Source organism: Amia ocellicauda, chromosome 1 (genome assembly GCF_036373705.1).
Source record: "Amia ocellicauda isolate fAmiCal2 chromosome 1, fAmiCal2.hap1, whole genome shotgun sequence".
Classification (NCBI taxonomy): domain Eukaryota; kingdom Metazoa; phylum Chordata; class Actinopteri; order Amiiformes; family Amiidae; genus Amia; species Amia ocellicauda.
Window position 1 is genome coordinate 22,903,220 of NC_089850.1, and position 72,089 is coordinate 22,975,308.

Genomic DNA, 72,089 nt, shown 5'->3' on the forward strand with positions numbered 1-72,089 from the left:
GACGTATGCCCTAAGCTTATTAATATTCCTACATCATAATTGGGGGGCGTGATTTTAGGTAGAGTTATTTCCTTAATTATTCCTACGTCATATCCGTCAGAAAGTGTACACCCATAAAACCCTGAACAACAAGGCCACCCATAAAGACCCCCACCCCTCTGAAGGCAACGCCCCGAAACTCTCCTCTCTATTTAAAAACCCGCACTGCTTTTAGGCAATACCTCTTTAATTCTCAGCATCTGAAACATCCCGCTTCTTCAACATGTCCAGCGACATCAACATGAAACCCCGCAAGAAACAATCCCGGGCAAGGGTTCCTGTACTCACCAATTTGAAGATTGAACGCTCCTGGGTGTTTTTCTGGGGGGGTCGACGGGGTTACCGCTTTAAAAGGGATCCCAGCTATGTTGGAGTGGAGCTTTTTGCTTTGGGAGAGAAGGAGGGTACGTTGGAACCTTTTGAGACGGTGATTGAATACTCTTATGAGGACTGGTTGAAGGTGATGGCATGGAGAGACCTGGGGCTTGTGGATAAGACTCTAGAAGGCTTGCAAGAGGGTCCAAGAGAAGGCGAAACGGAGTCTCCGACTCAGAGTTTTGAAAGGTGTGAATGGGAAAGCTTGCAGAACTACGGTACAGTGGTGAAGAGTCTATCTCTAACTACTGATCGTAAGGTTTTGTTTAGCAGTACCCTGATTACAAACCCTATTGAAGGGGTTGTGGAGGATCCAGAAAAACAGGTTACTGAAATTATGTTTGACGCCGTGGACTGGCCGTTCTTGAAAGAGGTCATAAACTGTATAAATGATGGTTTTGACATCTTGACCAAATGTTCACAACTGGATTCTGTTAGAAGGAGAATATGCTGGATTATGGATTATATATCCCCCTTGAATGACGATGACGATGATAAAACAGACGACCTGTGGGGGGTTGGAGGGGGGTCTGACGGCTCAGGGTCTACTCTCTTCTAAGAGGGCGGTGTGTCGTGACGTAGTGAAGAGATAGGATAAAAGGCGCAACAATTCATTCATGGTTTAAAATTAAAGAGAATGTCTTACCTGAAAGCTGCGGACGTCGACAGGCTCTACAGGCCTCTTCAAACCCGGGATCACCCCTGGTTCTATTCCCCAGATTTTGTATACACTCCGGAACCCTCTGACTGCGGTTACCCTCCAAGACCTCAGACCCCGGTCCCTCAGGACGAAACAACATGCGGGGCGATGGATGTCCAAATGAGTCTCGGGGATCCCCAGCCTCTGGAGCTCATGGAGGGCCTCGATTTTGCCGAACTGTCTACCGTCTGTGCGTCACAGGAGGGGGTCAGTCCAATGGATGTAGAAACACCCCACAAACCACCAGGCGACCCAATGAGCATCGGACTGTCTCGGGGGCGTGATGAAGACGCAGGATTTATGCCCGGGGTATGTGGCCAAGTAAGCAGAGTGGTTAAAAGCACCCTGGTGTATATTCTGAGTGCTCTCATCGACCGAGCTCTGAAAGAAGTCTGTCGGGGGTGTGAAGTGAATCACCCCAGTCAGTTGAGACACAGTTGTTTGTTTGAACCAGACCGTTACTATTTCCTGTTCTATTTCAACGTGTTTTACAGAAGACTGAACAAACCGTGGCTGAAACCGGCACTAATCAAGGCTCTGTCTTACTCCCACATACATGTCACTGCTGGACAAGTCCAGAAAATCATAGATGAGATTTTGCTGGAGCTGAAAAAGGAGCCGTTTATAATAGAGAAACTTGGGCAGCTGCTCAATGACCTGGATGAGCCAAGTAGAAAAACCGCTGGCAAGCTAAAAGCTTATTTCTTCCGTAAAGAAGTTAAAGCTGGGGGCAGCGACGAAGAATTCGACATCTACGCCACTGATTCAGACTCTGACCTGAACTAAGGGACTTTGAACATGGGGAATGTTCTGGACTGCTGCTGCAACTGGTTCTGTCATCAACACTCTGCAGCTAACCTGAGAGCGCTATTACACCATGTGCTTGACAGAAAAGTAGCCAACGCGAGCCTTTTCTCTACAGATTTAACCATCGATGAGGATCAACTTTCAAACCTGGAAAAGTTAATGGTTGCTGTAACAAAGACCGGGGGGTACGAACACTGGGATGAAGCGCTCAAGGGGGCCAAGAATGATATTAGGCCATTTCATCAACATCTGTATGACCTTTTACTGAGCATGTTTAATACCCCTCTGTTTACTTTTAAAATAGGTCATATTGTTGTTTTATTTACATATGTAACTGAGGTGTGTGCCTACAAGATAAAGAAACAGGTATTTGTTGATATAGATCAAGTAACCAATCATCTGATTTCTTTTTGTCTGGACCGTAGAAAAAATTGTTGTGTATGTTATACTTTTCTCAAATGTCTAAAAAGGGGTATCTGCTCTCCTGAAGTTGAATAAAAAACCTTGTATAAAAACTTTGCGCATAGTGTGGGTCTGTGTGTTTATTTGGCAGAATGACTCGGCAAGCTCCCCAAATGCATGAACTATACTACAACCCAGCCAAGATTGGGGGTTTGGCGGGTAAGAAGGGTTTTCAAAGAGGACTCGCTGAGGCCGGTGTGAAGGTTAATGATGTGGTTGTTTCAGAATGGTTACGGGAACAAGACGCCTATACCTTACATAAACCTCTCAGGATTAACTTTAAAAGAAACCGCGTATATGCAACTGACATAGACTCACAATGGCAAATGGATCTAGTCGATATGTCAAATTTATCAAAACATAACAATGGTCACAAATTTATGTTGATGTGTATCGATGTGTTATCAAAATATGCCTGGGCTCGCATTCTACATAATAAAACAGGTCGGGCGGTGACAAGGGCCTTTGAGGATATATTGTCCCAGGGACGATGTCCTAAAAAACTGCAGACTGATAAAGGAAAAGAGTTTCTCAACAGAGAATTTCAGAATCTACTGAAGAGACACAAAATACATCATTTCACCACCGGTAATGAGCTTAAGGCATCGGTGGTGGAGAGGTTTAACCGCACCATAAAGACCAAAATGTGGAGATATTTTACAGCGGTCAACACGTTCAAGTATTTTGATAAAGTTCAGGATTTTATCGATGCTTACAACCAAGGGTATCACACCAGTATTAAAATGAAGCCTATAGATGTTGATCAAAGTAATTCTTTTAAGGTCTATAAAAAATTATACGGCCCATTTATTAAGAAGGGAAAAACTACTTATAAGTTCAACATCGGCGATGTGGTTCGCGTTTCAAAGCTAAGGAGTACTTTTGCCAAAGGTTATGAACAAACATTTTCTGACGAATATTTTACAGTTACCGAACAGGTGGCTAGAGACCCCCCTGTGTACTGGTTAAAAGACTATGACGGGGAGGATATAGAAGGAACGTTTTACGAAGCCGAGTTACAAAAAATTATTGTGGGTAAAGACATTGTATACAGAGTTGAAAAGATATTAGCTGAGAAAACCCAGAACCGGAAAAAATATGTGTTGGTGAAATGGCTTGGATGGCCTGAAAAGTTCAATAGTTGGGTCCCGGAACAACAGGTTTGTGATTATAGCCTTATAACAACATGCCCGCGGGTGTGTTGGGGGCATTACTTTCGATACTCAAGATGGAATCAGGAGGCTTCTACGTGACTCTACCCAGTAACGCCTCTCTCGATATATACCCTAAAAATGAAATATCCAGTTACACGGTACAATTTGGAAAATCTATAGATCTAAGGGGGTCGTGGGAAGTGGGGTTGGCGGAAATACAGTATCCTTACACTTGGGCTGTTTTACAAGATAAGGATGCCACCTTCGCCATTTTTGATGATGTTAAAAAGAGTCAATGGACATTCACGATACAAGGAGGTTATTATGACAATGTGGATACAATATTAGATGAGATGCATAAACAGTTCTCAGAAGGCACCCCCAACATCAAGCTATATTACAACCCTATTAAAAACAGAGTGTACAAGGTGTCAAAACCTGGTATTAGCATTCAAACCAACGGACAACTGGGGCGTATATTAGGGTTCTATTCTGACACAGAGAGCAGGTTCTCAGAAGTGGTGGCACCCTTCCCGGCTGACATCAGGGGCGGCTTTTACACTCTTTATGTGTATACGGATATCATAACACACCAGAGGGTCGGGGATAGTTATGTCCCCCTTTTGAGAAATGTACTTATTAAAGGTAAAAGCAATGACATGGTCACAATTACTTATGATAAGCCACACTACGTACCAGTCTCAAAGACCCACTTTGACAACATCACGATCGAAGTAAAATCGGATCAGAATATCAACGTACCCTTCCGCTTCGGTAAAGTTATTGTCAAACTACATTTTCGACCCCTGAAACAGTGTGTACATTATTAAAATGGCTACCTCGAGGGGTTATGTAGATCCTAGCGCCTATGTGGATTATTACAAGATGCAAGCCGGGAACGGGCTTTGCCTGGTTTTGTAGGAGCCCCCACAATGTATGGAGCCGGTCTAGGAGGACTCTTTCGTGGTCTCTTTAGAATGGCCGTACCCCTGCTTAAGAGAGGCTTTGCTATAGCCAGACCCCACTTGAAATCAGCGGCTAAAAATATTGTTAGTGACGTGTTCACCAATGTTATGAACCGGGCAGCTAGCCATGATCAGCAGGAGGGTTCGGGTCTCATGGTACTGGCGAGGAGGGGGGGTAAAAGAAGAAACAGTATGTGTCCACCAGGGCGACGAAGATCCGTGGCTAACAAAAAACGAAGAATCTCTCATTCTCCAACATATCGTGGAAACACTCGGAGAAGGAAGCAGCACAAGAAAAAACCTGCAAAAAGAAAGTCTCAAAGAAAGACAAATAGAGCCTCAGGATACATCTTTTAAAAATGTCTTTTGTCCACAGTCTATCGGAAGAATGCGTCAAATCAGAACTGGATCTGTTTACAGTTCCATACACTCAAACGAGTATAGATAAGAGCATATATGTAGAGATACCCCCTCTTTCCGCAATTTCAGATACGGCCCCTCTGGAGTTTTTTATAGCTGGCAATGGCGAGGATTATATTGATTTGAATAACACATTTATTTTAATGAACTGTAAAGTGACTGATGAGGATGGCGATGCAATCGAGAAGACGGCCAACGCTGGGGTCATCAATTACCCGGTGGCCACCATGTTTTCACAGGTGGATGTGACCCTGGGAGATCGGCTCATTAGTCAAAGCAGCAATACTTACCCCTATAGGGCCATGATGGAGTGTATCCTTAATTATAGTGAGGAGACCCTAAGCAAACAGTTCAGCCCCGGCCTTTTCTTCAAAGACACCCCGGAAGCTATGGACGACAAGGATCCAGAGGGACTCAATAAGGGTTTGCAAAAAAGAACGGCCTTTTCAACAGAAGGGAGGACCTTTGAGCTAATGGGACATATCCATGCAGACATATTTTTCCAAGAAAAACTCATGCTCAACGGGGTAGACATTAAAAATAAATGATCCGTAGTAAAAGTGCTTTTTGTCTGATGACCCCTGATACTGAAAAATATAAACTGACCATATTATCGGCCTCGCTGTTTGTGACAAAAGTATCCGTCTCCCCGGCGGTTAAACTAGGACATGCGCAGGCTTTAATGACGGCAAACGCCAAGTACCCGATCGAAAGAGTCTATATGAAAGTCCACAGTATCCCCGCAGGGACACGGGTGATGAACCAGGAAAATCTGTTTCTAGGACAGCTGCCAAAACAGGTTATTATAGGTCTCGTGGATAATGATGCATTTACCGGGGTTTACAACAAGAACCCCTTTAACTTTAAACATTATAACGCGGAATTTATAGCACTGTACGTCGATGGTGTGCAGGTTCCATCCAGACCTTTTCAACCTGACTTTGAAAACGGCAACGCGGTTCTTGAATATTACAGTCTAGTACTGGCTACGGGTCGCCATCTCAAGGATCAACCTCTGCTGATCGATCGCCGGGAATACTGCAGCGGTTACTCCCTGTACGGTTTCAACCTGACCCCTGACGAAGAGTGTGGACAACATTTTTCACTGATGAAGACGGGCAATATGCGTTTGGAGATGCGTTTCAAGCAGCCTCTACCACGCACTGTAAATATGGTCGTGTATGCTGTGTTTGACAACATTATTGAGGTGAATCAGAGGAGAAACGTTCTGTATGATTATTATTAAAATGAACACCAGAGAGCTCAACCACATCATGAATGCCCTGGCCGGCTCACGGAAAGTGTTTCAAGGAGTCTACGCCTGCGACCAGCTGCCTAAATTTAAGATCAAGAATTTACCTGCAATGTACATAATCAACACACACCCTAAAAATATGCCCGGAGAACATTGGCTGGCTATTTATCTAAGGGAGGACCGCCGTGGGGAATTTTTTGATTCCTATGGAAACCCCCCGGATTTCAGACCTTTCCCTCGGAAGATCAATAACTTTCTGCTCAACAACTGTCAAGAAACCATTTACAGCGGTCGTCAAGTACAAAGTCTTCAGACCTTCACTTGTGGTCAACACTGTGTGTTTTTCTTATATCATAGATCTAAAGGAAGGTCATACCCCGATATTATGTCCTTGTACAGTGAGGATTTAGGCCAAAATAATAAAAAAGTGGCAGAGTTTGTCAGGACACTGTGGGCCCCCCCTTATAACACAATTACTTACGACCCTAGCCAGCCATGTATACAGATGGGGTGTTCTTGTGAGGATTTTAAAAGATGTCATGCGTGTTAAAGTGAAAAAATAATGAAAACAGCCTTTGAATCATTAGTTTTGTTTTTATTCAACACAAATCTTATACAAAGCAGGGTTATGTTATAAATAAATGTACAACATTTGAAAATAAAAATAAAAAATAAAAAAAATTGTTTGTCGGTTCCTTATTTACAGGGGAGACAAATAAAAACATGAGATTAATAAGCTTCCCAACGATGGATAGATCCTGAGGATGGTTGCTCAGCACAGTCAGAGTAATGAGATATCGGCGTCAGATCAGTCACCGCCTCTTTACACAGACGGATTTTTTGTCGCGTTTCCTGGTTAGGGACTGTTGATTGGGGCATGTTCAGACAGGCCATCGCCTGTAGGAAAGCATTCCAGCCTACAGGTCGGCGACTATCGGGTACCTTATTAGTGCTAGTGACACTCTTCAACAAATCAAACATGTGTGAACCTTTGATCAGTTGTCCTTTAAAAACAAATTCACCCTGTTCATTCCAAGTCGTTACCCGCGGTTTCTGAACCATTTTGTGCAGAATATATTCTGCATGTCTTTTGCTTCTGGCCGGCATGTTTCTCAAAACATCCGTTAAAACATCTCCCTCTGAACTCTCAACAGGTTCGGGCACCGCAACATCTTTATCAACCGTACCCCCCGCATCAGCCCCAGAACCATTTTCTTGAGAGGCCATGGTTAAAGTTAAAATGTTTTGATCTTTTTCACCCTGTCTAACCAGACGGAGGTAGCGCTGTAACGTGTTGCTTTTTTGAGTTTAGAATGTTGAGAAGGGGTTAGGGGTATATTACCGCGTAAGATGTTAAAAGCTATTTCACACAGGGTCTCGATCAAATCCGAGGGGGCCCCAGCCAGCACAGCTTTCCTATGGCGCGGGCTCCCCTCAAATAACATTTGCAAAAGCAGCAGATTTCTTTTAATCCGAACAGACATTCTTATTTATTTCCTTTTCTTTAGCACATACACTGCCGGCCAATCGGGCGGGCACAAACCTGTTCTGAGGCGAAAGTCTTCTGGGGTTTGTGCTTTTAAGTCCACAATCAAGTACCCGTAGGGTTTTTTGGTGGCATCCTCAAATGCCTCCAAAAAGAACTTGGTCTGGTTAGGGTACATTTGACGAGCCAAGACGGTGACCTGTAGTTTATCTCTGGGTTTTTTAAAAAGAATTATATAATTGGCATTTAAATTAATAGTGCGGCTTTTTTACCTTGAAAAAATAGATTTTGAACTAAATAAATAATACTTAAATTCCTATGATGAGTGTACTTTGTGAAAGCTTTTTCCACTTCACTGTTGTCACCGGCCTGTTCCATCAGGTCATCAAGGATCACTAGATTAGTTTGTCCGGGCGGGAACAGGTCATCGTCACACAACGAGGCGGGGAGACCTTGCACAAATTTCAGATTTTTTTTTTTTGATGCCAAATCATCGTAGAGAGGTTGCCAGCAAGAGTAACACCACACTATGTTGTCAAGAGCTTGGGACACGGTTGCGTCCACATCTTCTATGATGTTCTTTATAAGATAGCTCTTACCCGAATTGGAGGGACCGGCTATAATACAGGAGAAAGGGTGTTGAAGTCTGTTATCAAAACCACTGCTAATATCCATAAGGCAGAGTGGTATAATCAGTCTTCAACACTCTTTTATTGTACACCACCCTGAACCGTTTGTTTAGTGATCTATTTTCCAATGTGTACCCCTTTTTATTGCGATAGATCTGATTTCCGGCTGTAATAATCTCGCGAGGAGGCGCGTCTTTCTCGGTTACAAAACTTTGTACCAGGGTCGTCAGAGACTTGATGTTAATGAGCTTGTTGTTACAATGGTTCAAAGTGAAACCCTTAACTTTCATACAGGTCTTACCTGCAGCCGTTCTGTATGCGTAAGTCTTAGGACCCCCTGAAACAAACTCCACTATGTGGTCCTGAGGATCTAGCTCGCTCGTTAACTCCCCAAGGTAGTCCCCGAGGGGAGGGACCCAATCCCCTGGCCTGGTGACAAAGATTACAGAGTCAGTATCATGATAGAGCGTGCGTTCCTGCAGCTGATCCATTAAGTTGTACAGTTCAAGCCGGGCGTAAGCCGTGGTAAAAACCGCTATGAAAACATTAACGTTTCCCTGTTTGGTGGGGAAATCTTTAGGGGCCCTCCACTGGACCTGTGCCACGTGGTCATTTAAGAATTGAAAGTGTGATACTGCATGTTGTTTGGAAAACATAAATTCTATAAACTGTTCAGGGGTTTTAATCAAGGTTGTGTTTAGACGGTTATTTCTTTCCCCAAACTTACCCCACAGACTGTTTAAAATCAGTTTGGACATTTGTCTCTTGGCGGGGTTTACAGTTATGTTCCCCGGCTCTAGACGGATCCCTTCCTTTTCAAAATATTGCTGAACGTAGCGCTCTTTGGCCGCGGAGTCAACACACCATGAGGGACAGCCCGATGCCTCCTGTTTCCCTTTCAGATGGGTCATAATGTAATCAGCAAAAAGAGTATCAGATTTTTCAGAAAAATGCCAAACCTCATACACCTTACCGACTCTGTAACCTTTCTCCAACGCCTTGTCAAGCTCAATGCTACACCAGACACCCGTCAGCGCTCTCTCGTCATCACTGTGCAGACAAGAGGTATTTTGATTTTCAGTTTCCACACACGTTCTACACAGAGGGAACATCAATTTTCCCGAACACCTGTAAGGCAACACGGGTAAGAACAGCTCGCGAGGAGGGTACATGGTGACTTTGATCAAACCAAAGTACTGTCCGATTTCGAGAAAGTCACGATAAACAATGGTTGGATGCCCCACCGGGTACATTTTGGTCTTGTTGACATAAGGGTACAGACTGGTGAAATCATAGTAATCTACTCTCTCACCCTCCTTTACCTCATAATGTAAACAGAGGGCGTTGGTACGACCCCCAAATAACGCATCCCTGGGCTCTAGACGTTCAGGAAAGTCCAAGGTTTCCATAAACCGTTGTACCCCCACATCCTGTTGCTTCAGGGTCGTCCACGCATGTTCCCAAATCACCAGCACATTCAAACCATAGGTGTTTTTTAAAGTTTCAATTCGTTCCTGGAAATCATAGTACATATCACCGCAGAGTTTTTGTGTTACGGGGTTAAAGGTGTTTGGGTCGAAGCACTGAGGACAGCCATGGTAAATACAACCAGCAAACTCATAAGCGGTACGCCACCCGGACACGTCGCTAAAACCGTCTAAGTAGTAAGGCCCCATTTTGACTTCCCCTTGATTTAAAGCATGTCTGATGAAGATGTTATCCCGGGCACTCAGATATTCCAGCCACTGTATGGAGACAGTCGAAAAGTTCTTTTGTCTAGCACGATAGTTGTCAGAAGTGGTGACCGCTATAGTGTTTTTCTGCAAGAAATTGGATCGATACATTTTCATGCAGAGAGACACTATGGTCACACTTTGCAAAGGGTCGAGACCCGATGTGTTGATAACCTCGGCGCGGAAACACAAACAGGCTTCTTTAAGGATCACCACATCATTTTTACAATAAGCGGCCATCTCTTCTCGGAAATCAAAAACACCTCCCTTAACCGTATTGTACCATTTAAAGAATTCCTCCCTCTCATGAGACATCATAGTATGAACCCCATAATAAGAGGCGGGCGGGTAGGACCCTCGATAATTTTGAGTGTCCTTAGTATTAAAAAAATGGCAGAACCAACCTTTCTTCTGAGCCTCAAAACCCAGAGCTTTAGGCAAAGCGCTCAATTTCATGGGGAGGAAATTTAACGAGTCTATGTAACGTTGGTTGAAAGCTTCGTCGGTGAAACACATGATCTTGCTACCCTGAGCTATTATTTTTGGGGTCACCCCATTTTCCACCAGATACTTCATCAATATGTAAGAATCATAACCCTTAGCATTGTGGGCAATAAATGTGTAATTGAGGTATTTTGGACCGCGATACCGCGTAAAGAAATCCCTGACACAACTCTCACCGCTAGCTGACCACTCACAATCCAACATGTCAATACAGTGTATATAATTAGCAACATGGACCCCGTTTTCTTGCCGGCATTCAAAATCAAAAAAGACATACCGGTTGTGCGGCGGCTCCTTTTTAACCGGCTGAATAAAGCACTGGTGTTCAGACCCCGGGGTTAAATCAGCATTACAGATCCTACATCTCGGCTCCAGACATTTGTGTGGTTTAACCTCATGAAAACGGTACTGGAGGCAACACTGCGGGCAATATTTAGTTTGATCACAATAACTCCGTTTTTTAACCCCCTCAGCAGCGGCCCTCTGTACCTTATGTTCGGAAAAACAGAACGCGGAGAGACAAATCCTTAAGCAATCTTTACATCGGATGGTAGGGGCCAAACCCTTACGACATTGCGGATTGAAACAGACGTTACAGTAACCGTCACAGCGGTGCTTAAGCTTATCATTGAAGGCCTTATAACACCAATGACAAACATACGAACAACCCAAAAAAGCCGTCAAACTCTTTATTCCAAAGTAATGACTATCACTTAGGAAGAGAAACAGTGTCTGTGTATGGGTTTCAGGATGTGTCTGAAATTTCACAAATACTTCCTTTACCTCACAACGGTACCACACAACAATTTTTAAAGACAACAACTCCTCAAACATGGCAATGTCTGAAAAGGCAACCATCTGTTGAGAGTTTAAGCCGGCCCTCTGATGAAGCATTAAAGCCTCTTGCATAGCTTGGGGTTCAGGCATGTCGGGGGTGAGTAGTTTTATTAAACTGTAAGCAAAACAGAGCTTATTGTCCCCATTGGAACTCACCACTAATTGCCTGAGCTTGTTCCTAATTATGTCGTTCTTCAAGCATTTCGACAGTCTTCTAAGCGCCCCGCCCTCGGGGTTACGAACCACATTCATTACCAGAGACAGACTTTCATCGGCTAAGATGGACGCTTTACTTTGCAATAACGCTTCGATTTTAGCCAGAAATTCATCAACATCTAAATTATCTCCACTCAGCATTACAGATAGGTTGCTAAACAAATCATCCCCTCTGAGTTCTAACTGTACAACATCTCGAGGTCTGACCCTTTCAGCAACCTGTTCAAGCATGTTTTGCAAGGCCTCGTGTATGTTGACAAATATTTCTGCATAATTGTCACAATTTAAAAGTTCTGCAAAATTAAAACGCTGAATCATTTCAAAATTGTTATAGGCCGGTCTATCTATAATCACGGGATCACTGGTACTCTTGGCCACATCATCATTTTGAACAAAGCCTTCAACCCCTACATTCTCACAGAGCATGTCCTCCAAAGCCGTCTCAGAACCCTCCACATTCCGAACACCCCCACTGCTGACATCTACAAAACCCCCTTTTTGAGGAGGCTCATTTAAAGCCTGTAAAAGTCCTTCAAAGATATCCACCCGGTTAATGTCAAGACCCTCCTCTATAGTGACGGCTGCTTCTGCTGCCGTACTGTGTTCTAATTGTCTCAAATCATTTATAATAGGGGCAGAATTTGGTCGGGGTAGCGTCTCCAAAGCCTCCACCATTTCAAACAAATCGGGGTGAACTAGGGGTTGAACCTCTATAAGCGCTACCGTTGGGAGGTGGTTATTTAGATCATTGACCATCTGTAACAGGTCGGGGTTCACCGGTAAGTCTGTTAATTCACATTCTATCGGTGGTGATTGGGGGTTATTTAAATCATTTATCATTTGTAATAGTTCCTGGTTCATTGGGACATCAGAGGAGTTCACAACAGGGCCGGGGATGTTCTCTCGGGAAGGTCTTTTTGGGGCCCTAACTTGTTCATAATCCTTTAGTTTGTGAGTTCTTTTACCAAGTCCGGACATTTATTTATTTATTTTTTATTTTTCCAACAACCCACAATAGTAAGGCGTTTTGTATCTATTAAAACATTAAATACGGTACAATTCGTTAGTAAGGGTATTAATAAGGGTGTTTTGGCTCTCTATCACAAGGTTTTGCCCCACTAACACAAGTCTTTGATTTAGTAACAAAGTATGTAGCAACTCATGCCGACCTTCAGGAAGTAGCTCCGGGGGATGGTGGCCTGGCTCAGCTTCAAAGGATGGTCGCTCCGGTAAATCTCGGTCGAAGGAGGCAGGGAGCGAGCGTATACTCACGGACGGAGACCAAGAAGGCCTTTGCGGTGACACCCTGGCCAATCGCGGTGTACTGTTCAGCGTTTCTGTAGCCAAGAAACGGGGCTGGGGGGATGATGTTGAAACCAGTCCGTCGTTGGGTGGTGTGTCAACCCTGACTGACGGCGACCCCTGAGGTTGTTGGTTGCCTGTATTTGTTCCGACCGACAATGAGGCGGGCTGAATCTGGGTTGTTGAATTACCCCCAGAAGGCTGTGGCCTGAGTAGATGTTGGGGGGTCTCCAAGACCACCGTGGGGGATCCTCTCGGTGATCTCTCCGGGGAAGATGTTTGATCCCACTTAGACGGGGTAATTGTCCTCAATAGCTCATCCACAGAATGACTATCCCAAGAGTCTTGGGAAGAATAAAAATATACATTACATTTACATCTTTAAACGGCGACAGAAATCAAACTTAAAACATCATGTCCAGGACCTTCAAAACCTTTAGCTTTTTTAGACCTTTGAAAATAGGCTTAGACATTCACTACAACGCCTTATTATTTACAGACAATATATTTATTAGGACTTGATAATAAATGTAAAACAGAGAAGCCTCTGTAAATAAACTGTTTCTTAAATGTTTCTTTAAAAACTGTAATATTGTTAATAAAACACTTTTTATACACACACACACACCACATTTCATTTTTAAACGAACCTTCCAAGTGTAAACGCTTCCTGATCCCGGGACTTCCTGTTTCACAAACGTTTTCACGATCTGTTTAAATATTAAATACAATGAACACCTTCAAGCCTTTTCCTACAGCCACTTTAAAACAGAAGTATAATTGCGGGAGATAAGCCAAACAACTTACTAAAACCTTTCGGACAGCTTTACTTCCTAACCCGACGGTCGGGTAATCGGTCATTTCTAAACACATGCCCCAGAAACAAGCCTAGACCTGTCCGGACTTCTAAAGATCTTTCCCAGAACCCCCACGTCCATTCAGGCAATGGGCACCCCTCGCTTAAATATTAGCCCTCAACGGGCAAACAAAGCCCTTTTAAAAACATTAAAGTTTGAAAGATCTTACTTACCTCCAAAGAATAATCGTTTCTTATGTTTTTCAGCTGGTTTAGCTTTATGCACTTCTGTGAAGGTAAGAGACATGTTTAACCTTTAACCACCCCGCTTTATAAAAAGCTTTAACCTCTTACAAGCGGCAGATATATACTCACCGCTATCAGATACAGGGGCTGACGGCCTTTCAGATTCTTGAAAGGTTACGGTTCTCGAAGGTAAAACGAAACAAGCCCTCGATGTGGAAGGCCTTTCGTTGTCTCGAACCACGTTTCTTAATACTGTTAGAAAGGATATTTTTTTAAAATTAACAAAACGGGCCTCAAACATCTTACAGAAACGTTATACAAACAAACAGGGGTTTAGTTCTTACCCGGTCGGCAGACAGCCTGTCTAGGGACAACCACTTCTCTTGGTTGATCCTCGGAGACATTAATCACAGGCCTTTCGATAGTTTCTGTGTAATTAAAGAGACCGGCATTAATATATATTAAAACGTTTTCATAACTCTAATGAGCCGCTTCAAAACCACACACACACCCATACATAAGAACCCATGAGCGCAAACACAAAAATCTTACCGTCGTTGTTCCAGATGATCTCCTCAGCGTTGGGAATTAACTCCTGTTGACTGGCTGAAAAATAATTTTACAGAACTTAAAACAGATGTTATAACCTTATTTACAATACATGCCCACAACCCGCTCTGAGTCAATGAAAATAATCTGAAGACTTACCTAAAAACTCGTTTAAATCGAAGTCGTTGATGTTGTTTCCGGACATTGTTGATCTTTAGGCTTAAATCGAAAGGTCAGTACGAGTCTGTCGAGCTGAAGACCAGACCTTCATACTTATACTGATGGCCAGATGCCGGATCTGCTTGTAAGGCATTGTTCTGGGCTGGCCTTTGTGCCGTCCTGTTACCAATTAACATATCAAAACCAACCAATAAAATGACCCTGCATCAATTTCAAATAGAAACCAAGATGGCGACGATCTCTCTCCTCTCTACTCTAAACTTTTATTAGAACCTTTTGGTCTCTCAAAAAACATTTTTAAGCATCAAGACCTATAGTCAATAAACACTAAGAATATTTCAGGCCTTTATACGCACTAAAAAACAACCTGAGCCAAGAAAATAACTATAAAGATCTAAAATAAGTAGCGCTTTTACAGTGATTTTTTTTTTTTTTTTTTTTTTTTTTTAATAGCGATGCTTTGTTTGGTATTAAACAAGTCACAAACTACTCAGAACAGCGTTTATCCCCGCAAAATAGATATTTGGGTTTATTTTACAAAGCTTATAAATTATATAGTTTAAAAGTATTCTGAATGTTTTGAGACCACACGCCATACCTACGTTTGTCTGAGCCCACCCCCGCCCCCCATGGTGTGAGTGATTTAGCCTTGAGTGTTGTGATCTATTTAGCATTGAGTGATCAGTTGTTTTTATTTTTTAAATGATTCCTTATCATCAGGGATTGAGACTGCTAAAATACCTTAAAAACATATCCTTATCTTAAGTCTAACTCTTATGAGCTTTAAGACCCTAGAATGTATTTAAGTAAAACGAATGAACACCTGATGTGTGAGATAAAATATAACCACCGCTTTTTTTTTTTTTTTTTTTTTTTTTTACAAAAACAATTAACCTATACACACAAACACCCCCCACACACACACATCCTCTTTTTTTAATTTTATTTTTAATTAAATTTGAGGGGAGAGACAGAGCCATATACATTGGGGTTAACATAAGTACCCTATGCAAAACAGGCATTGTTAGGACCTGTGACCATTACAGACAACAGAACTTGTTGATCTTATAAAATGATTGGGCGAGAGAGAGAGAGAGAGAGAGAGAGAGAGAGAGAGAGAGACAGAGACAGAGACAGTGTGAATATGATAAACGCACTATTCAAAATGGCTTTGTTAAGACCTGGGACCATTACAGACAACAGAACTTGTTGATCTTATAAAATGCTTGGGCGAGAGAGAGAGAGAGAGAGAGAGAGAGACAGACAGAGACAGAGAAAGTGTGAATATGATAAACGCACTATTCAAAACAGGCCTTGTTAAGACCTGGGACCATTACAGACCACAGAACTTGTTGATCTTATAAAATGCTTGGGGCGAGAGAGACAGAGAGAGAGACAGACAGAGACAGAGACAGTGTGAATATGATAAACACACTATTCAAAACAGGCATTGTTAAGACCTGGGACCATTACATGTATATTTAAAAAAGACCCCCAACCACTACAGGAAGAGCCGACCCATTCACACTCTACAGTTGACCAACAAGAACAACAAGAACAACCGGTTATGGGTGGCCTTGTTGTTCAGGGTTTTATGGGTGTACACTTTCTGACGGATATGACGTAGGAATAATTAAGGAAATAACTCTACCTAAAATCACGCCCCCCAATTATGACGTAGGAATATTAATAAGCTTAGGGCATACGTCATAACAAAATAGGCCGCGCCCAAAAAACCCTACTATCTACTACTGACCATGTTACATTTAGAGTTATTTTGGTAGAATAAAGTAATGGATCACACACCGCAAAATAGTGATCAATAGCTATACAAGCAACGTTCACTTCCCTCAGTCTCTCCGAGTAGGACTTTCCCTTTAGACCTGGAATAAGTCTGGTTGCTCTCCTCTGAACTGCCTCTAAAGCAGCAATATCCTTCTTGAAGTGTGGTGCCCAGAACTGTACACCGTATCCAGATGAGGTCTAACTAGTGCATTGTACATTGTGCATTGTCTTAACATTACTTCCCTTGTTTTAAATTCTACACTTTTGACAATATACCCTAGCATTCTGTTTGCCTTTTTTATTGCTTCCCCACATTGCTTGGATGGAGAAAGTGAGCAGTCCACATAGACTCCTAGGTCTTTCTCATGCATTACTTCATCTAGATCTGTTCCTCCCATAGTGTAATTATAGTGGACATTTTTGTTACCTGCATGTAATACCTTGCACTTGTCCACATTGAATTTCATTTGCCAGGTGTCAGCCCACAACTGAATATTATCTAAGTCCCTCTGAATAGCCTGTGCTGCCGAGATTGTATCTGCTGAGCCACCTATTTTAGTATCATCTGCAAATTTGCAAGTTTGCTAACTATCCCAGAGTCCAGATCATTAATATAGATTAGAAAAAGCAAAGGCCCTAGTACTGATCCCTGTGGAACTCCACTAACAACCTCACTCCAGTTAGAAGTGACTCCTCTAATCGACACCCTCTGTTTCCTATACATCAACCAGTTCATAATCCATCTACGTACATTACCCTGAATGACTACAGCTTCCAATTTGAGGATCAGTCTTTGGTGTGGAACCTTATCAAAAGCTTTTTGGAAATCTAAGTACATCATATCATATGCTTTCACGTGATCTACAGCTGCAGTTGCATGTTAAAAAATTCTAATAAATTAGTAAGACATGATCTGCCTCGTCTAAACCCATGTTGACTATCTCCAAGAATATGGTTTTCATTGAGATGCTCCTCTATTTTCTGTCTAATAATTTTTTCCAACATTTTACAGGTGATGCAGGTGAGACTGATTGGTCTGTAATTTCCTGGCTCAGTTTTGTCCCCTTTCTTGTGGATTGGTATGACATTTGCTGTCTTCCAGTCAGTTGGCACATCCCCTGTTCTAAGTGTCATTTGGAATAATCGAGTTAGCGGCCTATAAATATTTTCACTAATTTCTTTAAGTACTGTTGGAAATATCCCATCTGGCCCAGGTGATTTGTTTGTTTTTAATACTGCTAGTCCCTTTAGTACCTCCTCCTCATTTATCCTGATCTCTCTTAGGGTTTGACTGGACTGATTGTCAACCTGTGGCATGTCATCTGTTTTTTCTTTTGTAAAAACCTCTGTGAAATACTCATTTTGAACATTTGCCACATCTTGTTCGTTTTCCAAGATACCTCCATTTTTGCCCTTTATCCGTTTCACCTCCTCCTTTATTGACCGCTTGCTGTTGTAATATTGAAAAAAGCTCTTTGCATTGGTTTTAGCTCCAAGAGCTATGTTTCTTTCTATTTCCCTCTTTGCTTTCCTGATCCCTTTCTTAAGATCTCTTTGCAGCTCAACATATTCTATGTATTTTGTTTCGTCACCATCCCTTTGGTTCTCTAACTACTGTCCCCCTAACTCTATCTTGGTCATTTGAAAAGATCAAGTCAATACATATGCTCTCTCTGGTTGGTTCCCTGACAAATTGAGTTTGAAAGCAGTCATTTACCATCTCAACCATTTCAATTTCTGCTTCTGTAGTCCCCACTGGGCTTTCCCAGTCTAAGTTTGGGAAATTGAAATCCCCCATTATAACAGCCACATCCTTGCTACATGCAGTCCTTATTACACTGTACAATGCAGCATCTTTATGAATATCTGAGTTTGGTGGCCTGTAACACACTCCTACCGCTAATCCTCCAGATCTCTTGTTCAAAGGTTTCACCCACAAAGATTCTGTTCCGTTACTGGGATCTAATACAAGTTCTTCTGCCTCAATGTCATTTTTCACATATAATGCTACCCCACCCCCTCTTCAATTTTGCCTGTCTCTCCTAAACTGTGTGTATCCTTTCAACTTGTATTCATCCCCATCATTTTCTGTAAGCCATATTTCTGTCACTCTTACAACATCGTAGTCACATGTTAGACTTGGAAGCCACAATGCTAGCATCTTGTTCCTTATACTCCTGGCATTGAGGTACAAACATTTCAGGACTTTCCTACTAGCAGTTTCCCTTGGTTTTCTTTCCTTAGAGGAACATCTCCCATTGTCAGAGCTCCCTGCCCCCCTGGTTCCTAGTTTAAATGATTCTCAATTTCACTGCACATACGCTCTCCCAATGCATTAGCCCCCCTTCTGTTTAGATGTAGACCGTCTGGTTTGTACAGGTCCCATCTATCCCAGAAGAAAGGCCAATGCTCCATAAACCTAAACCCCTCTTCCCTACACCAAGCTTTCAACCACGTGTTAAACTTTCTAATCTCTGCCTGTCTCCCTGGCCTGGCACGTGGTACCAAAAGTATTTCAGAGAAAACTACCATGGAGGTTCTGCTCTTTAGTTTTGTTCCTAACTCTTTAAATTTGTCTTGCAGAACCTCTGTCCTACCTTTTCCTATGTCATTGGTTCCAATGTGGACCATGACCAGTGGATTCCCCCCGGCTTTTGCCAGTAGCCCGTCTACTAGTTTAGGGAGATCTGCAACCTGAGCACCAGGCAGGCAAGATACCTTGTGGGTCTCCTTGTCACTAGAACACACTGTGTGATCTACACCTCTAAGAATTGAGTCTCCTACTATAACTACCTCCCTCTTCTGGGGGGGAGTGGGCACCATGGTGCTCTGGTGCTCAACTGCCACCCCATCACCCTCTGAGCTGTCACTGTCCAACTTGGTGTCCAGCAGTTGGAACCTGTTGGGCAATTCAAGCTCTTGGGGTGTCTCTAGGGGTTGTGCATGCCCTTTTCTGCAGTTACGACCTACTGTAACCCAGGAGTTCTCTACGCTGTCCTGCTCTAAGGTCTCAATTCTCCTAGGTTTTGGCGTGCACACCATCTCTCTCATGGGCTGATTGACCAATTCTTCTATATCCCTAATACAGCGCAGATCGACAAGCTGAGCCTCAAGATCACAAACCTTGATCTCTAGGATTTCAACCTGCCGACAACGTTCACAAATGAAGCCTTCTTGGATGAGTTCATCCAGGAAGGCAATCATTCTGCAAACCTGACACTGTAGTGGCCACATGCTTCTAAATGTTACTTTTTTTTCCAGTTTGTTTCTTTATACTTCTCTTGGTTCCTGCTGCTAGTCAACTGCCTAAATTTTGTCAGCAAGAAACAGCACAGCTCTTTCTCAACAGCTGCTTTAAGTAGCTTTTGTCTACCTACCCCCAATTCACACCTAACTGGCCCCACCTGGCTCCTCCTGCAACAGAATTCCAGCTAGTCCTAGACAAACTCCCTTCTACAACCTGTTTACTTTCACCAACTCAGCAGCTGAACTGAATTGACTTCAATTTAGGCAAACTACAGACAATGATAACGTCAATTTAAGGCAAACTTAAAACAAAATGAGCAATTCTAAGACTATTCTGAAACTAGTCAAACAACAAGATGGCTACCTCTCACCTGTACTCTCCTGTCTCTCTCTGTGACAACTTGTAAATACTTCTTGTAATGATGTCAACATATAATAATAATATAATAATATAATAATAATAATGAATATAATATATCATCTCTTATAGGACATTACTATGAATCATAACTATAGATCTATCAAGTCAACATTAACTTTTAATTTTAATAAAACATGTCTCATTTCACAACAGTATTACATAAGCATTGACTTATTTCAAAAGTGTATTACAATTGTATTTTCTTCTTCAACTGGAACGATAACTAAACTTAAATTGGCTGGATAGCCTACCAGTCACGCTCATAGCTGCAGTGGATTATTCTGCCACTTGTTGCAAACTATGTGCGAAAACTACACATACTCTCCATATCTGTCTGGTGGTCTGACAACTCTGCCACGAGACGTCATGTGCTCTGGAATATGTGGAACTGTGACAGGTGGATCAGCATCGGGAACAGGTATGGGCAACTTTGTGTCACACTTGGGCTGTTCCTCTTCCCCCTCATGAGAAGACTGGAGCACGGGGAATGGCTCTCAGGGGTCGCCGGTTCCTTCGTAGCACTCCCCTGTCGGTCTGGACCGCGTATGACCTTGGTGTGTCACACCGATGAAGAACCAAGCCTGCTTGGTCCATCCATGTTGATCATCCAGCTTAATGGCAACACAGACACCTGGCTGGAGCTCTGGAAGGCCTCTAACCTTGTTTATGTTGTTGTATACACATCTGTAGCTCTGCTTCACTCTCTCGTCGGCTTGTCTCACCTGCTGGAGGTCTGGCCATGCTGACTGCAAGTTAGTCTCCAGTGTGGGAACTGTTGTACGGATCTGTCGACCTAGCATCAGTTGTGCTGGGCTCACTCCTGTGGCTTGCAGTGGTGTTGCTCTGTAAGTCATGAGGGATAGAAACAGGTCAGTTTGTTTGAGGATCTTTTTAGCTGTCTGAACGGCTCACTCTGCCTCACCATTTGCCTGGGCATAATAAGGGCTAGTAGTAATGTGCCAGAAGTCGTAGTCTGTAGCAAACTTTTTGAATTCTTTGCCTGTAAACTGTGGACTGTTATCTGTTATAAGCACATTTGGGCACCCCCACCTGGCAAAGGTATTCTTCAGTTTAGCTCTGACCATTTCCCCTGACATGTCAGTGAGATAGGCAATTTCTATATATCTAGAAAAATAGTCCACAACTACTAAGTAGTTTTGCTTGTTTACTTCACAAATGTCAGCTGCAACCCTTTCCCACGGTTGACTGTGTAGTTGAGTAGTAATCAGAGGTTCTCTCCTCTGTGTAGGTTTAGATTCCTGGCAGTCTTTGCATGTACTCACAACTACCTGGATCGGTTTTTGATCACTATGTAGAGTGAATGAGTCTAGGCCAGGGATGGCGAACCTGTGGCACATACGCCCAGAGTGGCATGCAGAGCCATATGAGTTTGCATGCCAAGTGAGCGACTATCTGCCTATCATTTGCCTAAACTGATTGGCACTTTAGAAAACTTCTAAACTTAGAAATTGTAATTGAGCAGCACTGGGGTGTGGCTCTGAATATTCATGTCTTAGGTCGGGTTCTTGTGTGCAGATTTTCACAGTTATGCACAGAACTGCAGATCCTCCACTCCCATTCGTGGAGCTGCGCAGATCCACGCAGAACTGCGAAAATCTGTTGAGATGTTAATGCTATGATGACTGTTTGTGCTGTGGTGCGGCACTCTGGGAGCAGAAGAGGATGACCAAAATTGTAAGTCTGTGCTGTTGTGATTCAAATGTGGTCAGCAATGGATGTGTCTGTTGAACACGCGGGTGGAAAGCATTTTGTGTATCGTTATCTCCTGTATCAGATGGAGAAAAGGCCACAATCATTCATATTAAACTCTCCAAAAATTTAAAAACTTAATAAAGTTGGCAAAAGAAAGCTAAATTCTCAAAAAGAAATATAGAGTACATTTGTGCACACTCATACTCACGGTAGATTGATACCACTGCATTATTTTTGTCTTATACATTGTGTGGCACTTATGTTTTACTAATTACCAGTTTTAGTTATTTTACAAAATGTAAAAGCAGTAGATATTAAATAAATATATGTTGGAAAAAATGACGTTGCACTGGTAATGATTGAGTGCAAGTACAAACAAAATGCAACGCAATATGGAAGGGTTACTAATGCAGCCAAATGAACAAACTTCTACTTCTTGTATGTAACAGCAGGGCAATGGGAGAATCTGTGGGACTTTATTTTGGGGGTAGATTGTGATTTGAATGGGGTTTTTAAATGTACTTTAGCATTATGTAAGCCTCAAACTTAATGTGTGATGAAATGTGATTCATGCATTTTACTGCACTGTTTCAGTACTGCAACATTTAAATTATGTATTAATTTTATGATGCACTTATTCTTTATTCTTTAATGTTGTGACATGCTTGGTTTGGTGTTCCACTATATACAATTAAGAGTGATTGATTTAATTTGAATGAGGATTAAAGATTCTCATTGTCCAAAATAAAAATGATCAAGCTAGTGAAGAGCTATTACTATTGCTTTTTATATATTTAAATTGACAAACTGTGACCAAAAATGGAACTTGCATATTTATAGTATTTTTGGGGAAGAATATGTGCCTCGCTTAATTCAGCATCATATTCCGCAGCAGACTCCCAGACTCTGCACCTGTTAAAGAGCTATCAGTCACTTTGGCGCTTGTAGGTAGTTTGAAATGTCAGAGCTTCTAGTGTTATGCTTCTCTTTCACCTTGGGAAGCATAGGCACTGACACACATCTAGCTGTGTGGACACTGTATGGCAAGGTATCTTCTTTTGATTGGTTTTATTTTTAACACGTGCAGTTCAGTATTGCATGTGCTGTTCAAGCCTCATTACCAACCCCATTGCAACAGCTACATTGTGGCCTAGTAGGTTACTCACAGCAGATCCTGATATTACATATGCTTTAAATCTAAACCACTTCCTTTTTACTGTAGTGGGTTGCAGTAAATTGTCCAGTGCAGTTCAGTTTCCCCCCTGGGCTCTCTAGATTAGCTGCAGATTTTGTTAATTGTGGTGGATTAGCTAAATTAGCTAAAGTCGGAAGCACTGCCCAAGTGGGAGGGGTTTCTGTGCACTGCCGTAGGTACCTGATCGAAACGTCACTCTATCAAAGCTGCCATTGGCCCCTGCGCTCATCACTCAGAACAGGTCCCTTCCCACATCCTGTTCCATAAAACATGACGTCAGTGCAGGTTCTTCCACTTTTGCCACTTCGCCTGGACAGAGAACGTGAGCTCTCTGTGTCTTGTCTGTGCATTAGACATTATTATTATAATTGTTTTTACAATAATTATTATTATCTGGTTGGTTGACTTCACGGCTGTGCTGTCACCACCGTTTACTTCTGTATCCATTTGTATTGTTTAGTTATTATTATTGATAGCTAACCTGACTCTGTTCTGTCCGCGCTTCGGTTTCAGTTTCGGCCACAAATAGCACACTTTAAAATAATAGTCGTGTTTATATAGTGCATTATATATTTTCCGACTGCTTGCTGTGTTGGTTTTTTGTCCACAGGGCTTTTTCCTCCACAGCAGGAGCGCTAGCAGTGGCAGTAAAATCCGAGGCCCGGCTGCCCGGCCTGAGCCTCGGTGTGCCGTAAGAGATCTCACCCGCGTGAGGTGCTCCTCCGCCGGCTTGTGCCCGCACTACAGACTGCGATTGTGGCTGTAGGAGATCTCGCTCTCTCAATTCGCTGAGAACGAGCACTGCTAGCCCTCCTTGTCCGTGCATGTAGGCCCGCCGCTGCCAAATATACGGATTTTCTAAAGTCTAGTTTTCTAAAGTGCCAATCAGTTTAGACAAATGAGAGGCAGATAGTCGCTCACTTGGCATGCCAACTCATATGGCTCTGCATGACACTCTGGGCATATGTGCCACAGGTTCGCCATCCCTGGCCTAGACTCATTCACTCTACATAGTGATCAAAAACCGCTCATTCCACTTATTAACTGATAAGACCTTGACACAGTCCCACTATGGTGCCAAAGACTTTTAATGAGAATGATGTGTTATAACCCTACAGCCCGGGCACACACGGTGTGGTTAAGCCTACGGGCCTACACAACGCTTGTATCCAGCACCTGGTGTTTGGTATACACAGTGTTCAGTCTGGCAACAGAAAAGTTGCATGTGGTTGGTGTTGCAGCACCCCCATGTATATAAACGTTGCCGGGTGGAGACACTAGGTGCTCCACTTATTGCAGAGGCATTCCAGTTGTTGTGTTCCCCGGTGCAAACACTGATCAGCACCACTGCACGTTTCCCTGTGCAATCGCGTGTGTGCTCGGCTCAACGATGATCTCCTGTCGCCCCCGCCACTGTGCCGCTTGCGGCCAGCGCACCTTGCCCGCCTGGAGTGGGGAAGTCTTATACCCCGTCTGTCTGGGCACCGACAGCGGGCGCAATTTGGCCGCGACTTTCAGGTCTGCTACGGCATGCCCGCTGTCCCCCGCGGCAGCCGTGCCCCTCCTGCCTGCAGTGCTGCTACAGCTGCGCGCACCCTCCCCGGGAGTGCACGTGACCGACAAGGAAGAGCGGTGGAACAACTCCCCGGGGCTCCCTCCCCCTCTTCGGTGTCATCCCTCGCCTCCTCCCCGTCACGCCATCAGCGACGGAGGTCTGGCTCTGCAGACAGGAAGTGCGATCAGGCAATCCTGGCTTTGAATAGCAGGATGGACCAGATCTGCACTCTCCTGGCCAGGCAGGCAGCGCAACTGGTGCCGCCCCCCCCCCACACCATGACGCTCCACCGTCGGTTCACACTGCGCCAGTGGAGACTGAGGGGAGTCTATCTGCCCCATCCCAGGACAAGGGCAGTGGACAGGCCACCTGAGAGGAGTACCGCCTGTCTCACGAGGACTCAGAGCTGGAGCCGGAGCTCATGGAGGAGTTGGTCGCTTCTACCCCTCCTCCTCCGTTGAGCATGGATATCCCTCCTGCTCCCATGGGACAGGACAGGGAGTTCTGGGTGGTCATTCAGAGGGCCGTGGAGTCTCTCCAGCTCCCCTGGCCCTCTGACCCTGCACTGCCACGCTCCAGGTTTGAGGGGTCAGCGCGCACAGTGGCCCACAGAGGCCCTGACTGACCTCCTTGAGGAGCTGAGAGCTACCTGAGACCCAGGCAACAGCCCCCACCCTGGCCAGGAGAGGGTATGCTTATGCCAGGACCCAGGGCATGGCAGAAGCTGGTTTGGTGGAGTTCCTGCGTGTGAATTCCACCATAGCCGCGCTGGTCTCCCTACCTCTGCTGTCTGCAGAGCCACGCGACCTGACCTGCCCCAACAGGCAGTGTTGCATCATGGAGATGCTACTCCGGAGGGCGTATGAGGCTGGAGCTCAAGCAGCTCACCTCTGAAACACCGAGAGCCTTCTAGCCCTGTACTTGGCACAGCTGGAGGAGCCCTCGGAGAAACATGGCACAGGAGGAACAGGGCTCCTGCTCTCCCCTTCTCTCCTCTGTCCCCCCCTCTCTCTCCTCTATCATGACCCACAGTTTTGAATTCCATGCAGTGGAAATCACCTCTCCCTCTCACCTCTTCCATCTAGTTCTCTACCGTCCACCTGGTCCACTCACCTCCTTCCTGGATGAAATTGACGTTCTTCTCTCCTCCCTCCCCTCGCTGTCCTCACCTACCATCCTCCTGGGAGACTTCAACATCCACTTCTCCAACCCTTCCCACTGTGCCGGACTTCTTCCTCTCCTTCACTCCTTTAACTTCGCTCTCTCCCCATCTCCCCCCACTCACAGGGCAGGCCCCCAGCTAGACCTCATCTTCTCTAGAGGCTGCACCCCTTCAACACTCTCCGTGACACCCATGGACATCTCAGACCACCACTTCATCTCCTTCTCCCTCTCCCTCCCCTCCCTCCACACTCCACCCACTCCCTCTGTCACCTTCCGCCGTAATCTCCACTCTGTCTCCCCCTCCACCCTTGCCTCCACTGCCCTCACTCTCTTACCTTCCATTGACTTTTTCCCATCTACACTCACCTAAAGGATTATTAGGAACACCATACTAATACTGTGTTTGACCCCCTTTCGCCTTCAGAACTGCCTTAATTCTACGTGGCATTGATTCAACAAGGTGCTGAAAGCATTCTTTAGAAATGTTGGCCCATATTGATAGGATAGCATCTTGCAGTTGATGGAGATTTGTGGGATGCACATCCAGGGCACGAAGCTCCCGTTCCACCACATCCCAAAGATGCTCTATTGGGTTGAGATCTGGTGACTGTGGGGGCCAGTTTAGTACAGTGAACTCATTGTCATGTTCAAGAAACCAATTTGAAATGATTCGACCTTTGTGACATGGTGCATTATCCTGCTGGAAGTAGCCATCAGAGGATGGGTACATGGTGGTCATAAAGGGATGGACATGGTCAGAAACAATGCTCAGGTAGGCCGTGGCATTTAAACGATGCCCAATTGGCACTAAGGGGCCTAAAGTGTGCCAAGAAAACATCCCCCACACCATTACACCACCACCACCAGCCTGCACAGTGGTAACAAGGCATGATGGATCCATCATCAGACTCATCAGACCAGGCAACATTTTTCCAGTCTTCAACTGTCCAATTTTGGTGAGCTTGTGCAAATTGTAGCCTCTTTTTCCTATTTGTAGTGGAGATGAGTGGTACCCGGTGGGGTCTTCTGCTGTTGTAGCCCATCCGCCTCATCTCTCAATTCTCGCCAGTACACTGAGAGGTAAGCAGCTCGTACTGTTCCTCTTTTTAAAAAATGTAAAATTTCTGTATTTTGAATTAATTTGGATGTGTAACTGGGTTTGGAAAAGGTTTGTTTCGTGGGGTCATGTTACTCGGTGTTGTGACTGTTTATTTTATTATTTTTCTAGAAATGATTTGTGCATTTGCTGTGTGATGTGGGGGAGGGAGAGGAAAATGTTAATTTATTTTGGTAATCTAAAAACATTTTTATTTTAATTAGATTGTATTTTCAAATCCAAGATAAAGCAAATGTTGTGTCAAAAGAAAAATGTAACCTGGTATTTCTTTTGTATTATTTTTAATGTATTAATATTGTAAACCCACCATAGTTCTTCCTGAGGAACGTTTGGTATGCTTGATTTAAAAGTTGATGTATTGGATTTATTTAGTTTGTTTAAAATCTGTTAACCCAGTCTGAGATGTTTGAATTAGTATTTTAGTGTATTGACTTGTTATGTGCTCCTTGCAGCCTGTGACATGGAGAGGTTGGAGCGCTGTCTTGAATTCCTCATTTGAATGTCTCTATAGGTATGTTATAATAATATTCTAAGAAAACAATTATATGTGTATATACATGTAAATGGTGCACGTTTTGAGCTTGCACAGTTCGCGCCACTACACTGAGAGCCTGTGACATGGAGAGGTTGGAGCGGTATCTTGAATTGCTCATTTGAATGTACAGAATACATATTACAACAAATAAAACCAGAAGAACCAGACTCAAAGTGTGCGTGTCCCATTCTTGTGGGGTGCCGTCTTGTAGTCAGAATGAAGGTGGCTATACCCTGTTACACAGTGAAGTAACCCCTCAGTAAAAGTAGTACAGTGTTGAGCCTCCCGTGGTGATAGACCCTGTCTTTTGGTGTAGAGGGCTTAACACTGTACTGCACTGGAGCTGCTGTGGAGGGGCGCCAGTGGTGCATGGTTCGAATCCTGGGCAGGGAGCTCCAACCTCAAACGGCTACATTTGTGTCTACCTTAGATGGAACTAAACAGAATCATATCCCTTCTGACCACACTATGCCTTCCAGTCAAGCACCCATGTGAGCTGCTCCTGAATTTGGTGACTGCCCTGTTGAATCCATTCCAGGTATGTTGCATGTTATTGCATTGTGTCACGGGTGTGCATGCATGTGGCCTGTACCATGCTGTGTATATACTTTGTGCAGAAGGCTGGTCTTTGGACATGTCCTAGCTGGGTTAGTGGAACAGAGGGCTGTTGCCGCTGTCCCCAATGCATGGCACTGAAGCTGATTCTCGCTACCTTGCTGTGTGGATAGTTTTTGGACACCAGGTCTGTGACCCCGCTCTAGCTGTGAGCTAGTAGAGCAGTGGACCACTGATGCTGTCCCTAGCGGAGGGCATTCAAGCAGGCTCTTGTGTATCACTGTCTACGTGGTTAATTTGTTACAACATGTGTTCAGCTGTGGCTAATCCATTGCTCTATCTAGCCCGCTCTGTATATTTGTGAGTCATACAGTGGGTCTGTGGACCTGATCCTGCAGGAGCAGTGGTCCACTGCCACAATGTAGCGTGGAGGGCACAAGAGTTGCTTGGCTTGCCTCACGCCTAGCTGCACTAGTAGAGCAATCAGCTTTTGCTACTGTGTAAGCTGAGGGGTAAGCTGAGGGTGTAAGTGTTAACCTCTGTAGCCCCTCTTTGTACATGCTGGTTGTAGACAGTTCCCAGTAAGAGTGTGGCTGCGGTCCTCACTCCTGGGTAGCCCAGGTGTGGCCCCAAGGGGGCCCTGTGGCTCCTGTTTAGAGTTGTGTTGACGAGGCCCCCCTAGCAGGTACACCTCGGGGCACACTCCCTTATCAGCTCACTGCCTCCTACTTTGCGATGGTTTTGTTATAAAGTAACCCCTCCCCCTTGAGCATTGCTTCCAACTTGAAATATAACAATAGGTTGCGAATGCAACCCCAGTTACATGAAAAAGGAAGCACTGCCCAAGGGTTGCAAGGTCGTGTGTGGGAGTTCAATTCTCCTGGCAAAAGTGTGCACATCACTTGTCTGATTAAGGAACTAGTGTGATGGAAGAAAGTTTTGGAGTCAGCAAATTTATTTACTTATTATTCAGAATGTATTAATTTATTAATGAGGAACAGTGCAACACAGAACTCAAAAGAGTTAGCATGACACTGTTCCCCAAAATTTTCAAGATAGAACAAATCTTATACCACTTCTGGGTTCCATCTTCAGAACAGCTTATCCTGGTGAGGGTCACAAGGAAGCTGGAGCCAATCCCAGCAGGCATAGGGTGCAAGGCAGGAATACACCCAGGATGGGATGCCACTCCATTGCTGGGCAACACACATGGCAGTCAACCTAACCTGAAAGTTGTTGGACATTGGGAGGAAACCAGAATACCTGGAAAAAAACCCATGTGCTGAAAGGAGAACATGCAGACTCCACACACAGGCCCCCCCCAAGCCATGCCTCAAACCCAGGACCCTGGATCTATGAGGCAGCAGTGCTAACCACCACACCACTGTGCCACCCCCCTGATTGTTCATTTCTAATAACTATAGCAGTGAAAATATGAGGAAGAGTATTCTCTCTCTCCTTCATAAGAAGGGAGATCCGAGAGATGTGAGGAACTGGCGGCCGGTCAGCCTCCTGTGCACCGACTACAAGATAATGGCCAAAGCACTGACACTCCGGCTGCAGCGGCCACTCCCTCAAGTCGTGGGTCCCGACCAGATCTGTGCTGCCTGGGGGAGATCGGCGGCCGACAACGCCATGCTGCTCAGGGATGTCGTGGCCTACTCGAACGATAGAAGGCTTCCCCTGGTCCTAATCAGCCAGGGAGAAAGCCTTCGATAGAGTGGGCCATGAATACCTGCAGCTGTTTATGGAGAGGATGGGTCTTGCTTTTGGCTTGAGGAGGTGGTTTAAGATAATTTACAGTGGCCTAAGCAGCAGGGTCCTCGTGAACCGCCACCTGACCGAACCATTTCCGGTCAGGTCAGGGGTTCGACAAGGTTGTCCCCTGTCAGGCCTGCTGTACGTCCTCTGTTTGGAGCCGTTCATGCAGGCGATCTGCCGGGACGTCTGGGTGACAGGTTTCCATCTCCCGGGTTACGGCAGAGAGCAACTGAAATGCCTGGCTTATATAGACGCGCCGTCCGTGGCCAGGGTTGAGGAACTGCTGGATGGCTTCTGCAGGGCGACGGGGGCCGCTGTCAATAAGGCCAAGAGCGAGGTCTACCTCTCTAAGGCATGGCCTGTTGGCTGGGGCCCGCCGACCGTGTTCCCTGTGAAGCCGTCCATCAAGGTTCTGGGGATCACAATCGACGGGACCAAGGCGGGCACCCGGAGCTGGGAGGAAGCCTTATCCAAGGTTCAAAGGAAGATCCACGGCTGGAGCACAAGGACCTTGACGATGGCTGGTAAGGTTCTGGTCGTAAAGGCCATCCTCTTCCCGATACTTCTCTACATTGGTATGATTTTCCCCCCAGACAAGGTCGTCACAAAACTAGTGACCAGAATTATATTTCAGTTTGTCTGGGGGAGCAAAATGGAAAGGCTGAAAAGAGTGCAGATGGTGAAGGGTACCCTGGATGGAGGCAGTGGCGTCCTGGACGATGTGCAGCTTATAAAAGCGCAGGGGATGGCATATGTTGTCAAGAATATCCAGGCTGCTGGCAAGAAAGTGAGTTTTATGAACAGACCATTAAAGTTACTAACGTGAACACGAGTCATGGCACACAAAATACAAAGAAAGATTAGAATATATTTTTCCCCCACATTAGAAAGGGACCTGTTTGAGTGATCGACACAGGGGCCAATGGCAGCTTTGATACAGAGATGTTTCGATCAGGTTCCAACCTTTATCATTTTGCTGCATTGTGCATTCTAGTTTTAGGTCACCTTCATCAGTAACGACACTGTGGGTGTTGAAAAAAAATGTGTGTTGTTTTTCATGTTGTACAGAATTGGTATCTTATTATTGTGGTTGTAAAATAAGCTGACCAATTAATTAATTCAGGACTGTTTAGGCAACGTCTGGTGGGAGTTGAAGGATCGATCAAATCTACCTTTTGAAAGTGGCAACTGCAGATCATAGTAAGAGGAGTTATGTTTAACGCCTCACGACGAATATAATGTATCCACTTTTTGCTAGTATCTTCCACGTTAGGGAAAGTATGAAAGCTCAACATGGAGTTGAACTTAGAGGAAGCCTCACACAATGGGACACAGCCATGTTCAGCCGTAATATTGCCCACACATCGTAGATAATTTAATTTTCTGGAACTCATGATGACTCACTATACGGGTGATGTGAAAGATTAATAATGTCTCAATCCTAACAGTGTTAGTAAACAATTTCAATAGCTACAATAGCTATCGCAGATGTGGAGAGCCCGGAACCGGAAGTAAACACAGAAGTATTTGCAAGTTCCCAAAGACCTGACACAGGACAGGTGAGAGGCAGTTATCTTGTTGTGTTCGTAGTTTCTGCCAGTCTAAGCATTCCTCATTTTGTTTTAAATTTGCCTTAAATGAAGTTAAGCTTGTCTGTAGTTTGCCTTAATGTAAGCAAATTCAGTACAGCTGCTGAGTTGGTGAAAGTAAATTGATTGAAGGAAAGGTAATTTAATCAAGGAATAGTGGGAATTCTGTTAAGTATCTTGTGCCGTGTGGAGCCAGGTAGGTGTGAATTGGTGGCTAGACAAACAGTACTTAAAGCTCTTACGCTGTTTCTCAATAACTAAAAGTCAAGCAGTTGACTAGGGGACAGAACTAGAGACCAAAAAAACCCCCAAAAAAACTTAGAACTAAATATAGAAGCATGTGGCCACTACAGTGTCAGGTTTGCAGAATGATTGCCTTCCTGTATGAACTCATCCTGGAGTATTTAACCTGAGAATGTTGTTGGCATGTTGAGGTCCTAGAGATCAAAGTCTGTGATCTTGAGACTTAGCTTGGCCGCCGATCTGGAAGAATTGGTCAATCAGCCCTTTAAAGAGATAGAGTGCACACAAAAACCTAGGAAGGTTGAGCCCTTAGAGCAGGCAAGTGTAGAGAACTTCTGGGTTACAGTAGGCCGTAACCACAGAAAAGGGTGAGCACACATCTTAGAAGAGATGACCTAAGAGCTTGAAATGCCCAACAGGTTCCAACTGCTGGACACTGAGTTGGACAGTGACAGCTCAGTGGGTAATGGGAGGGCAATTGAGCACAAGAGCACTATGGTGCCCACTCCCCTTCCCCCAAGAACAGAGAGGTAGTTATTATAGGAGACTAGATTCTTAGAGGCTGTGAGCCAGGTGGGTGGCCTGGCAGTGAAAGAGGGACAAGATGGTGTACAGTGAAAAGTAAGCATAATTTGCCTTGTTTTATTTAAAGAAAAAAGTTAGGCTCTCTTTCTTCAGGTCCTCTTGGGGGCATGAAGAGAGTGTCTTCTCTCCTGTAGAGTTCCCTTCTGGGTTGTAGGTTCTTCAAGGGCTGGTGGTTCCCTCCAGGTCCAGAGATCCTCCCAGGGGAAGTCATCCAAGGCTGTCAAGGGTGTGGAAGGAAAGTTAGAAATTCCTATCTCACACCTGTTTTACTTAATTATATGCTTAAGAAAGATAAGGTCAAGCTAGAAGGTCAGGCCAGAAGGTAGTTTGATTTCTGTTTGTTATTTACGGTGAGAACCTTGGAGACAATGTAAAATGGTATGACTTAAGTGCCTGTTCCCTAAAACCATGTGTTGACCTATGAACTCTGTTCTATAATGATATATGTTCTGCTTAGTTAGCCTTTAAGATAACATAGTAATGACTTTCTAATGAGAACCAGATCTTTGTCTTCTGTGTGTATAAAAAGCTGACTGTTAAAATGAAGGCAGAACAACTTTGCATTCTTCTTGATTCACTGCTGTTCTCCACGTCATGTGTAATAAAGTTCCAACCTGATTGAAGACCGATTGTTCTTCAACATTACTTGCCGACAAGGATGGGCCACTAACCCTGATGGAGAGGACCGGAGTGGGTCAGACCAGTGACCAGCAAAGCTGCGCCGGCAAAAAAATAAGGTAAGGGAGCCTTTTAAATTCCCTACTGCGGTGCTTTGCTTTCACTTGTCTGCTTGCCTGGCCCTCTGACGATCAGGTAACGTGATCTATATTTTAAATAAACATTGTTGCTTGCCGTATATCAAATACTTAGGAATTGTTTTCCTGCTTTATTTTTCCAAGCTTCACTGAGTTTTCTTGCTTGTAAAGATATAAGGTATTTTTTTTAAGTTTTTTTATATCTCCTTAAAATGAAAAATACTATGATAAGGGTATTTTTTTTTTTTTTAAGTTTTATTATATCTCCTTTAAATGTAAAAAAACTTAGGACTGTGTTTTTCCTATTTGGGGTTCCCACAAACAAAAGTGTGTTTGTAAACTGCAGCATAGGTTTGACCTACTATTAGAAAAAGAAAAAAATAAATAAAATAAAAAAAAGGGAGTGTATTAATAAGTGCTAAATATTGTTTGACATCTGATTCGCCGGTGATAATATAAAAGCACGTGTTTATAGAACCATAAATAGTATGGTAAATGGAGAAAAGTCATTAAGTTATATACATGTTCTATAAATGCAAACATATTGAAAAACATGTTTTTTATAATTCCTATATAGGATTTATTATTATTTGTGTTTTGGTTTATTTTTTGTTTGTTTTGTTTTCTCCCCTGTCGTTTAATTGTTATTTTGCGGGCTTGCACGCCTTGGTTGTTGTGTACAAAACGATACATAGAAAATGGGAAAATGTGCTACTGTGTGGGAACAGCTCTAGTAAGACGGGCGACCTGCCACTTAAAGGTACAAATGTAAGGTATATGTATGATAACTATGGAGTGAAGCTGTCATGGTTTCCAAACCTATACCCTCTATCACCGCTAGAGGCCATTGTTTCCCTTGCCTTTTCTCTTCACTTCTCCGTTTGAGTGGACAATAGGTGACAGAAAGTTAAGGTTTCCAGAAGATGGGACTTTTGATTCAGATAGACTTGAGCACCTAAAAACGGTTTTGCAAAATAGGAATACAAAACCAGGAGAAGTAAATTAGAAAGTGTTTATGATGTGGAATGATGAATGTACATTAAGAAATGAGAAACCAAAGCTAGCTATCTTAAAACATTTGTTAGAGAAAAAGAAAGAAAAGACAAAAGGCATAATTCAATCTATCCTAAGCTGAATGCCCCAAAGACAAATACATAAATACATAAAGTTTTCAGTATTAGTGAAAGTCCTCAAGATACTGAAGGAAAATGACTAGATAAGTAATAAATAAGGGTAGTTTGAGACACTGCAGGTCAATATAACATGCCAACCAAAACCATCCAATTTACTTTGGATATAAATTAATAGGTGTCTCATTGTATGTTTGTAAGTTTAGAGTTTGCGCAAGGTAAATGTCTGTATTTTGATTGTAATTTAATTTACTGTACTGTATAGTCCAGAATAAAAGAGTTATAAGTAACAAATAGTTACAGAATGATAGCTATAAACACTAATGAACTATGTTGTAATAATAGACCTATAAGAAAGTAAGCATTTAACTGTACACAGAATGCAATTCAAAATAATAATACATAAAGCTATTTAAATAGGTCTTACGAATACAGACGTTAAAGTCACGTTAGAAATTGAACTAGAGCAGAATTTAGAAATCGGAATTCAACAAAACCGCAAATCCTTGGGTGAATGTTTCTTAGATATTGATAAACAGATTTCCAGATACTCCAGGAAATTAAAGATTTGTTCATTTGGTAGCTATGAGTTCCACAATGAAGAGCTTTTGAAATCCCCAGGAATAAGATCCCTAAATACATTGACTAGGTAAGAAATTAACTATTGATCAGTTCATTCTGGCTTCGGGAACAGTTCTTCTGAACCTGTACCGGTGTAGATTGGACTTCAATAGGAGGAAGCTGACACAATAATGACATATATGAGCCGCGCAGGCGGACAGTCTTCGTGCCCATGCAGGCTTTTCATTGGGGAAATAATTGACTGGACACATTTAAAAAAAAAAAAAAAAAAGATTTCCTGACGTACCTGGACATCATTATTGAGATCAATGAAAGGGCTTATTTTCCAAAGATTAAATAAATTCATTAACTACAATAATGTAGTGAAATGTGTCTAAATTGTAAGAATACCTATTGATAAATATACCTTGAATATATTTCTCAAAAGAAGGGAACCTGTTCTGTTTGCATTTGTGTTGTATGAGGGTGGAGGGTGGGTAGTGATTTATAAATATATGTATTTCCTGTAGTATAAATATTGTTACATTGTTGGTTACATCTATATATTTTTGTTTTTATTATTATTAATCTTATTTTCTGATAATGCTTTGGCAATTCAAATGTATAACTGTCATGCAAATAAAGCAATTTTAATTTTAATTTGAGAGTTTTACAAAGCACTTTATTGCAACAAAAACCAAGGAAACCTAGAACAATCAGTAAAAAAACAATTATACCATTAGACAACATAAACATAACTTAGAGTGGAAACATAAAGTTCCCCCTCCCTGAGGGTGCATAGTGCGTCATCTATGCACCACAATCTACTAAAAGTGTATAAAACTTATAGTCAATTAAAATCCTGGCCTTAATAAAACATTTAAACAGCACAAGATTCTGCTCACCTTCTCCTCCTGTGCTCCCCCCCTGTACTTCCCAAAATCCCCTTTTTCAATCCCTTCGGAAGACAAGGAGAAATAGAGAAATAGAGAAATGGAGAAAACTCCGGCTCTGAGCAGCAGGGCAGTCGCCCCCGGAGAACAGGTCAGCTCAATGTCCAGAGTGGGATTTCGGATGATGGCCATCTGGAGCAGCCAGTGCAGGGTGAGGGAGCTGTACACGGGTCAGGCTGCGAGCAGCTGCCAGGCCCTCAGCACACTGTGGTAGAATCCTGGAAGGTTGCCTGCTGCCAGCCCGCTAATATCCATCAGGAACATTGCCCTGTCCACCTGCAGCGTCCCCACCTGACGGAGCAGGGCACACGCCAGCGGCCTCCAGGACAGGAGGCTCGGCCCGTAGAGCAACTTCTGCAGGAACTGCAGGCGGAAAGCAGCCATCCTGCTCTCCACGTCCACCAGCCCTTGCCCCTCATCATCACGGGGCAGGCATAATACGCCCTGTCGTAGCCAGTGCAGTCCAGTCCAGAAAAAGCCCAACAGCTCCCTCTGCAGGATGGACAGCAGCCCCGCTGGCGGCTCCAGGCTGTTGATACTGCCAGGTTGTTGATGATGAAAGCCAGACCCCTGTAAGACAGTTGAGAGAGCAGCAAGCCCCCCCACCACTCTGCGCAGCTGCTGCAGCAACCTTCTGGTTGAGTCCAGAGTTGCCTAGTACAGGAGCTATGTAAAGCCCTGCAAGTTAAGCAACATTTTCTCTGCCCCAACACTCTCAGTCAGCTGAAGCAGTGGAGAAACAAAATGGGATATTAAAGAATAAGCTGCCTAAATTATGCAAACAAACAAGGCTCAAATGTCCACTCCTCCCACTGCAAACTTGCCAATCGAAGCGATCAGCATAACCCTGGTGGAGACCAGAGGGATGCTCCACCTTCACCTGGATCCTCTTCCCCATTGCCTGTGGGACCATCACCTGTGCCATAGCAACCTGGAAAAAGGGCGCCTCCATAACACTGAGGGAGGCATTCCCATGATCCCGGTTCCCTTGACTGCAGAAGATAACTGTACCATATGGAAACATTATAGAATAGATATGAGTATTTGCAATACTGTTAATGCATCTGCCTCAAAGTTTTCTGAACAGATTCATGAACTTACAGATCACATTCGTAAAGAAGTTACTAAAATCACCTCCGAGTGGTCTCTGGGGAGCAGGATAAGTGGCTCCCTAGGAAGAATTGGTGCTAGTAGTCTAGATGGCGGCATCACTTACCTTTTTTGTCAGCCGGAAGTCCCACCCTCCCTCTGTCCCATAGACCGGAAATCCCGCCTTAGGCAGTCGGCCATCTTAGATGATATTGGCCATTTTGGATGTCAGCCATTTGTAAGGTCACAGGTCATCTGGTAAGATGGTAGCCATTTTGTTAGGATGACATCCATCATGGTGAGGGTCCAAGGGTACCTCACCCTGCTGGTGTGGAGGTGTAATGTTAATTATTATTTTATTAAAAATACAGTTAAGTACAAGGCATCAATCATTACAAATTCAATTTAACTAAAACATAGCAATTCAAAATAATACATTTTACAAATTCCAATTTACAATTTACACAAGTACAGTAAGTGAGGTCCTACATCCTGGACGGTGAAAGCTAAGTGCTGTCAAGATGTAGGGTCACAGTCAAGGGCTACGGGAAAGGGAGCAAGGAGGAAAACAATCAAGAACGCAAGAAGCATAATAAAACTGTGAAGTGCTATCTAGCAGGGATAAAAGGACTAATTACAAGTACTGTCGACAAAGATGCGTCTTGAGTAAGCGCCAGAATTAGGTCAAGGACTCTGCCGTTTTGACTTCGGTGGGCAGGTCGTTCCACCATTTAGGGGCCAGGGATGAGAAGGAGCGGGCTCTGGAGGAAGGAGAGTGAAGAGGAGGTAGAGTTAGTCGTCTGGCACTGGAGGAGCGCAGTGGTCTGGAGGGAATGTATGTAGAGACGAGTGTCTGAAGGTAGCTTGGTGCAGTGTGGTCAAGACAGCAGTAGGTGTCAAAGTCTTGAACTGAATGCGTGCCGGTATCGGGAGCCAGTGGAGGGAGCAGAGCAATTGAGTAGCGTGTGCAAAGCAGGGCAGAGAGCATATCAGACGAGCCGCAGAGTCCTGGATGAGCTGGAGCGGGCGGCTAGGAGGGAGTTGCAGTAGTCCAGGCGGGAGAGGACCAGTGACTGGACGAGCAGCTGAGTCAAGAAGTCGGTGAGGAAGGGACGGATCCGGCGTATGTTGCTCAGGAAGAATCTGCAGATGCGTGCTAGCGTGGTGATGTGCTGGGTGTAGGAGAGCGCAGGATCGAGGGTGACTCCTAGATTTTTAGCGGAAGAAGAACCTCCGTGATGAGGTGCTTCTGGGATGGGTTGTGCCTCATCAGACTTCCATGGTGGAGGACGAGGTGCCTCGTTGGACCCTCAGAAGAGTCTGTTGCTGGAAGACAAAAGAGGGCAGTCGTGCTCAGATACTGGTCATGCAGTGCAGGACATTTCCAAAGACAGTTGTGCAATTGCATGTCCATGGCACACTGGCGGCACTATGGGCTAGAAAAACGGAGACTAAACAGATGAGTCTTCAGACGTGATTTAAAGGCTAAGACAGAGGGGGCATCTCTTACATTGGCTGGAAGATCGTTCCACAGCTTCGGGGCCCTATAACTGAATGCTCTACCACCTGCAGTTTTCTTGTGTATTTTAGGGAGCACTAAGTAACCGCCCAGTCCCTTTAGTGCTTTAAATGTTAATAAGAGAACTTTAAAGTCTATCCTGTAGTGCACGGGCAGCCAATACTGGAGTGATGTATTCATGTTTTTTTGTTTTAGTTAGGATTCTTGCAGCAGCATTTTGGACTAACTGAAGTGCAGAAATAGCTCTTTTTGTGCTGCCTGACAGAATGGCATTGCAGTAATCCAATCTAGATGTAACAAATGCGTCTATCAATTTCTCAGTGTCCAGTAACGAGAGGAATTGTCTTAGTCTAGCAATGTTTCTAAGCTGTAGGAAGGAAGATCGACACATTCTGAATGCGTGATTGAAAAGATAGATTATGATCACAGATGACACCCAGGTTTCGTGCCATCTCCTTAGGGGAGAAATTAAAGTTAACATTACTCAGTGTTGTTAGTGCATGAAGAACAGTTCGATTTTTGTCTCCTAAAATTATGACTTCTGTTTTGTCAGAATTAAGCATAAGACATTTTTTTAATCTCAGACAGACAGCACATTCGTTTTTCTAGGTCTATGGTGTTGTTAGGATTTACTGACAGATATAATTGTGCGTCATCTGCGTAACTGTGAAAGTTAATATTATGTCATCGAATGATATCACCTAAAGGGAGCATGAAAAATGTATAGGTCCGAGGACTGAGCCCTGTGGGATTCTGTACTTAACCTCAGTTAAATTTGAGTGGTTCTCGTTAATCTGTACATATTGGGAGTCTGTTTGACAGATATGATTTAAACCACGAAAGCACACTGAGAGATAGGCCAATACGGTTTTCTAAGCGGTGTAACAAGATTTTGTGGTCGATTGTGTCAAAAGCCGCACTTAAGTATAATAAAATAATAGCACTGGCGTGCCCTACATCGGAGGACTGAAACACATCATTCAATACTTTTAACAGGGCCGTTTCTGCACTATGGCCGGAACGGAAGCCTGATTGAAGTTCTTCATAAAGATGATTATTGGTTAAAAAAGCTTGCAGTTGGTTTGCAACTACTTTCTCTAGAACCTTAGAAAGGAAGGGAAGGTTTGAGATAGGTCGATAGTGTTTAAGTTGGTTAGGGTCGGCACTGGGTTTCTTAAGAAGTGGTTTAATTACAGCTATTTTAAATGAATCGGGAACAGATCCTGAGGATAAAGAGACATTCATAATATTGTGTATTCTGTGAATAATTAATGGCAGAGATTGTTTTTGCAGTTTAGTGGGTATAGGGTCTAGTGCGCAGGTTGTAGTTTTCATTTTAGTAATTAAGGAGACCAATTCCTGGTGATTTACTACGTTAAACGAGTCCATGGTAGGCAGGGGCTGTGAAGGACTGCATGCGTCGGCTATAGTATCCGTGTATGTTTCCTGTTCTATCTGTTTTAAGTGAGCAAGTGTGCTCGTCAAACCATGGTGAGTGTTTTGTTGGTTTAATTTGTCGTGTCCTTAATGGGGCTACTGTATCTAAAGCAGTGCTTAGTGTATTGTTGAAATTATTTAATAGTATATATATGCAGATCCTGTTTTGATAAAGCTAGCATTTGGCAACAGGGTAGTGAATTTATGAATAGCAGTGGGACTTAGGCAGCGAGTTTCTATATTCCTCTCCTGTGTGTATTGTAAGATATTATTTGTTAGAATATATTTTTCTATGGGAAATTCTATACCATCTGGTTTGGTAGAGGAAACAGACCTCCTCCCTTTTATCTAAGTTCCCTGGTAGCCCTGGTAACCCTATCTTTATGACCAGAGACCAAAAAGGGACCTGTCCTCTGATTGGCTCCTAGCCAAATTCAAAATGACCCCCACTTCTAAATTACTTTAGCATAAGGCACCCAAGTCATGGTGGTGGCAAAATGCTATTGGTTGGAAGGAAACTTTATAAAAGGGAAAACAAAGAGAATTTGAGTTCTCTTAACTTCTTCATCCTGCAACGAGACACAAGACAAAGCTGGAGAGGAGAGACAGAGAGAGACACACCGCTTCCTGCCTGACCAGACTGGCCTATAAGCTGTACTGTGAGGAGAAAGAAGAAAATGGGTATTATCTGTTTCTTACTGTAATCCATCAGAAGCTTAATATTACTTATTTTCAGTAATATAATTTAATGATATTAGTTTCCTATTTTTGTCAAAATAAATGATTATTGCAAATCTGTGACTTGACCACATCTTCCCTCTAAAAAGAATCTTAAAAGAGAAACCAATTGACCAATGAGTTTTCAGTTCAACTATTTATTTAGATTGACTGAAAAACCAAGCATTCCAGATTCTCTTACAGTATAATTCTACTCCAGGCAGCTCAAATGTAATAAGGCAGTGGTCGGAAATCTGGTTTTGGGGTGAATTAGGTTGTGAATCTGTACCCCACGGGTAATAACTAGATGTAGTGTGATTGTGACGATGTGTGGGTCCAGACACATGCTGAGTGAAGCCTAGACTCCAATAGGGACAAGAAACTAACAGTGGGGGGGTCATCTTTAATGTCAATATGTATGTTAAAGTCCCCCAAAATAATGAGTTTATCATAATGTTTGGCTAAGTCAGATAAGAGATTGCTAAATTCGGTCATAAAAAAGGAATAGGGGCCTGGTGGCCTATAAATAGCTATAAGCTGAAGAGGTGGATTAAGCCTAAATTCTACCTGGTGAATTTCAGAAGATGTGAAGCTGTCTAATGGCTTAGTAGACAGCGCCCCCCCGCGGCCTGTTGTATGGGCCTTCTGGCAGTAAGAGTAGTCATTAGGGGAGGCTTCTACTAATGGAATAGTGTCGTCTGGTCTTAACCAGGTCTCAGTCAAGGTGAGCACATCTATGTGTGTGTCAGTTATGGTGTCATTTATTAAAGCTGCTTTGCTAGGTAGTGAGCGGATGTTTAAGACAGCAAGCTTATACATGGGAGAAGTAATGTGAGCAGGTAATTTCTGTCTTGTAGTTTTAATTTTTATTAGATTGTTGAAACGAGGGCCCTGAGAGGAAGGAATACATCCAAGCCTATGACAAATTACTGTTTTAATAGGATAACTATTGATTTTGTTTGTATAAGATTTAATCTCAGGACTATGTACTTTATTGGATGCCCCCAGGCAGGGATCTAGGATCGGGGTCAGGCTATGCTGGGAGTTACAGGCAGACTGCAGTGTAGGACTGCGAGCCTGCAGCTTGACCGGTGCTCTGAGGAGTCACGATTTTAAACAACTAGCTATATTATCAGATAACATTTGGGCTCCTCTCCAACTGGGATGGAGCCCATCTCTTCTGTATAAGCCAGGTCTTTCCCAAAAACAATTCCAATTGTTCACAAGAACGAAATTATTTGATGCACACCAGCTTGTCAACCAGCTATTTAGAGAGGACAGCCTCATCCCCTCTGTGTAATGCTGGTTGCAGCCAAAGAATTATATTCTGACATCGTTTTTTCGCTGTTTAGCATAGCGATGTAAAATTTATTTTTAAGATCTCTGATTGTCTATGTCTAATATCGTTAGTGCAGCGTGAATAACCAGAGTAGAAACTTCACCGCCTGGCAATTCGTCCAATTTAGCTTCGATGTCAGAGACTCTGGCTCCCGGGAAGCATTTTACTTCTACTGCTGGTGACACAATCTTAATATTTCTAACTATGGAGTCTCCAATAATGAGCCCCTTCTCAGCAGACGCGCCGCCGAGGGGTTCGAATCTGTTCACGGTCCGAATGGGAGACCGGCGCGCCGGAGCTCTAGCTCTTCATATCGCGCTTCTAGAGCCTCGATTTACCGAGACCCAGCGATCCTGCTGTGACTGCGCAGCCGCCGGTGTGGCCTATCGTTAGCTACAGAGGACGAATCCGGGTTTCTACAAACTAGTCTAGCCAATTTTCGGCCTCTTTTATTTTTCTAAAAGTATCTACGTGCTCCTCCAACACGCGTACTCGTTCTGTCAGCTCCTTATTAACTACGTATTTTGTGCAAGTAAAATTATCATTATGGTCGGCGGATCTAATCATGGTAAACATGCTGCACGACAAACAGTAAATGGCGTTAGAAAAAGACATATTAGCAGTACACTCCCCTTGTGTGTGCCGCTGTTGTTTTTGCTTCTCTTCTCGGAGGCAGATCCGCGGTGCAGGCGCTCCTGTGTGGGTCGCTGTTGTTGTTAACAACTGGTGGGGCTGCCTTGCTGTAATCAGACGCAGTAACTGTCTGAAATAGAATCGGATGAACCTGAAATGCATGCGAGCGGATACATTTAATCAACTAGCTATATTCAAGCTGATTCAAGTTCGTCAGCACTTTCGGTGTCTTATATCAAAACATGGAATAACTACATTTTAATACGACAGGTTAGTCTGGGTGCTGCAGCTTTCTTTCTCTTTCAAACGGAGGCTACTACATCTCCCAGCATTCCCTTACTACAGACCCTTAAACCACTACAGATCCCAGCATGCCTCGGGGCCGACCTGCGTGCGCAGATGTCTCCCAGCACCGGTGCTTAACTCGGTACGCTCTGAAATGCGCTAAACAAACACATATACAGTCATGCACACTGGTGTACAATATAACCACGCCCCCATCTCTCCGAGTAATGAAAGAAAGGTCTCACTCGCCCTCAGAACGCATTCATTTCCGTAAATACTTGACACAGGTTGTTCTGGAAAAAACATTATTAAAAATAGAAAACAAAAAATAAACAGCCTCCGTATAGACCAGTAATTTAACACTACACATCTTGGCGAGATTTTACATGTATGAGATGAAAAGTATAACCTACACGGCTCAGCGTTTGAAGTGCTGGGTCGTTCGTCATCTAATGTCGGGAACAATTCTGAAAGTAAATATGATTATGAAAATAAATGAATAAATAAATATACACCCGTTCATAACACGTGTAATTAACATGTTCGGTACATTAATTATTAAATGAGTCTTACCTGTATTAACAGATTCGTTCGGGTAAAAGTCGAGCACATTGGCCGGGGCGCTCTGTAACCCTGCAGATACACGGGGCTTGTTAGAAACATCGCAGGGTTCCTAAAATAATTGTATAAAATATGAAATATAGGATATAAATAAATAATACCTAGTGTAAAAGGCTCTCGAGACGTTTGAAATTCATCGAATCCTATAAGCAGAATTTAAACGTTTAAATTATCAAAGCAAAAGATAAATAAGAAAACATTTCAAATATTATTTTTCTTTAATATTTAAATATGTAACACAGTATATAGCATTTCCGAACGAGTGTGCGAGTACCTAAACACTTTGCAATTATATTTCTTGATTACTTTAAATGTACTTACCATCAAAGTTTGTGAAGGTTTGGCCAGGCATCTTCACAAGTGCTTGTCTTATCTGGATCCGATCGAAACTGTATGTATAACCAAATGGCCTGATTTCCACCCCGGACTCCATATTTAAATAACGCGGGTTGTAAACCAGTCTTCGTGGCAGACGCATTTCGCGAACCCTTCAATACAAATAAGTATTTGATCCCCTATCAATCATCAAGATTTTTGGCTCCCAGGTGTCTTTTATACAGGTAACGAGCTGAGATTAAGAGCAGGATCTCAGGGAGTGCTCCTAATCTCAGCTCGTTACCTGTATAAAAGACACCTGTCCACAGAAGCAATCAATCAATCAGATTCCAAACTCTCCACCATGGCCAAGACCAAAGAGCTGTCCAAGGATGTCAGGGACAAGATTATAGACCTACACAAGGCTGGAATGGGCTACAAGACCATCGCCAAGCAGCTTGGTGAGAAGGTGACAACAGTTGGTGCGATTATTCGCAAATGGAAGAAACACAAAATAACTGTCAGTCTCCCTCGGTCTGGGGCTCCATGCAAGATCTCACCTCGTGGAGTTTCAATGATCATGAGAACGGTGAGGAATCAGCCCAGAACTACACGGGAGGATCTTGTTAATGATCTCAAGGCAGCTGGGACCATAGTCACCAAGAAAACAATTGGTAACACACTACGCCGTGAAGGACTGAAATCCTGCAGCGCCCGCAAGGTCCAAGAACACCATCCCCACCGTCAAACATGGAGGTGGAAACATTATGCTTTGGGGGTGGTTTTCTGCTAAGGGGACAGGACAACTGCACCGCATCAAAGGGACGATGGACGGGCCATGTACCGTCAAATATTTGGTGAGAACCTCCTTCCCTCAGCCAGGGCATTGAAAATGGGTCGTGGATGGGTATTCCAGCATGACAATGACCCAAAACACACAGCCAAGGCAACAAAGGAGTGGCTCAAGAAGAAGCACATTAAGGTCCTGGAGTGGCCTAGCCAGTCTCCAGACCTTAATCCCATAGAAAATCTGTGGAGGGAGCTGAAGGTTCGAGTTGCCAAACGTCAGCCTTGAAACCTTAATGACATGGAGAGGATCTGCAAAGAGGAGTGGGACAAAATCCCTCCTGAGATGTGTGCAAACCTGGTGGCCAACTACAAGAAACATCTGACCTCTGTGACATCTTGTGCCAACAAAGTCGAAGGGGTCAAATACTTATTTCACTCATTAACATGCAAATCAATTTATAACTTTTTTGAAATGCTTTTTCTGGATTTATTTGTTGTTATTCTGTCTCTCACTATTAAAATACACCTACCATTAAAATTATAGACTGATCATTTCTTTGTCAGTGGGCAAACATACAAAATCAGCAGGGGATCAAATACTTTTTTCCCTCAATGTGTTTATATATATATATATATATATGGCACGGACACTTAAGCCAGTGGAAATGAGGCATATGTTGTCACGGGAGTGCATGTGTATCACTCTACTACCCCATTGTATACAATTCACTGAGCCATGTATTAAGCAGAGGGCATGGAGCTGGTGTCCACTTGCCCTGCTTTGTGTATACTTCTTGGCTACAACACAGTAGAGCTTGCTGTTGCCCACTCCTTGCTGTGCTGGTCGGGCCAGAGGGGGCAGCTCCTGTGGTAAGCGAGGGTGGATGAGCTGATCTCCTGTTGCCCCGCTTCTTTATTTAGTCTTGTTGACACAGTAGAGCTTGCTGTACTTGCAGCTCCTGTGTTAAGTGAGGACACAGGAGCTTGGCTCTTCATGCCCCGTTTTGTATGTTACAGCACAATAGAGCTTGCTGTTGCCCGCTCCTAGCTGTGCTAGTGAGCAGGAGTTTGGGCTTTGGCTATGTGTTATGTTCTTGTCTTTCGAGTCTGGTCCATATACCTTTTGAATATTCGTATTTCGTATCAAGGTTGGCAATGAGCACCACGGACAGAGTACAATCACTCCGCATAGTCATTCCTGCCAGGCCCAATTCTGTTAAGTCGCACCCCTCCCTTTATTTTCAGCACCCCTTGTTCAGAATAAGTTCCCGCAAAAACAACATAGAATTAAGAATAAGACTTGTAATCCAGACATTCTGTTATTATTAAGTAGCTTTGCATTTCTCTAAATATTCCATATAAATGTGGTATTCATATACATACATACACATACATATTTAAAACATTTAGGGCATCTATTAAACCAGTTTTGTAAATGAAATGTTAAGGGCAGAGATGATAATCAAGCAATTAAAGATCTTTTAATAAATGCTGACATAAAAATCATATATAAGAAACAATTAATTGGTGTACATGAAAATAAAACATCTGTATTATTTTTTTGTATATTTCACTTACTATTCAGTCTTATATGTATCCAGAATACTGTTTTGTTGATGTTATTGGTTCATGAAAATGATTCATGATCTACAGCTGCAGTTGCATGTTCAAAAAATTTGAATACATTAGTAGTATTCTAATACATAAGACATGATCTGCCTTGTCTAAACCCATGTTGACTATCTCCAAGAATATGGTTTTCATTAAGATGCTCCTCTATTTTCTGTCTAATAATTGTTTCCAACATTTTACAAGTGATGCAGGTGAGACTGTGATCACTGTGATCCTTCATTTCTTTAAGTACTTTTGGAAATATCCCATCTGGCCCAGGTGATTTGTTGGTTTTTAATTCTGCTAGTCCCTTTAGTACCTCCTCCTCATTTATCCTGATCTCTCTTAGGGTTTGACTGGACTGATTGTCATCTGTTTTTTCTTTTGTAAAAACCTCTGTGAAATACTCATTTCGAATATTTGCCACATCTTGTTCGTTTTCCAAGATACCTCCATTTTTGCCCTTTATCTGTTTCACTTCCTCCTTTATTGACCTCTTGCTGTTGTAGTATTGAAAAAAGATATTTGTATTAGCTTTAGCCCCAAGAGCTATGTTTCTTTCTATTTCCCTCTTTGCTTTCCTGATCCCTTTCTTAAGACCTCTTTGCAGCTCAACAAATTATTTGTATTATGTTTAATCTCTATCCCTTTTGTATGCGCTATACAACATACAAGTTCTGCCTCATACCTTCAAGGTTTGCTTTCCTAAAATTGTAGACCATTGTTTTAGACTTGGTCCTTGTTTTTTTTAAAGAAAGCTTTTCTCAAAGCTAACTATATTGTGATCACAGTTTGCCATTCTGTGTCTCTACCTAGATACCCACTGACTATATCTTGGTCATTTGAAAAGATCAAGTCAATGCTTGCGGTTCCCTGACAAATTGAGTTAGAAAGCAGTCATTTACCATCGTAACCATGTCTATTTCTGCTTCTGTAGTCTCGACTGGGCTTTCCCAGTCTATGTTTGATAAATTGAAATCCCCTATTATAACAGCCACATCCTTGCTACATGCAGTCCTGATTATGTCATTTTTGACATTGAGGCATTTTGACATTTGCTACCCCACCACCTCTTCGATTTTGCCTGTACTTCCAAAACTGTGTGTATCCTTTCAACTTGTATTCATCCCCATCATTTTCTGAAAGCCATGTTTCTGTCCCTCCTACAACATCATAGTCACATGCCAGGACTGTGACTTCTAGGTCTAACATCTTGTTCCTTATACTCCTGGCATTGCGGTACAGACACTTCAGGATGTTCCTACTAGCAGTTTCCCTTGGTTTTCTTTCCTTAGAGGAACATATCCCATTGTCAGAGCTCCCTGCCCCCCTGGTTCCTAGTTTAAAAGATTCTCAATTTCACTTCACATACGTTCTCCCAATGCATTAGCCCCCCTTGTGTTTAGATGTAGACCATCTGGAATGTACAGGTCCAATCTATCCCAGAAGAACGACCAATGCTCCATAAACCGAAAACCCTCTTCCCTACACCAAGATTTCAACCACGTGTTAAACTTTCTGATCTTAGCCTGTCTCCCTGGCCATGCACTTGGTACCAGAAGTATTTAAGAGAAAACTAACATGGAGGTTCTGCTCTTTAGTTTTATTCCCAACTCTTTAAATTTGTCTTGCAGAACCTCTGTCCTACCTTTTCCTTTGTGATTGGTTCCAATGTGGACCATGACCAGTGGATTCCCACCCTGGTTTTCGCCAGCAGCCCATCTAATAGTTTAGGGAGATCTGCAACCTGAGCACCAGGCAGGCAAGATACCATGCGGGTCTCATCACTAGAATACACTGTGTGATCTGCACCTCTAAGAATTGAATCTCCTACTATAACTACCTCCCTGTACTTTTTATTTATTGCAAGAATGAGTTCAACATATACAATCATTTCATATCGTTTGTTGCATATTGCTCTCGCTTACTTTTTTTGTTTTATAATAACAACCGTGAAAAAAATTATGTACATTGTGCCAGCATTAGAGAGAGAAGATTATTACATACTATGTAAAGAAGAGATTGGGTGGGGAAAGAAAGGGGGGGGAGGGGGTGTATTTTTTAAGCAAATTCAGTTATCCCAATACCTTTTAAATGTGTCTAATTGTAGTCTGAGACAGAAGGTTAATTTTTCCATCAAATAGATTTCATTTACAATGTCAATCCACTGCTCATACGTTGGAGGGTCCTGTGAGAGCCATTTTCTTGTGATAGCTTTTTTGCTAGCTACCAAGAAAATACCTAGTATGTATCGTGTTTCATTCTCAATTATTTCACATGGGAAGCCTCCCAAATACATTGAAAGAAACTCAAAAGGTACAACAGATGGTATTAAACGGTTATAAGTTGTATTCAGGGACTGCCAAAAGCACTGCAACTTTGGGCAAGACCAAAAAATGTGTGCGCTTTTTGTTTAGGACTAATAAAGAAGCGTGTTATATTCTTCCAGACAAATTCCTTCCAAATTTGTGAATTAGTGGATCTCCGTTGAAATTCACATATTCCTTCCCATTCTTCGTCTGATATTATAATTTTGTTTTCCATTTCCCATTTGTTTTTAATATACACTCACCTAAAGGATTATTAGGAACACCATACTAATACTGTGTTTGACCCCCTTTCGCCTTCAGAACTGCCTTAATTCTACGTGGCATTGATTCAACAAGGTGCTGAAAGCATTCTTTAGAAATGTTGGCCCATATTGATAGGACAGCATCTTGCAGTTGATGGAGATTTGTGGGATGCACATCCAGGGCACGAAGCTCCCGTTCCAACACATCCCAAAGATGCTCTATTGGGTTGAGATCTGGTGACTGTGGGGGCCAGTTTACTACAGTGAACTCATTGTCATGTTGAAGAAACCAATTTGAAATGATTCGACCTTTGTGACATGGTGCATTATCCTGCTGGAAGTAGCCATCAGAGGATGGGTACATGGTGGTCATAAAGGGATGGACATGGTCAGAAACAATGCTCAGGTAGGCCGTGGCATTTAAACGATGCCCAATTGGCACTAAGGGGCCTAAAGTGTGCCAAGAAAACATCCCCCACACCATTACACCACCACCACCAGCCTGCACAGTGGTAACAAGGCATGATGGATCCATGTTCTCATTCTGTTTACGCCAAATTCTGACTCTACCATCTGAATGTCTCAACAGAAATCGAGACTCATCAGACCAGGCAACATTTTTCCAGTCTTCAACTGTCCAATTTTGGTGAGCTTGTGCAAATTGTAGCCTCTTTTTCCTATTTGTAGTGGAGATGAGTGGTACCCGGTGGGGTCTTCTGCTGTTGTAGCCCATCCGCCTCAAGGTTGTACGTGTTGTGGCTTCACAAATGCTTTGCTGCATACCTCGGTTGTAACGAGTGGTTATTTCAGTCAAAGTTGCTCTTCTATCAGCTTGAATCAGTCGGCCCATTCTCCTCTGACCTCTAGCATCAACAAGGCATTTTCGCCCACAGGACTGCCGCATACTGGATGTTTTTCCCTTTTCACACCATTCTTTGTAAACCCTAGAAATGGTTGTGCATGAAAATCCCAGTAACTGAGCAGATTGTGAAATACTCAGACCGGCCCGTCTGGCACCAACAACCATGCCACGCTCAAAATTGCTTAAATCACCTTTCTTTCCCATTCAGACATTCAGTTTGGAGTTCAGGAGATTGTCTAGACCAGGACCACACCCCTAAATGCATTGAAGCAACTGTCATGTGATTGGTTGGTTAGATAATTGCATTAATGAGAAATTGAACAGGTGTTCCTAATAATCCTTTAGGTGAGTGTATGTTGTTGTTTCTTGTTTCATGGTCTGGATGCTGTTATATAATTTTGATACAATTTTTGTCTGATTATTCTGTTGATAGGCAGCAATGAATATATCAAGAATGTCATTGTTCTCTAATCTAGTTCTCCTTGTTTTTATACGTTTACTTAAGTAACCTTGCACTTGAAGATATCTAAAAATATCCTGTTTTTTTAGATTAAACTTGCACATTAGCTCTTCAAAACTCTCCATTTGACCCTGCTGTATCAATGTGCATATGGCAGTAAGTCCCCCTACAGCCCATAATTTAAATCTATGGTCATGTTGAGCAGGGAGGAAATCTGAATCAATAATCCACTTTAATAATGCTGCATCTGACTCTAGGTGGTATATTTTTAAGAGTTTAAACCATAATTTAAAGGGTAGAATGACCCATGGGACTTCAGATTTATTTAGGTATTTATTTGTATTGGAATTCCGTGTATTATTGTGATCTCTATATCTTTCCATCTTGCCACATAACCCGAGTTACACCAACACACTAGAGGCCTCAGTTGGGCAGCACAGTAATAGGTCTGGAGACAGGGAAGGGCCAATCTACCCCTTTATTTAGAAAGCTGAAGTGTTTTAAATCTAATTCTTGGCTTTTTGCCATTCCAAATACATCTTGAGATGAGTCTATCCCACTCATTAAACTGCCCCAATGGCACCTCTATAGGCAACGTTTGAAATAGATATAGCAGTCTTGGCAATACATTCATTTTAACAGCCTCCACTCTAGAACTCAAAGACAATGGGAGTAAATTCCACCTTGCAATATCCTCTTTAATTCTTGAGGTCAGTGGGTTGTAATTTAAATTAAATAATTTTGAGAGGTCTTTTGGTAAGTGGACACCTACGTTTTTGATTGATATTGATTGCCACTTCAGTTTACATTTTTCTTTTAACTGGGCTGAAGGGTTGAAATTGTATGATAATATTTCAGTTTTTTCCATGTTTAGTCTATACCCCGAGACCCTACCGAATTCCTCCAGAAGAATCAATACCTTCTCAAGAGATGCGGCTGGTTGCTCCATATATAACATGACATTGTCAGCATGAAGTGCAATTTTATGGCACTGTCCATTTAATTGTATACCTTTAATTTCTGGTGTCTGTCTTATCAATTGTGTAAGTGGTTCAATGTATAAGGAAAATAAAAGTGGGGACAAAGGGCAGCCCTGTCTTGTACCTCTCTGCAGTTTGAATCTATCTGAAATGTAGCCATTGATTTTAATTTGTGAATGTGGATCTGAATATATTGTTTGAATTCCTTTAACAAATGTATGACTAAAACCAAATCTTTCTAGTGTTTGATATAGGAAATCCCAACTAACCCGGTCAAAGGCTTTTTCTGCATCAAGACTAACCAATATCACACTTGTCTTTTTAATTGTATATGTCTCATTATATGTAATGTTCATCTAATGTTGTCCTGTGTTTGTCTGTTTAAAATAAAGCCAGTTTGATCTAAATTTATTAGATGGGGTAGAACTGTATCTAGTCTCTTGGCTATAATTGAAGTGTATATCTTGTAATCTACACAGAGAATGGAAATTGGGTGAAAAGATCCACATTTAGTCTGATCCTTACCTTCCTTAGGGATTACAGAAATAATGGCATCCCTCCAGGAAGGTGGAAATTCTCCCCCCTCCCATACACGCCTGCATGCGGAGAGTAACATAGAGGACACCTGATCTCTGAACACCTTGTAAAATTCAGTGGGAAAACCATCAGCCCCTGGGGATTTATTTGATTTAAGATTTGATATAGCTTTATTAAATTCCTGAATAGAGATTGCTTTTGTCATTTCTATGTTTTGTTCCACATTTATATTAGGTAGTTTTAGGGAATTTAACAAGGAATCAGTATATTGTTTGTTCAATTTCTCAGGTTGTGCATATAAAGTTTTATAATATTCTACAAAGGTTGTTTTGATTTCTTCTAATTTGGAGCACAGTTGCTTAGTTTTGGGGTCTTGTATTTTATGAATAGTCACTCTAGCCTGCTGTTTACGTAATCTTCTTGCTAATATTTTTATGGATTTGGTTCCAGATTCATAATATTTTTGCTTTACAATTTTTTTTTCTCTCCATACATCTAGAATGCCCAACTCTTCCATAGATCTCTTTACATATTTGATCAAGGATTTGGGGAATTTTTAATTATTTTTTGTGGTGTCCAGATTGGGGTTCATACAGTATATATATTTAAATCACCCCCGCATATTAATACTCCCACTGTTTCTAAGGCTATTAAATCGAAAAATGTTTTATAGAAATTTCTGTCACTTCCCGGTGGGGCATAGATATTTAATAAAGTAACCAAAGACCCTGATAGTTTCCCTTTAACTAGAATAAATCTACCTTCTTTATCATTAATTTCTGAATGATATTCAAAGTCGGTATAATTCGGTATCAGGATGGCAACGCCACGTCTGTGTCCCGATGCATGGGAAGAGTAAAATGTTCTCTGGTACCCCATATGCATCAGTTTGTCATGTTCACAATCTGAAAGATGAGTCTCCTGGAGGAACACTGCGTGCCATCTCTATCTCCTAACCTTTGCCAAGATCTTTCCCCTTTTTATAGGATTGTTTAACCCATTCACATTGTAGGATATTATTTTATTTTTCAAAATCTCTTTACACACTGAACCACTGCCTTCCTCTCTCTGAGAACTCAAAAATGCCGGCATGACAAGAAAAAAAAAAAAAAGAACAAAACTAACAAGTATTAATAAAAAGGAACTAATAATAAGGACTTCAAAGAGGGGGTCAAAAAGTATATCAACCCCTTTTACCCCAGAAGTAATTCGGGGTAGCTAGGGAAATCCTCTTCTATTTAAGAGAAGAGGACCCTAGTAGATGGCATGCTTAGTCACCGCTCCCGGTCTATGCATTACTACATTTGTTTAAAGTTGCGGAGAAAAAAAACATTAGTATTATTTTTTGTGTACAAGCTGTACTTAATACAATAATATTCAATAAGAACAACTTCATATTTATATCGATGCAGAGAATGTTATATATTTCTAGAAAATCAGACCTGCTTTACCTGTAGTGTGTTCATAGATAATGTAAACAAACATTCTGAGTATAGCATTTGGATGAGTCTTCATTATATATTTTACCTAACAAAATTAAGGAGATATAGGAACAGTCTCACCAGAGTATTGTTATCTGCTTCAATTGTACTGTCCAAAACACTGTCCATCACAGTCCGAACATGAAACTCTGTCTTCAGTAGGTGGGCAGTGTCGAAAGGCCTGGAGTGCTGTTTTGTATTGTTCATTCGATTTTTGTCGAATGCCAGGCATTGCGTCTGATTATATCTTCCGTTGTGCCAGCTTTCTTGGTTCGGACATTAACAGCAAAACCTCTGTCTGATAAGTCCCTTGCTGCAGCATCTGCCGATGTGTAAAGTTGTGCTCCAGAATCGAAGAAGATCCTGAGTTTCACTGGGAATGTAGTCTGGAATTTGATTCCGTTTTCTTTTAGGATTGACTTCACTTCTTTGTATTCCCTGCGTATCTGCAGGACCTCGGGTGCATAGTCGTGATCAAAGTATATCCTTTTCTTTTCGATGAAGACTTCCCTTTTTCCCCATGCTTTTGTCAAGATTTCTTCCTTGGTTCTGTATCTCAGGAATTTGATCATTATTGATCTTGGTCTTGTAGAGGGGTCTGCGGGTTTAGGACCTAAGGATTGGTGAGCTCTTTCAATTTCAAGATTCATGTCTTTGGGAAGGTCCAGTTTCTTTTTAAGAAGTTTGTCAACAAAAGATACCATTGAGTCTCCCTCAAGTGCCTCTGGTACACCGTATATCCTTAGGTTTTGTCTCCTCGATCTCCCTTCTAAGTCCGTCACCTTCGCCTCTAGCTGTGTCTGTTTTTGAAGGAGCTGTATCAGCGTGTTGTCGGTCCGCTCTGCACAGGCCTCAGTTTGTACAATGCGCTGCTCTGCTTCGTCAGTTCTTTTGTTGGTATGTTTAATACCTTCGGTAATGTCGGATAACTTTTTGTTGATATCTCTTCTGAAATCAACTAGTTCAGCGTATATATTTTTTCAAGACTCACTCCAGGGGGCTCGGTTTTGTCGCTGGAGCCACAACCCGTCCCCTGGTGGGCTACAGGTGAGCTGCTGCGGCTGCTTTCCTCATCGTTGTATTCGTCTCTGTCTTGTTGTTTTGTGGATTTAAGTCCTCCGCATCTTGTCTCCATTGTCTCCCAACGTTAGGAACTTCGTTTATGTCGTAGTTTTTGAATATTTAGATGGTTTTGTTGGGTGTTTTCTAATTAAGACCAGAGAGCTACAGGTTTAGGCAGCCATTAGCTCGATGACATCACCAGAAGTCCCTGTTGGGCATTTCTAGTGTGAAGAACCCAGTCTTGATACACAGAGGATAACATGGATTTATTTAACATACCAGGCCTGGAAGGGCCCGACATGGAAGCTCTCCAGCAGAGTCTCTCTGAACAGCAGAAGTTAACAGCTTTTTATACAATTCATGACATGTGGGTCTGTGGGCAGGGTCAGTCACAGGTTTCCCAGAGTGATGTCTTGAGGTTAGATTTCTGACCCTTGTAATGTTCATGGTTGTCTTCCTTGGGGGAGGTGTGGAATCCGGGGAGAGGTGGCTTTCTTTGATATACACCGGGGAGGTTCGATCCCATGGGTCTTCATTTAACAACTGTCAATCAATCATTAACAAAGACAGTTCCTACCAATCTGGGGAAGCAATTTAGGTCCACAAACAGACTTTTAACAAACAACTGTGGGCCCTCTCTGTCTGCTGTTTGATCCTTTTATTATCGACAAGAATGTCTAGAGGGTATGCCCTGAACAACTGCCTTAGTGGCTGTTGCTCGCTTAATCAATCTACTTTGCTCAGTCTGCATACTATTATTAAGATAAAACATAATACAGTCTCTTCAGTCCCACCTGTTGGCAATAGAGCAAAGCATAAAGAAGCCAAAACAATCATGTTTGTCAGTTACAATAATTTCTTCCATCTGAGGAGCAGGTGGGATGGTGCTGTGTTTTCAGCTCCCATCCAGCCCAGTCTGCCACCTATGAGGTGTGTATGTATGTATGGCAAGTGAAGAGTCGTAGAAATACAGAGAGAGATATATATTTCCAGTCAAAGGTTTTAATTACAAGCAGCTGCAAGGAAGAAGTTCAAGAGGCAATCTTAAGAACAGTCTTGGAGAAGTTACAAACTACAGGCACTTTTATGCAGACCAGACAGAAGAGAAAGATAACAGGACCCACATGTCTGTCCCATTATGAGTGCAAGTTCAATTTCTTCCTGACAACTTGTTAGGAAAACCCATATATGGTGTGGCGGGGTAGCCAGTAATGGAGGCTTGGAGACGGACCGCAGGTACAAAGTAAGTCTTTATTAAATAAACAAAATAAACTGGCACGATGGCCAAACAAAAAGATACACAAAACTCAAAGAATAATACACAGAGTGGACCTGGTCTTTAATGTGTAAACACGTAACATACACACTCAAATAACACAACACAACACAAATCTGGGCAGGTTTGTTCCCACACCCAAATAACTCTCCAACACCCTCTACCCCCAAAGGGAGGCTGAGGCAGTTGGCTGGAGTTGATTGACCTTAATTGATCAATCACTCCAGCCACCTGCAGTCCATGAGCAGGCAGGGAAGGACAATTAACCCCCTCCCTGCCACATATGGTTAAACTGGGGAGAATTAAAGCATACATAATGTTTAATATAAGGGGGGTTTGTACGATGTATCAAGCCCAAATTGCTGGAGAAAACTGGTTCTTATCAGACTCTGTTCCTCTGGGTATCAGGGTTGCACTATTGGTGGTGATTAAAGGCCATCATATAATAATGGAAAATGTGTGTTTAAGGGTTATAATAGGGTGTAGTTATATCTGTATTTCTGACAACCTGGTATAACTGTCCGGATTCTTGGTGCAGAGAAAATAAGACATTGGAAATAACAACTTTGACAGAAAGCAGAAACTCTACAAGAGACAAAGAACATGGAAACAGTGCTCGAACTAATAGGAGGTCTTTGACCTGTGCAGATCCCAGCTGCACCTCATATTGTCCATGCTATATTTCCACCCAGGTTTTGAGCAAGGAATCAGAAAGAGTCTGTAATGTAAGTCTATGTGCCAGGCAACAGGTGCAATGTTCGTCGCTAATGGCCCATGCCACCGAACTGCGGTCACCAGACCATGCAGGATGCACCCGGGTCTCCAGTGAGCAGGGTGTCATTCACCGGAAGACACACTGTTTGTGTTTTGTAGGGCACATCAGTTGGCCGGGAAAGGGAGCAAAGAGGAAAACAAATCGAAAACACAAGAAGCATAATAAAACTGTGAAGTGCTATCTAGCGGAGATAAAAGGACTAATATTACAAGTACTGTCGGAAAAGATGTGTCTTGAGTAAGTGCCGGAAAGAGGTCAAGGACTCTGCTGTTTTGACTTCGGTGGGCAGGTCGTTCCACCATTTAGGTGCCAGGGATGAGAAGGAGCGGGCTCTGGAGGAAGGAGAGTGAAGAGGAGGTAGAGTTAGTCTTCTGGCGCTGGAGGAGCACAGTGGTCTGGAGGGGATGTATGGAGAGACGAGTGTCTGAATGTAACTTGCTGCAGTGTGGTCGAGACAGCTGTAGGTGAGGGTCAATGTCTTGAACTGAATGCGTGCCGGTATCGGGAGCAAGTGGAGGGAGCAGAGCAGTGGAGTAGCGTGTGCGAATTGTGGCAGAGAGAATACCAAACGAGCCGCAGAGTTCTGGATGAGCTGGAGCGGCGGGTAGTAGATGCAGGGAGGCTGGCCAGGAGGGAGTTGCAGTAGTCCAGGTTGGAGAGGACCAGTGACTGGACAAGCAGCTGAGTCGAGTAGTCGGTGAGGAAGGGACGGATCCGGCGTATGTTGCTCAGGAAGAATCTGCAGGTGCGTGTCAGCGTGGTGATGTGCTGGGTGTAGGAGAACACAGGATCGAGGGTGACTCATAGATTTTTAGCGGAAGAAGAAGGAGAGAGTGTGGTGGATTCCAAGGGGATCGAGATGGGGAGGTCAGCAGAAGGTGAGGAAGAGTGGGGGAAAAACAGGAGATCCGATTTGGAGAGGTTGAGCTTGAGGTGGTGTGAGTGCATCCAGGCAGAAATAGCAAACAAGCAGGAAGAGATGCGAGAGGGTATGAGAGGGTTGGAAGAGGGAAAAGACAGGAAGATCTGGGCATCATCAGCGTAGAAGTGGTAGGAGAAACCATGGGATGCAATGAGGGGGCCCAGGGAGTGAGTGTAGAGAGAGAACAGGAGCGGGCCCAGGACGGAGCCTTGGGGAATGAAGTCCAGCAGCACCATATGTGTAGTAGACACCTGTTTAGCCTCCTTGGCATCCTGTGGATAAAGCGCAGTGATGACGGAAAAGGGTGTGTCGCCCTCGGAGAATGGAACACGAACAAGCCATAAAAGACAGTTTAGTGCAACAGTCAGTTGTTGTAGTCATAAAGGCTGTCTGGAAATGACAACATGTAGCTAGGAGTTCTAAAGCAATACACAGCCATTGTGAACTGCTCCTGTGGGTTTAAACCTAAAGCATTATGAAAGTTTAGGGAGAAATCATAAATGATCATCAGTGGAATGGAAACACAATGTAGCATCAGCAGAGATAAAGATGGGAGGAGTTCTCATACAAATATTCAACATGTCATATTAGCCATAATCAAGAGGCCTCACACACCCAGGGGACTGTTATTTGGGAATCCCTCCAACAGACTCTCCCAACAGAGGCCATAGGGCAGTCCTTCCAAACATGTAATTGATTACAGCATTCAATAACATGATAGTTGCAGAATAAGAAAACTTGAAAGTGGAGTTCTAAGTGTCTATGGTAATTCAACAGTCAAATCCGAAGTTAGGTTTCCGAAATCCTAATAAGAAATCAAGTGGGTTTTCGTTCGGTCAAGCAAAGCTAGTTATCTCAAGAAATGAAAACATTAGTAAAGAAATTAAAAACATGGCAGACTGGAAAGTCCTGAAGGACACAAAGCCTCATCAGCAGAGTACCCTGTGTACAAAAACAAACTAAGACAGGGAGATAGAAGAAGGAAGGGAGGGAAGAAAGGCAGATAATATTACTGCCTGAGCAGTATGAAAAAGACAACATACACAGAGCATACTCAATCACCTAGTAACATTTTAAACAATAATTCTAGGCACTTCTTAGTAATGGAAGAGCCACAAACAAATCTAAACCCCTACTAAAATATGGATCTCTCTTACAGGAGGAGCAAGACGCATTTGCTAATCCTTGGAGATAAAAATACATCTCTTTCACCTCTTCAGCAGGGAACCAGGAGCAGACAGAATGTAAGTACATGTGTGCATGTAAACCATGAAATGTAGTCTTCAAATGCTTGTCCTAAACAGAAACACATGCCTATATTGATTATCAGTATAAATGTGAAAGCAACTGCTACACCCCAGACAAACTAGTCCCTCCTTTAGTGCTGTGATATCCTCTTTGTCCACACTACTACCCATGCACTCGCAGTGATTGTAACAGCGTTCAACATTATTCTGGCCCTCTGACAATTAATGTCAATGTTCATGTCCTTCGCCCTTCTTTCGTTCAGAGTATTCTGTACTACCTATGCCATACCCTCCTAACACTCGTGTTGGTCTCGGAGATGGAGTTATGATAGCAGTCTGTGTGGGGGAATATGTAGATTCCCTTGATGAATTCATCCATGAATTCATTGGCAATGTAGACCTCCTTAGAGGTACTGTGTGACAGGGGACACAACACACCACTAGGCACTAGGTCACAACTACTACTGCCCTACCCTCTCATCATGAGGGAGACTCATGGCAGCAAATCGGCAGTGGGCATGAGTGTGACCCCCGTCTAATCAGGTGTGCAACCTGGAGTTCTCGACTATACCCACAGTGTTGGACTGAGCTGCTTCCAGTAGGCCACGGCACTAAACTGGGCCTCAGTGAGTGAAATGCGATTGTCTCAGGGGAAGAGGTGAAACGATGTTGAGTCTTAGCGTATCATTCTAGAATGATGAATAATATAATGCTGGATAATAGGATTGACCCTTGTGTAGTGTGGAGAGGCACAATCTCTCAGGCACAGAACTAACAAGTAGATCTCAAGCCAAGTCTCGACAGGCTTGTGGTCAGCATGTCTCATGTAGTGATATATGGTGTGAGCTATTGTGTATATTGTAGTGTGAGTGCATCTAATGTTTTGTTTCTGCTTCTGCCAACTCACAGAATCCCAGATCTGAAGTGTGTGCTATCCATTCTGCATACTCCCTTCTGTACCCACCTGTTGTGCTTGTGACTCGTGACAGTCTGCATTGAGCTGTATTTGATGGAATCGGTTCAGAACGCTCGCCAACCATTTGCATAGCGTCTCATGCATAAGACATGAAACATTCAAAGATTATATAGAAACATTACACAGTTATTACATTCATTATAAAGCACTTCTATGATGAGCGGTAGTTCCTGAAGTTTAGTTAGGCCTGATCATGTCCACTGCGCCTGAGGCAGAAGGTTGAAAAGCTGTCCTTCCATAGGCATTGAGATGTGTTCACTATAGTACTGGCTGGGAGCCACACATGGACACATATAACTGCAGGCAAAAAGGTGAATGGGATCAGGGTCTGTATTTTGCTAGGAATTCATTGGGAAGAGAGGTTGCTAGCACTTCATTCCCTTCGAGACCTCTCAGTGGTCTCTTTCCCTATAACAATTCAAAATGATTGATGATCTTCATGCTGGTGGTCACCAACCTGAAAATAAAAGTGTTAATGGGGTGACACCATGGTGTATCAAATCAAGGAGTGGGCACAATCTGAGCCAAGGCATCACTGCCTGCTAGATGGACATTACTGTTCAGAGTAGATAGCCGGGCATTAAAGTTATTTACCTTTGTCTCCCTCTGGCTCCTTCTGGGGCTCATTAAGCATTATCCTATCTCATTATTATTATTATTATTATTATTATTATTATTATTATTTCTTGGCAGACGCCCTTATCCAGGGCGTATTACAACATAAGTGCAAAACAAAGTACAAAAATACAGTTAAGTAAAAGGCATCAATCATTACAAATTCAATTTAACTAAAACATAGAAATTCAAAATATAATACATTTTACAAATTCAAATTTACAATTTACACAGGCATGTACAATAAGTGAGGTCCTACATGCTGGACGGTAAAAGCTAGGTGCTGTGAAGATGTAGGGTCACAGTCAAGGGCTACGGGAATGGGAGCAAGGAGGAAAACAAATCAAAAACACAAGAAGCATAATAAAACTGTGAAGTGCTATCTAGCAGGGATAGAGGACTAATATTACAAGTACTGTTGGAAAAGATGCGTCTTGAGTAAGCGCCGCAATGAGGTCAAGGACTCTGCTGTTTTGACTTCGGTGGGCAGGTCGTTCCACCATTTAGGGGCCAGGGATGAGAAGGAGCGGGCTCTGGAGGAAGGAGAGTGGAGAGGAGGTAGAGTTAGTCTTCTGGCGCTGGAGGAGCGCAGTGGTCTGGAGGGAATGTATGGAGAGACGAGTGTCCGAATGTAACTTGGTGCAGTGTGGTCGAGACAGCTGTAGGTGAGGGTCAATGTCTTGAACTGAATGCGTGCCGGTATCCGGAGCATGTGGAGGGAGCAGAGCAGTGGAGTAGCGTGTGCGAATTGTGGCAGAGAGAATACCAAACGAGCCGCAGAGTTCTGGATGAGCTGGAGCGGCGGGTAGTAGATGCAGGCAGGCCGGCCAGGAGGGAGTTGCAGTAGTCCAGGCGGGAGAGGACCAGTGACTGGACAAGCAGCTGAGTCGAGTAGTCAGTGAGGAAGGGGTGGATCCGGCGTATGTTGCTCAGGAAGAATCTGCAGGTGCGTGCCAGCGTGGTGATGTGCTGGGTGTAGGATAGCGCGGGATCGAGGGTGACTCCTAGATTTTTAGCGGAAGAAGAAGGAGAGATGTGGTGGATTCCAAGGGGATCGAGATGGGGAGGTCAGCAGAAGGTGAGGAAGAGTGGGGGAAAAACAGGAGATCCAATTTGGAGAGGTTGAGCTTGAGGTGGTGTGAGTGCATCCAGGTGGAAATAGCAGACAAGCAGGAAGAGATGCGAGAGGGGATGAGAGGGTCGGAAGAGGGAAAAGACAGGAAGATCTGGGCATCATCAGCGTAGAAGTGGTAGGAGAAACCATGGGATGCGATGAGGGGGCCCAGGGAGTGAGTGTAGAGAGAGAACAGGAGGGGGCCCAGGACGGAGCCTTGGGGAACGCCTGTGAGGAGAGGTTGGGGGGTGGATGAGGAGCCTCACCATGTCACTTGGTAGGACCAGTCACTGAGGTAGGAGGAGAACCAGGTGGGAGCAGTCCCGTGGACCCCCCGCTCAAGAGTCTTTGAGAGGAAGGGGAGTAGGGAGACAGGGCGATAGTTCTGAGGAGAGGTAGCGTCAAGGGTTGGTTTCTTGAGCAGTGGGATGACAGCAGCTTGTTTAAATGTAGAGGGGAAACAGCCAGAGAGGAGTGAGGAGTTGAGGAGGGAAGAGATGAAAGGGAGAAGATCAGGAGCGGTCGCTTGGAAGAGGCGAGAAGGGAGAGGGTCCAGGGCACACGTTGTAGGTTTGTGACGTAGGAGGAGAGCAGAAACTTCAGCATCTTAGAGAGGTGAGAATGAAGAAAAGGAAGCTTGATTGGTGGGAGGTTTGGGTGTAATGGGAGAGGAGGGTGGAGTATTGTTGAGCCTGTGGATGTCTGCAATCTTGGAGGAGAAGAAGGAGGCGAAATCATCAGCAGTGAGAGATGAGGGAGGTGGAGGGGGGGGCAAGCAGGGAGGAGAAAGTGAAGAAGAGTTTGTGGGGGTTGTTGACAGTGGATTTGAAGAGAGATTGGAAGTAAGACTTCTTGGCTGAGGTGAGTGAGGAGGAGAATGTGGACAGTAGAGAGTGGTAGACTTCGAGGGCAGCTGGGAGTTTGGTCCTTTTCCACTTCTGTTCGGCGGCGCGCAGACTAGTTTGGGTTGAGCGGAGAACAGCAGAGAGCCAAGGCTGAGGAGGGGAGGGACGGGCAGGACGAGACATGAGAGGACAGAGGGAGTCAAGGGAGGAGGTGAGGGAGGAGAACAAAGAGGAGGTAGCACAGTTGACAGATAGATGGGAAAAACAGTCAATGGAAGGTAAGAGGGTGAGGGCAGTGGAGGCAAGGGTGGAGGGGGAGACAGAGCGGAGATTACGGTGGAAGGTGACAGAGGGAGTGGGTGGAGTGGGGAGGGAGGGGAGGGAAAGAGAGAAGGAAATGCAGTGGTGGTCCGAGATGTCCATGGGTGTCACGGAGAGCATTGAAGGGGAGCAGCCTCTAGAGAAGATGAGGTCTAGCTGGGGGCCTGCCCTGTGAGTGGGGGGAGATGGGGAGAGAGAGAAGTTGAAAAAGTGAAGGAGAGGAAGAAATCCGGCACAGTGGGAAGGGTTGGAGAGGTGGATGTTGAAGTCTCCCAGGAGGATGGTAGGTGAGGACAGCGAGGGGAGGGAGGAGAGAAGAAAGTCGAGTTCATCCAGGAAGGAGGTGAGTGGACCAGGTGGACGGTAGAGAACTAGAAGGAAGAGGTTAGAGGGAGAGGTGATTTCCACTGCATGGAATTCAAAGCTGTGGGTTGAGATAGAGGAGAGAGAGGGGGGGACAGAGAAGAGGAGAGAAGGGGAGAGCAGGAGCCCTGTTCCTCCTCCCTGCCCAGTAAAACGAGGGGAGTGAGACAGGACGAACAGAGAGGATAATGCAGCAGGGGTGGTAGAGTTTTCTGGGGAGATCCATGTCTCGGCCATGTCGGCCTTGTTGGAAGCTGAGTGTCAGTTCCACAGGCCCCCAGAGAGTGGAATAGAGGGGAGGGAGGAGGAGGGGAGAGGCAGAGAGATGAGGTTGGAGGGATTAGGGAAACAATGGCGCACAGGTGCATGCCGAAAAGACGGAGAGAGCAGGACGGGAATCGGAGAGATCGTCATGGTTGTCTGTTGTTGCTGAGCAGCGTCTCGTCGCTGGAGTCCCCGCAGCTCGAGTCCCTGCCCTTTGGAGATGGGGCCCTTCGGAAGGGGGGCACTGAAGGCTGCTGGCGCTGACTGCTGGCACAGAGGTGTGGGGGGTGGTTAAATACGACACCTGTAACTAATTAGGACAGTGCACACCTGTGTTGCGTTGAATGACACAAGGCTGGTCAGGATGGCCCTCCCTCCCACGCAGGACTGCTAATAGCACAATTAATGGCCGCTTTATGTCTGAATACAGACAAAGACAGTGCCAGACACATGCAGTTACACTGAACAATAGCTCGTAGTAATGCTAAATTAATGCTAAATAAATGCTAAATAATTACAGTCTGCAGTTTAACGCTTCTGGTTTACAGAAAGTGTGTGTCGAGTGTGCTAAGTAAGTTGCTAAATTAACTAACAAACAGTCGCTGCTCTTACTACAATACAGTTGCAAGATATATAATTCATAGCTAAACAAGTAACCACGTAAACAATCAATGTAACTCTTAACTAAACTAGGAAACACGAGAGAAAAAAGCGATACTTAACTGTGGTGACTTAAGCGACTCCTCAGCTGGCTTGCCCGCGTGTCCAGTATATACATTGTGCAGAAGGCTGGTCTGTGGCCGTGTCCTAGCTGGGCTAGTGGAACAGAGGGCTGTTGCCGCTGTCCCCAATGCATGGCACTCAAGCTGATTCTCGCTAGCTCGCTGTGTGGATAGTTTATTGGACACCAGGTCTGTGACCCCGCTCTAGCTGTGAGCTAGTAGAGCAGTGAACCACTGATGCTGTCCATAGCGGCGGGCACTCGAGCTGCCTCTCGTGTATCGCTGTGTACATATTTAATTTGTTACAACATGGCAGAGCTGTCATTGCTCTGCTAATCAGCAGGTGTCAACTGTTCATGTGTTGCATGAGAGCTGACTTCTGCACCCCACAGTGTATATAGTTTGTTTATCACAACATGACCTACAGTGAGGGGAAAAAAGTATTTGGTCCCCTGCTGATTTTGTACGTTTGCCCACTGACAAAGAAATGATCAGTCTATAATTTTAATGGTAGGTGTATTTTAACAGTGAGAGACAGAATAACAACAAAAAAATCCTGAAAAACGCATTTCAAAAAAGTTATACATTGATTTGCATGTTAATGCCATAGCAACTGCTCCCCCCCACTGGAGCCTGCCCCCCCTGCCTGACGTCCCTGCAGTACGCGCCGCTAGGCAGAGATGAGGCAGAGATGAGGCAATCCTTGCCCTGAATAGCTGGATGGACCACACCTGCGCCCTCCTGTCTGCACAGGCAGCGCAAACAGCAGCCAAGACCCTGACCCCCCCACATCTCAAGTCTCCACTGCTGGCCCATGTACCATGGGATGTTGACGAGAGCCTCTCTGCCCTGTCTATGGACAAGGACAGCAGACAGGTAATCTGGGAGGAGGACCACCTGTTACTCGTGGGTTTGAAGTCAGAGGCGGAGCTCATGGAGGGGGAACCAGCCTTGTCCCCCCTACTCCATTGAGCAAAAACACTTCCCCTGTTCCTGTAAGTCAGGACCGGAAGTTTTGGACAGTGATCCAGAGGGCCGTGGACTGCTTGCAGATCCTCTGGCCCTCTGACCCTGCCCCCTCACACTCCAGGTTCAAAGAGAGACAGCGGTGGCGGCCGACCTGCTGGTCAATTTGATGCATCACAGCGCAAGGGCAACTGGACACTCCTTGGCAGCTATTGTGGCTGCACACCGCCAGCTCTGGCTGTCACAGGCAAGACGAGTAGATGCGCCCATATCGCCGGGCTTTACTTTAGGCCCCTCCATGAAGGAGATGCTGACAGGAAATTCCCAGGAGAGGGAACAGTCCCTGCAGCGAGCCAGGGTCTACCTGGTTACACCCTTGGCCCAGCCTTGCAGGCAGCCTTCAGCCTGTTCGAACCCCTTGTGTTGCCAGGGGCTCCATGTCTTCAATTATGCGCTGGCGCCAGAAAGAGTTGTCTCTATACACGTGTGTCTCTCCCTCTTCTGACTGAGAGCTCACCTCAGGATGTCCCCTTGCCAGAGGCTGCTGGGCCTCCTAGCGATAGCATCACAGACCCTCCTCCTCAACCTCCTCCGATTGAGGATGCTGCCGCGGTGGTTCGAGTCTTTACAGATGAATCTTCACCGCGATTATGCACGCCGAGTCACAGTCACTCCGGCGTGCTGGAAGGCGCTCCGTTGGTGGTGGAGCCCTCACAATTTGACCCTCGGTGTGCCCATGTGGCCAGTCTACCACCGAGCAGTTATGATGACAGATGCCTCCAAGCAGGGTTGGGGAGCAGTCTGCGATGGACGTGGAGTCCGAGACAGATGGACGGAGCCTAGCCAACACAATAGCGGACCTCCTCTCTCGTGGAGGCCCCCCGGTCTTGGAATGGCGCCTCCACCCATCTGTGGTACAGCAACTGTGGAGCTGGTTCGGCAGGGCGGACGTGGATCTCTGCCTCGGCACACTCCACACTCTGCCCACTATGGTTCTCCATCCAAGACCCCTCAGGAACCCTAGGGATCGATGCATTAGCCCACATGTGGCCGCGCTGTCTCCTTTACATGTTCCCACCATTCCCCCTTCTCCCAGTGGTCCTGGAGAAGGTCAGGAGAGAACGAGAAACAGTTCTGCTGATAGCCTAATTTTTCTAATACAATCACTCTTTCTACATATCTACCATATTACCAACAGTGACATTTTTTTCTAGGAAATCCAGTGCCCTCCATTGTCTCCCCAGATCCACTCACTCACTCTCCTCCACTGTGACAGCAACATCATCACAAGGACAACAGGCCCATCCTTTCACACCCACAGATTCTAACATGCCTTTCAAGAGATGGCATATGAGGAATTATACCATTCTACAACCACATCTCTACAACACAGGTTCACAACACACCGTTTCACAACATACTGTAGCTTCATCCACTGTCTAAAACATTGACCACATTTCACATGCAGCAAACGGTAATGTCACGTGGGGTGACAAGGCTCTGTATTATAATTTTATTTATAAAGTGGTTTCTTTTTTTTCCTTTGTGGAAAAGGTAGAGAGATCTGAAGGCAAGGTGGATGGAATAAAAGCCGTCCAATAAATCCTTTGTTAATGTGCAAAGAGTTCTTACAAACAGTGCAGCACTCCACACAGGAAGATGAACGCAGTAGAAAATAACAACAACAAAATAAATAGTCTTGTCCTAAAAAATGGACTTCCTTTGAATTGGAGATATTTAAAAAGTGACATAGTGCATAGTCCTCCTGTGCAGGTCCTCCCACTTTGGGTTCACCATCACTCTAAATAAACAAACAGACATTTTCTGGCCAGAAATAAACATACAAACAAACACTTTAAATAAAGTTATCAAAATTAATTTTCCACAATTACATATTTATCATATCACAACATCTCTTAATACTTTAAACACAGAAAAGAAAACCTTACTTTCATGTTATGTAGGTGATACCTTCATAAGAGTGTTTAGTGCGCTGCTGCCTGTCCTATAAGGTGACATCACGCAGCTGCCATGAGTGCCAACACACGCACGCACATGCACGCACACAAAGATACTGCATAGCGCTTACTTCAATTACACAAACAAATGCATGTAATTACTTTATACCAGTTAGCACTGGACAAATACACAGTGATATTAGCATTGTATTCAAACCAAGGAATCACTGAACCTTCAATAACATTTCAACACGCATTTACACTTCCCCTCAAACTGCAATCGCCGATCTTCCTCTCCATTCAAATTCAAGAACGAACGGAGCGCAATAGGTACGACTTGGATGTATATGTATATAAAACGGTTACAGATATAAACAACTTAATCAAACTTTTCCCTTTCCCCCCTCGCTATGCCGCTGTAGATCTTCCTCTGATTATTATTTAAATGCAGATCATTATAGCCACATTTGTGATGAGTACCCGCGTTGATTGATGTGATTTTATTTATTATTATTATTATTGCCATTGTTCTCATTGATTATCACTATTCACGTGTGGTTTTAATTGATTGGTTTATTGGTTCATTATTATTCACTGCTTGCTGTTTAATCACATTGTTTTCCTTTTTAATTTAGCTAAATTGCCAAATGTTGCACACCTGCCTCAGATCAAAGAGAATCGCTGCTCAAATCAAATCTCTATCACCCGAGCTCCCAGCTCTAATGAGGGGTGAGGGGAATTAAAAGACTGCCTGAGCCAGAGAGGAGATTCAATCGTGGGATTCATGTTAGTTACAAGGAGGAGTGTGGAGAGACACAGAAGGCTGAGTCTTTTGAGAAAGATTTTGTGGACTCGTATTAAGGCGATTTTCAAAGCCGCGGACGGAAGATCCCAGCGTGGAGTGTGTCAGAGACTGCTAAGGGGGATAAGGATGTATCTGAAGACAAGCAGTGCCAGAGATGGGGAGACAGACTCCATAACCTGACATAAGTATATGATAAATGCTATGAGAGCATAACATGCATTGTTTATTAAGAATCTGTTGATTATACTGTATTACCTGCTGCCCTGCAGTCCCTGCTGTAACCTGCCATTTGGTGCACTAGCCTGGAGATCTGAAATAAACCAGAAAGGAAAGGAAATATTCAGCTGAATTGAATCACAGTAATAGCACATCAGTAACTGCAACATTTACCTGCAGATCTATTGGGAGTGGTGGTGCAGGAGCCTCCCCCCCTGGTCCCAGTGAAGGTGTTTCGAGCATACCTGGAGGGAAAGAGTGCTGACCTGCTGGACTGTAGGGCTGAAAGAGAGAGACAATAAACGGATTTCCCTAAGCAGAACTCCACAGGGAGAAGATTCCACAGACATGAGCAACCAAATAATTGCAGGATTTGTTCTGTGTTATACTAATCGACAAATGAAGCATAGGTTTTATTAGATTCGTTTTTAGTTTTCTTTGTTATTGTTAGATTAGGGAAAATAGTTTTAGGATATTTCAGGATTTTTTATAATACTGTGTGTGTCTATGCCAGTAGGGCAGTCAAAGGCAGTAAAAATGTGTATTGTGGGTGGGCGGGTCAGTTCGGGGACCCTGTTTGTCTGTGTGGGTGTGCATGAGTGTGTATGTGTGTTGCATGTGTGGTGTTATTGTGTTGGGCTAGGGAGGGATGTTAGTGGGTTAACAGTGTTTGTGTGGCTCCCCTGTTTCCGGGTGGTATAGCTGGAGAGTGATAATTGGACATGTGGGAGTCACCTGACGGGGATATATAGAGGTGTGGTGCCACGCCACTCAGGGAGTCAAGTTGGAGTTTACTAAGGAGTCAGACCTGTATGTGTTATAATCTGAATGGAAAAAGGGGGAAAGTGGAAGTACCTCTGAGAGAAGATTTAATAAATGACAGTTTTGTTTTGGAAAACTCTGCTTCGAGTGACTTAATTTCCACAGCGACCAAAACAGGCAAGGTTGCTGTAAAGTATGCTACTCATAACTGTTGTATTTAGTAACTGCAAACTGGCTTTTATTTAACTCGCCATTGGAACATGCTGTACTACAAATGCCATCTTTTTACTCCTTTTCGTTCCTCCTTTTTCCCCACCCCCCTTAAGCCTTTTGTCATTTGACGTTCTCCTAAGAACTGTGTTAAAGTGGTAAAACCCCAATATTCCACATTCCTCTCCCTTTAATTAATCTCCCATTCTATTTTTTTTTTTTTACATATAAAACAAAAACGCAAACAACTCACTCTCTTACTCTAAGGACAGGGGTGGACTACCCTGTACCTCCAGGCAATTATGAGGGATTATTCTGCCCTCTCTTCCTTTAACTACCTTTAACTATAATGTTTTAACGTTTAACTATCCATCAGTACCCGAGGCTTCGGAGTGCGGCTAGAGCGGTGCAAAAAGACTGTCTTCAGTTTGGACTTCCGTCATACTGTCCCGATGCTCTGGACTGTTGTTGACACTCCCCTGCTCTTCTGTGTTACCAGCTGATCCTGTGCATTTGTCTTTGAATCTCCCAGGCCTTCCTGGCTCAACTGGGGTTGATCAGCAACGGTGTCCTCTCCTTCAGGCTGTGGCATGTTTGACTCGAGTATTTTAGATGAACACCACCTGATATGGTCCACATGTCTCCGGCAGGCTCTGCCATCATGCAATTGTACCACGTATGATACTGATCCTGTCTTTTTGATTAAGATACCTAGTAACCACGGCGGTCCTGTGCCAAAATTGTGAGCAAACATTCTGTCCCCCACTGTATAGGACCATTGTCTGGCATGTCTGTCATGATATTCCTTCTGTAGCTCTTGTTTCCGTTCAACCCTGGTTCTTTCATCTGGGTAGAGGGCTCGGCTGGTGATTTACCAGTGGTGGCTTGGGGTGTAACTGTACTTTTGAAACTGTATGGTATAACTGTACTCAGTTTTGACTCCATATTTCCCTTTTCCATGTTCTTTAACACTAGAAGCGCTGATCCGGTCAATTTGACCGATTTGGTTATTAAAATTTGAATTACTCTGTGTTCCTAAATACACTGCGCATACCCGTTCGTGACTTTTCCTAAATATATGTATTAAACATGCCTACAGTGTTTTAGCTGGCTAAACGCGAAAATAAATAAGTTATAAACACATTTACCTAGAATAGACAAAATTGGGTTATTTTGACTGGTCATTTAAATACATAATAAATCAAATATAACGCACAATCCTGCCTACCCTTTACAAATACAGTCAGTCCGCCACTCAAGTGGCGATCTCTACCTGTCTACAGTCTTTCATGTGCTTAAACACACGCATTGTACAGCATTACAGGTGTTTTCTTACAGCTGTAGTCAGATTGAGTGGATACAGTGATTACCCACAAATAAACATGAATTGGAAACGAAGTTTGAAGAGAGCAAGTTTTGGACATGCTGTGTATATGAACATGACTGATTCAGGGGAATCAGTGATACTGGCAATGACAGATCATTCGTGGGTTTGTGCCAGTGGTGTGAAAACACTGCGACTGAAACGCCAGGTACAAATGGCACAGAGTGCTTTTACTCTACTGATCAATACGCAATTGCTATGCACAGTACAGAGTGCAATAGCACAGGCACATCCACCAAAATAATGATTCATGGACATTATCAGCGGAGGAGCATTTATTGCGATGCTATATATTCATTTATTGCGATGCTATATATTCAGACTGTACCAAGCTGTCAGGTATGCAGGCTAAATATATAGTAAATATTTTATTGAAATACAAAGCTACAGTGAATACAAGCACTGTATGCTGAAAACAAAGTTTACGGTGTTGAAAATGTTGACTTTAGTGTACAATTATGTTTTGATAAATGCAATACTTATTTTTGAACTATAAAATTGCTTTTGAGCATTATTCCAATATTTACGTTCACACTTGTTTCATTATCTTATTGTATGCTGTTTATGAGCTTTTTGCTTATTGTAGGCTATATAGTTATTTATGTTTTGACTGCAGTGTGTGAGTTTAGAAAAATGTGCGTTGTTATTAATAGAAATAATATTAATGTTTTATGGTCATATTTCAATTTGTGCTATGCAAATGTTGGATTTGAAGTTCATGAATAAAACTGCTGATCCATTTTAGGCCACTACACATAGCTCCATGCCAAACACTTCATGTGCACTATACCTGGATGTGCCTCTTGCAGCAATTTTAAAACTTGCGGTCTCATTGTAGGTGGAATAATGACACAAGCTCCCCACATAAGACATCCCTCCATGAGGCTTATTTCTTCTTTCCTTCAATCATAAGGCCTGGTTTCTTTATTTGGCACCCCCGCCCAACCATTTGTAAGTAGCCTGCGTATTTTTGATAACACAGGGTCTCTTTCAGTAGCCAGGCTGACTTGTTTTGCATCTAATGGGGACATTGAAAGCCATTCCATTAAAATGACTGTTTTGGTTGGCATGGGCACTTTTAATGGGCATTCCGGTAAGGGTAGTCTGCTCAGTGCATTAGCATTGCCAAGGTCCCCCACTGGTTTATATTGAAAACTAATCATATGCAGCCAATGTTAGGGCCCAGTACTGAATTATGGCTAAGGCCATTGGGGGTATTGGTTTATTTTCATTAAACAAGCTTTGGAGGGGCATGTGATCTGAATTTATTGTAAAATGCTGGTCCAGTAGATAGCAATGGAACCGCTTCACACCAAAAATCACAGCAACCCCTTCCTTCTCCAGTTGGGAAAACATGTTCTCTGCTGGTGCATGATGCATAGCTGATGGGTCGCTCTGAACCATCCTGTGTGCCAATACCGCTCCCAATCCATATGGAGAAGCATCACAGGATAACAACAGGGCTTTTCTACAATCATAATGCACCAGTACATCTGAGGACTGAAGCAAAGCCTTTGTCTGTTCCCGACCCCACTGCCATCTGACCTGTTTCTGCAACCGTTTCTGCAATAGCGCTTGGTACCCTGTACCTAGTGTCCAGAATAACTCTGCCCAGTTTAATTTCAACTACTTTAAACAGTCCCAACCCAGCAAACTGAGGCCTTCCCCCTTTACTACAGTGAGTGGTTAATGTATCTCTTGTCCTTGGAATTCAACCACAATGCTAATGGACCCCAGTATTGTTCTCCTGTATAACTGCGCAGAACCACATCCGATGTGTTAAACGCAGGTGTGCTATCCAAGGGACATTTTCTGCTAAAGGTAGCTTCACCAATTATTGATACTGAAACACCTGTATCAATCTCCTTAGTGATTTCCTGGTCAATAAAAATAACCTCCAAGGCTTTTCCCACTGTTGTTGGCTTCTCACATTGAACATTGTATACACTTCACTTTCCTCTACTAAGTGTGTAGACTCCTCCCCAGTGGCGATTCTAGTGTATGTGGGGGCCCCAGTAAAAATAATTCCTGACGGTGTTAGTAGTTAGTAGTAGTATATATATTACCATATTGATGGGTTCCGAAGGAATGTGCAGGGTGGTGGGGGTCTTCAACTGTTTTTCAAACCCACCAAAAGATTTGTCTTTAAGCCAGACTGATTCTTTAGTAAAATAGCTATTTTTCTCTATACGTGTGAAGCTCCAAAAGAGCGCTATATATATACCCTTCAGATTCTTTAGAAAACATAGATATTTTTCCCTACAGTAATGAAGCTCCAAAAGAGTTGTATTTAAGTCCTCCTGATTTATTTAGTAGAATAGCTATTTTTCCCTATGCGAGTGAAGCTCCAAAAGAGTTCTATTAAAGCCCTCCCGATTCTTTAGTAACATAGATACGTTTACTTAAGCGAGATCCGCGAGGCTGTCTCTTCAACAGGGCCAAAGCTGTTACCTCTTTCAAATGGACAAGGGTTATGTCAGTCTGGAGCTTTTTGAGCAAGTGGGGGTGGGGAGGAGCTGTC

At 43.6% G+C, this 72,089-nt stretch overlaps 2 long non-coding RNA genes across 2 annotated transcripts; one reads left to right on the forward strand and one right to left on the reverse strand.

Moving 5' to 3' along the window:
* Nucleotides 1–35,242: 35,242 nt before the first annotated feature.
* LOC136746630 (uncharacterized) lies at nt 35,243–40,252 on the reverse strand. The gene is made up of 3 exons (XR_010816412.1): nt 37,246–40,252; nt 36,735–36,932; nt 35,243–36,523 (listed from the first exon to the last, which is right to left on the reverse strand). It is a non-coding gene; the product is annotated as an uncharacterized LOC136746630 (long non-coding RNA).
* Nucleotides 40,253–57,967: 17,715 nt separating this feature from the next.
* On the forward strand, nt 57,968–68,073 carry LOC136759876 (uncharacterized). The gene is made up of 3 exons (XR_010820122.1): nt 57,968–58,044; nt 66,827–67,181; nt 67,393–68,073. It is a non-coding gene; the product is annotated as an uncharacterized LOC136759876 (long non-coding RNA).
* The last annotated feature ends 4,016 nt before the right edge of the window (nt 68,074–72,089 follow it).